We start from the raw sequence: 72089 nt of genomic DNA on the forward strand, positions 1-72089 counted from the left end.
GGAAATGCAGCGGCAACCTGGGAACGACAAGAGTGTAGGGCAGACATCAAGGAAGCTAGGTAATCTGTCAACATATTACTGGAAACATCTGTAATACTGCGGGGTCTAGGTGTACCCCACATATTTGGGGGGCGGCCGAATACGACCTCATAAGGGGACAGACCTGATCTGGAATGTGCAACCATCCTCATGAAGAATAGAGCAACTGGCAGGGCAACTAGCCAGTCTACACCTTTCTCTTTACATGTCTTAGCAATACGGATTTTCAGGGTTTGATTATGTCTCTCTACGAGACCGGCTGCTTCAGGATGGCGCACACAATGGAACTTCCACTGGTACCCTAGCAGAAGGGAAACATGTTTCATTAACTCAGATGAGAATGGCTGGCCGTTATCAGAATACACGACCCTAGGGAGTCCATAACGGGGAAAGAATTCACGAACCAACTGCTTGGCAGTGGTCGCGGCTGTGTAATCTGGAACTGGATATGCTTCTGTCCACCTGGACAAAGCGCATACGACTACGAGGACATACTTGAAACCTCGACATCGCTCCATCTGAATGTAATCCATCTGGAGGACTTCAAAAGGGTGGTCAGGAGGTTGGAATCCACCTTGTTCCACCGGGACACTTTTACCTGGATTGAACTGGCAACATATCATACAGGTGCGGACTTTCTGCTTGGCTGCAGCTCGTAAGTGCTTGTTGAACCAAAGGTTCTGAATACTGTCTAACATAGCTTTTTCTCCTAGATGTGCTGGACTATGTGCGGTATTGATAATGACTTGAACCATAGAGTCGGGGAGAAACCATGTGGCTTTTCCCTTCGTCACCCATCCCTGATCTGTCTGGACCCCTCCTTGTTCGGACCATTTCTTGATTTCTTCAGGAGTAGCATGTAACTGTATGTCTATGACATCTTGTGTAGGGTCCTTAACTGTCATACAAGTAGTCTGTTCTGGAATGGATGTCTGTGTCTTGTTAACTGGAATGCCTGGTGTCTGAGCTGTAAGCTTGGCTGTTCGATCTGCTAGATCGTTACCTTGGGAGATGATATCAGTAACTTTCGTATGTGCTTTGCACTTCATGATAGCGATAGCTGTCGGTAAATGTATTGCATCTAACAGAGCTTGAATGAGGAGACCATGCTGAATCTTGGTTCCATGAGAAGTCATGAAACCTCTCTCCTGCCAGAGCACTCCGAAGTCGTGTACAACTCCGAATGCGTAACGTAAATCTGTGTATATATTTACTTTCAGGTTCTTGGCACGTATGCAGGCTTGGGTCAGAGCAACTAGCTCTGCTGCTTGAGCAGACAGGGTGTCAATACGGTGTGTTTCAATAACTTCAATGTCAGTAGTCACTGCATACGTGGCTACTAGTTCTCCTGTACTAGTTCTCATACATGAACCGTCCACATAAAGTGTCAGGTCGGGATTAGGCAATGCAATGTCTGTCAGGTCTTGTCTTGGCTTAGTCATAGTATTAATGACTTCCACACAGTCATGTGTGGCAGGATTTGAAGTAACTGACGGTAACAGTGTAGAAGGATTCAGAATGTTGCAGCGTCTGATTTCTATGTGTGGCTGGAACAGTGTCAGTTCATAACCTGTTAAACGTGCAATTGTCAAGTGCTGAGTCTGTGTTCGGTTTAAAAGAACTTCCACGGAATGTGGAACTTGTACTGTCAGGGAGTGTCCTAACACTATGGAATCACTTTGTCTGATAGCTAGAGCTGTGGCTGCAACTGACTTGAGGCACGCAGGCAAAGCCTGGGCTACTGGATCTAATGTGCTCGAGAAATAAGCACAGGGCTTGTACTGTCCTGCTTGATCTTGTGTGAGAACAGATAATGCAGTACCTTCACGTTCTGTGACAAAAAGTGTAAAAGGCTTACTGTAGTTCGGTGTAGCTAGAACAGGTGCTTGGCATAAGGCTTTCTTTAATTCATTAAAAACAAGTGTATGTTCCTGGGTCCAAGGGAGGACAGTCGATACGGCTGCCTCCTGTGTCGTTAACTGTATCAGTGGCTTGGCTAGAAATGCATACTGAGGAATCCATTGTCTGCAATAAGAAGTGAGGCCAATAAAAGCACGTACCTCCTTCTGTGTCTTGGGCTGTGGAAGACTCGCTATTAACTGGATACGGTCTGGTGTCAACTGCCTACCCCACTTGGACAGTAAGTGGCCTAAGTAGATCACTTGCTGGACACAGAACTGGAGCTTCGAAGGGGACACCTTGTGCCCCATCTCGGCTAGGAAATACAGAACTGTAAGTGACGCTCGCTCGCAGTCACGTTCAGAACGGGCAGTGATCAGTAGATCATCGACATACTGGAGCAGGGCAGTGTCAGCTGGCATGTGAATATTGTCTAGTTGTCTCTTAAGTGCTTGACTGTAAATACTAGGACTTTCTGTGAAACCTTGAGGAGCTCGTGTGAATTTATAGCTCCTTCCATTTAAACAAAAACCGAAAAGGTACTGGCTGTCTGGATGAATGGGGACACTGAAAAATGCATTCTTGAGGTCTATTACAGTAAAAAATGTAGCTTCGGGATCAATAGCTGTCAATAAGGATGAAATATCTGGGACTACTGGATACTGGGGTACGATACATTTATTAAGTTCTCGAAGGTCAATCACTAATCGATATACTGGAGGTGCATTTGGATCAGTACGTTTCATGACTGGAATGATAGGAGAATTACATACATTGGAGTCAGTTTCTACAACCACTCCTTGAGCAATGAGCTCGTCAATAATTTTGGATAAGGCTGCTACAGCCTCAGGTGGCAATCTGTACTGTCTGATCCGTGGCAGGACTATACCTTGCTTGAGAGTCACACGATGGGGTGTGATTTGCATAAAACCTACATCAGTTGGACCTTGCGCCCATAAATGCTGCGGTACATTTGACAATCTTGGATCAAAATCGCGTAATACATAGTGACCTTTAAAGTCCCTTAAGAACAATCGTATTCCTTCTGGGGAACAGCAAATAACTGCACCTAATTCTTTCAATGTTTTAATACCTAACAAATTTTCTGGACATGACTTCGTAAGTAACAAATCAGTAGTTCGGGACAATGGACCAACTTCTAGAGTAACTGGCTTTGAAATCTCGTTTACAATAGGCTTTCCTGAAAATCCAAGGGAAACATTTCTAGAGCCTGAGAGCGGAGCCCCTGGAACCTCGTCATGACTGATAGTAGTCCTACTTGCCCCTGTATCAATCAAAAACTTTCTGTCTTTCCCTAATACTTGACTGTGTACATAGGGACCCTCTTGATCTACAGGTATCTCGATGAGAGGCAAGCCTACCTCCCTCTCTAGGCTGTTTCATGAATACTGTTGATACTCTGGATACTCTGACTGAGCATACTGATACATTTGCTGTGTAACATGCTGTGTTGCAGCGATAGGCTGCGGTGCTGGAACTGTCTGTTGTGCATTCTGTGGTGGCTGAGAAGTCGGTGAAACTTGTTCTTGTCTAGGCGGACGTGGTCTTTCTTTAGTCTTACCAGTTGCTATGTTGTGTTTCAGAACTGCACACTCGTTTATAAAATGACCTGGCTGTTTACAATAATTGCATGTCCCTTTAACGGGAGCTGCAGGATGACTGGCTTGACTCGGACCCCTCTTCTGACTGTCTTGTGGAACAGATTGTGCAACTAGTACTTTCATTTTCGTATCTTTCATACGTTTCCTTTCATGTTCTTGTTCTTCCCTGATTCTATTCTGGTGATACTGGAGCATCTGAAGCATTTGTGACGGGGTACTAGCTTGCCAGGTACTTTCGACTTTCAAAACTCGATTTTTAACTTGTGGACTTGAATTCTCGACTAGTTTAGTAACAAAAAGATGAGGGTATGACTCGCTACCTGTCTTCAAACCACTGTTAATAATAAAACATTTTTCAAATCTAGAATAGAAATCACTAGTGTCTTCATCCTGTTTCTGTTTACATGCTGAGATTGCATCCCAATCTTCCTTTTTCGTGGATAATAACCTTGGCAAAACTTGTATCAATAACTCGGGCAATTCTTTACATTTGTCCCCAAGACCGGTACCTGGTACTCGTATTTTATCTTCAGCTTCTAGAGCTGTCCAATCAATCTTTTTCTCTCCCACCTCCCATTCTTTTTCCTTGAGTTTTTCATATACCCCTGCGGGCAACAGGACCTTTAACATTTTAATGATATCTGGATACGTGTATTCTCCCATACGGAGCATGTCTTTTAATTCTCGATGGAACCCTGCTGGATCTTTGTCGTGACAGGGAATTAACTTCTTCATCTCTAAGAGTTCCATCTTGGTAATCGGGGTGTAAACAAATACTCGTTGCATTTCACCACCCGCTGTCCTAACTGGGTGTACTTCTCGTAACGGATTCTGTCTATCTATGTAAAATGGTTTACTTTCTGGAGGTGAGACATGAACAAAATGCGGATTCAGAAACGTTCTATATTTGTGGCGCTGTTCTAGAATGACACTAATTAAATCGGTACCTAAACCTTTCCATCTATACTGGAGTAACTCGTTCAGAACATCATGTAACGGACCTGGATCAGAATGTTGTCCCTCATACAGTGTAATGAGGTGCTGGATCATATACATACCCACCAGTCGCTGCTCGGCTGGGGGCAGTTTCAGAAACATTTGTGCCACTATTTCATCTGGAAAAGTGGTAGAATCAGTAGTCCATCGGACTGCTGATCGGGCTAGTTCTTGTTCATGCATGGTACTAAGTTCACTATAACCGATACGCGATTTCAGAATGTGATCGGTAGCTTGAAATACTTGCTCTAGAGAACCTTGTTCTGGTGCCGGAAGATGAAAAACTTTCTTGTGTTCTAGGCGTGAATGTCGGTCGGGAAGTCTAGATTTACCTACATACGCTATTCTGGCGGTATTCTCGTCTTCTACCTCTTCAGTATCAGTGTTGTCTTCTTTCTCGCTTACTTGTGCTGCTATGCGTTTCTCGTGTAACCTTATTATTTCCTTACGAATTTTCTTGTACATACTGTCTATACTACTGAGTGTCTTGTGTCTTCCCTCGGCTATATGATCACTCCACTTTGTCAGAACTCTCATTTCGATCGGATCTTTAGTCGGACAATCTTGTTCCCTTATTAAACAATTAACTAGAAACTTTAATAGCATGAGCTGAGTCTCAGCTTTCCTTAGAGACATGATTTCGCCAATACTTTCTGGATCTTCTCCTGTACGGATGAAACGATATATTCTGTCTAGATCTTCTTTCATATTCGGTAGGGTGTCCAAATACTCGGTCACCCGTCTTACACGCAATGAATATATAACCATATTATCATCGCCTGGGACTGGATCATAACGGCATTCGGTGAGAGCTCGTCTGATTTCTGCAACGGACTGGTATTTGGGCGTACGCTGTAATGCACGTTCATGTAACTCGACTAATGTTACACGTTTGTGTGGCGGCGGGGTACCAGGAGGACCTCCCCCCGCAGCCCCTAAACTGGAATCGTCGACTGATACTCTTCGTTCTGGCAGAGTGACCGATGTAGCGGGAACTTGTATTATGGGCTGGACCGGGGGTACCGTAACAGGTGCTGTAACAGGTGCCCCGGTGGCTGGAAGAACAGGAATTACATTATTTACAGGAGCTGGCGGAGCAGGATTTGCATATTCTGGGACTGTGTCGTCCAAATAGGACGAGAGAAAAATATCAGCTGCGGTCGGTTTGTGACGTAGCTTAATCGGAACCAATGTCGGCGGAAAATTACATGGTGCTTCCGGGGTTGCTTTTGGCAAGCCCTCGGCAAGAAGAGGATACATACCCTTAATAAGGGCATTTCTCTGTCTGTCTGACTGTTCGGCTTTAACTCGTTCACCTATTTCGATTAATTCCCTTTCTTGGGCTCTTTCTGAGGATTCTCTACTTAATTCTGACTTTCTGATTTCTTTTTCGGTTCTTTTATGAGATTCTTTGCGCCATAACTCGATGGCATCTTTCTGGGACTGTCTGGATTTCTTTTTCCATAATGCTTCTTCTACTCGCATGATGCACTCGGCATCCCATGTACCTGATACAGGCCATCTATATTTTTCCTCTAATTCTTTGGTGTACTCTACCCATAAGTCTAGATATAATATGGCACTTATGCCATGCTTGTGATACATAAAATGACCTGGACTGTCCCTAGGCGGGACAGGAACTGCTTCCTCGAGCAGACCTTTTTTAGTTCTTAACTGACGTAACTTCGTGAACAGAGGCATAACTAAGGCTGGAGTCTGGACACAGTACAATACACGATAAACACAATAATAATAACTGAAACAAATCACTCATACCACGACATTGAAAACACATGAAATAACATTTAAAAATAACGGTTCGGACAGAATACTATCTGAAATACTAAAAACAGAACACATGAATTTCTCGAGAACAGAACTTACTAGAATGGCTAGATGTACTGCTAAAACAGTACGAAACTTACCGGTCTCATAAAGAGACACGTCAGGACCCGCATCCACCTAGGTGGACACTTCGTGTTGGATCTGTGTACCCAAACCCACGGACCAGAGACAAATTAATTGACCCTGTCTAGATACTACCCCAGCAACGGTACTCACCGGGCAGCAAGAACGGAAGGCCTCGGACTGGACTGGACTGCTACGACGACGGACGGACGAACTTCGGACTTCAGTTACATTACAGGTGGGCCTCCGGATACCTCGGACCTTGGACTCTCGGCTTGGGCTCTGGTCGGGACTCGCCGCGTTCCTCCACCGCCTCGTCTGGATGCTGGACCGCAACCTCCGTCTCCTCCGTGGGCCTGAGGGATACTTGAAGCAGAAATATCTGCACGTGGCCGGTATGGTTCCGTCACGGCTGCAGAGGATCAGGGGGCCTGCGTGGCTTCTCCGGCGCGTGGGGAAAGGGCAAGTCCCTATTCGGGCGCCATTATGTGGTAAATAAATAATTAATTACCGGTTCTATTTTTCAGGATACTCTATAAACAGATAGCTCAATAAATAAGAGTCAAGATTCGAGGTAGCTGGAGTTTACAGGCTTTAATCAGGCATAACAGGACAGGAACAGGACAGCCTGCATGGGAATAGGATGGCAGCTGCCGGGGGCAGGATCTGGGAATTGGCTAGCAAACTTTAATAACAGTGCACAATATTTATAGTTAAACAAATACATTGTATTCAATACAGTAGGCGTAGCAGTAGGCGGAGTTTGTAGCAGTCGCGAAAGATAAGGGCAGAAATGATGTAACAAGAGGTGTGTACAGGGCGTATACATAGACATGTGATGCGAACGTAACAGAATATGTCATAAATGGGGCGGAAACATGGAGGGGGCTACCTGAGCAGCTGGGACCTCTAACCTAGTGGTGCGCGCAAACTGACAATGACGTGTTACTAGAGAGAACTGGGGGCTATGACTTCTGCGCTAGAAGAGGAGACGAAAGTCTGGAGTGTCAGAGCGACATGTACCTAAAGCCTATCTAGTATCTCGTGTTTAGAGAACATGTTGATAGAATCCAAAAGTTATCAGGGTAAAGGCTAACAGACACTAAGACTGGGGCATGCATTATTCTACATGTAGTGCGTGTGCGGGGAATATTCTATGAATATTAATACAGTATTTCTCTTACATGGAGACATAAAGGCTAGACCATGACGGAAACTATTGATGCGATTCAGTAGCTTAGGAATGCAGAGAAGGAGGGCTGGACTGATAACTAGAATCATAACATACTCTTGGCAGACTGGGAGGCAGAGCCAGGCCGAGCCGGGCACTGCGAGGCATGAAGTAAGTGAAGGGTCAGGGATACAGGTGGGGGCTGTATCGCTCCTCGAGGAGGGTTCAGGAGACAGGAGCTGAATCTGAGTCCGGGCCCTTTTGAGGCCTAGAAACGGGGACAATTCAATGAATTAACGTGCACACTGTAAAACGTGGCAACGTAGCTTTACATAGGCCTAATATTCGTTGTTTTCACGAAGACTGAAAACTGGCATACTAGAGATGGACACAACTGTAATTGCGTCTTTAATCGGTCAGAAGGGGATACATGCATATCGGTCATGCACATATAACATAACATGGGGAACACGTAGGCGCATACAACATGGCAAAATTTACTTTTCCACATGCCCCCCTTGCCTGTGATTTGTAAATCTGTATAGGAGGACCAACGGGCCGAATAGATGATTTGTTATTGCCCAGGAGCTTCAAGGTACCCCCCGAATATTGGGTCAATTTAAGGAGTGCCTTCTCCTGATGCGTACTCCAGGTCAGTCTGTCATTTAACGTAACTCCAAGGTACTCGAAAGTTTTCACCCTTTCGAGCCTACTCTGTCCGATGTTAGGGCTAAAGGTAAATTTAGAGGGGGGGTTGAACACCATAAATTTGGTCTTTAAGGTGTTAATTTCTAGACCATATACCCCACAGAAGTCAGTGAAGCCGTCAAGAACGCGCTGAATGCCCGTTGCGGACTTAGAAAGCAACAGGGTGTCGTCGGCGAACATGATCGCCGGCACCGTGACGCCCGCCAGCTTGGGAGCATCAGAGTTAGCAACCCCTTTTAGGTGGGAGATAACCCCGTTAACGTAGAGGCAAAACAGGGTTGGTGCAAGCACACAACCCTGTCTCACCCCCCTGCCAACGGGGAACCTATTTGACAGGGCTCCCTCCTTGCCACACCTCACCTGCGCAAAATTAGCAGTATGGAGACGAACAATCATCTCCAGCAGACCCTCAGGTACCCCCAGTTTGGCCAACACATCCCAAAGCCTTTTGCGGGGAACCAGGTCGAAGGCCGCCCTCAGGTCCACGAATACAGTGTAGAGGCTGCCACCCTCCAACTGCACCGTTTTCCAAAAAAAGAGGACGAGCCGAAAGACCTGATCCATGGTTGAGACCTTCTCCCTAAAGCCTGCTTGGAATGGACTCAGGATATTATACTCCCTCATCCATTCCGACAGGCGGTCCAACAGCAGCCTGGCGAACAGCTTTTGGGAAACATCTATCAGGCTTATTGGCCTATAATTGACTGGGAGCAGAGGTGATCCTTTCTTAAAAATTGGGACTATCTCTGCTCCCAGCCAAGTTGGGGGGATCGTCATGCCATTCAGAATCGCGTTGAACAGCTCCCTGAGGTACGGGGCCCAAATTGTGACTTTGTGTTTATATAAGTCCCCTGGCAACCTATCTAGACCTGGCGCCTTTCCAGCAGCCAGAGCCTTGATTGCCATATTAACTTCTGCCAAAGTGAATCCGTTCATTGGAACTACACTTCCATTGGGTTGGTACATTGTGACTTCTAGTGTGGTCTCCAATTGGTCCTGATTGTGAAGTTTGTACAGGATTTTGAAGTGTTCCTCCCAGACGGAGGTTGCTATATTTGCTGCTACTGCCACTGATGGTTCAGCTGAGCCATGCTTAACGATTTTCAAGAATTTTCTGGCATCTCGCAGTGTAAGGGCAGCTGTCATTTCAGACCAATTTTCCTCATCCTATTCTATTTTAGCGCTACGGAGGATGGTCTTATAAGCTAGCCGCTTTTCCCTGATCTTGTTCTGAGTTTCACGTATTTTAAGGGACTCTAATAGATCGGCCTTAGCCCTCCTGCATGAAGCATTGAACCAAGAGGCTCTTTTCTTCTTGAACTTCTTTGACCTAGCTACCGGGTTCAGCACTTCTGCCAGGTTGGTACATAGCTCGGAGTGGATGGCCCCTAGCTCATTGAGCTTTGCAGAAAAGAGTTCGGTATCGTTGACCAGGTAGTGACTAAAGGCCTCAACCTATTCCAGTACAGGGACGACTGTCGCGTACAGCCTTTGGATGTTAGATGGGTTCTCCAGCAACTTTGACCATTTGATTCTGCGTCTATCGCTAGTTAGAACTAAGTCAGCTGGGTTTACTACATTTTGTTCTAGCGGACTCGTGTGCGACCCCTGAATCGCAAATCTCAGTGACAGTAAGTTATGGTCACTGTCAGACCTGGCTACTATACCAAAGTCCCTTACTTTAGCCCAATCCCTCACAGAAACCAGGATATAGTCAATACGCGACTCATATCCGGGTCTATTGAAGGTATGTTTTGGAGGGATGTCCCCTTGGATCCGTCCATTGCAAGCCCTCAGCGAGTGACAAAGCGTAAAAGATGTTATTTGAGTGGCGAGTGGCGTCCAGGCCTTTATAGGGGGGCCCGCCAAAGTGGGAATATCCCAAAGTTCATCTTCTTCACTTGTTATATCTGTCAGATGGACCGTGAGGGGCTCATACTGAGTGTTAAAGTCTCCACCGACTATTAGTGTGGAGCAAAGAATGGTAGAATCAAGGAACAGCGCTAAGTCCTCGATTGTTCTCGAGGTAGCTGCTATCCCTACCGATCTTGAGTATACGTTAATCAGTGTTACAGTAACACCACCTGGCCACTCCAAGGATACACACTGGAAATCGGCCGAGTTCCTTTCCAGTTTTGTAGCCCTGCAACCAAGATGTGATCCCACCCAGATCAAAAGGCCCCCTGATGGTCGTCCCTTTCCACCCCATTTCGGCTGTATCTCAAAACAAGCATATCCTGTACGGGAATGGTTTTCCCTGGCCCATGTTTCTTGGAGTAGGCATATATCATGCCCTTCAATTAGTTCTACCCACTCAGGGGAGTCCAATTTATTGGCCAGCCCGGCGACATTCCAGGATAGTATAGATACTACTCCAGGTGCCGCCGGCGTATCAGTGGCAGTAAGTGCCAGGGAACACTTGCGTGGCCCGGACTGGCATAGTATATACTTATATGTGTATGTACTTTGGGGCTCTGGAGATCAGCCCTAGGACATGTCTGCTTCCGCTTAGGGACATTTTATTCTGTTCAACTGCTTCTATTTAACTGTCTTGATAGAAAACGACCAACAGATGTCAGTAAAATACCAGAATTGCTTTCTGCTGAGGAACTTTCTTTTTTTAATTTTTCTGGCAACTGCCTGTATTTAACTTTCTTGATAGAAAACAACCAGCTGAGGTCAGTAAAATACCCGAATCACTTGAGCATTCTCTAGATTCCAGTCAATAGAAAATGTCTTCCACAAGCACTCGTAGACAATAATATTTTTTTCAAATCTTGTATTTACAGTTGTTAGACCTGGCATCTTTGGCGTGGTTTCCCCTATCTTTTTGCCTCTACCTCCTGTATTTTTGATGCTGTGCTGGATTTCGTTTTTGCTGGTTTAGATGCTTTGGACACTCTGCCACTGCTGATCAGTGCCAGAGTGGAAGTGCTCCCTGTGTAAATTGTTATTCTCATTGAATATACATGTTTGGCATATTTGTATCACCATGAAGTCCCTAGTAAAGTGCACTGGGTGTGCCAGGGCTGGTGATGATAAATGCTACTAGTGGGCTTGCAGCACTGATTGTGCCACCCACCGGAGTAGCCCTAAAATGATGTCTCAGGCCTGACACAGTGCCTGTATGCAGTTTAGAACTGCCATGTCCTCCTGGTCAGTGTCCCCACTGACCAGGCCTAACCCTTCCCTTTTTGTGCACATCAGTCACCCCTATGGAAGGCCCAAGGTACCCCCCTGGGCAGGGTGCAGTGTATGTAAAAGGTAGAGCATGTACTAGTGCAGGTGACATTCTCTGGTAGTGAATGGCAGCCATTTTCGTTTTTCACTACTGTAAGGCTGTCTTGCTCCATAGGTTAACATGGGGGATGCTGGCTACAGTGGTCAACATCATTTCTTCCCATAGGAACAAGATAGGACATAAGTATCTTGTATCCCTGAACACAGAATTTAATAACACATCTTTTAGGAAAGGTTGTTTTTAAATCCTGTGTTTGAGAACAGCACTTTTAGAAAGTTGCTGTTCTCTTGTCTGACCCTTCTGTGTGCCTGGGCCTGTTTGTGTATTGACTGTCTGGTTGGAGAGTGACAGGGGCTGGGGGATTCCCCGGGAGGCTGGATGAGTCAGCACTAGGCTGAATGACTGCAATTGCAACTGGAGTGGTGGGAGGAGTTAGCACCTGGGCCTGAATAGGGCTGTGCCTGCCTTCCACAATGCTGGCTCCACCTCCTGCTGGGCGGCTGAGGACCTGGCTCCTTGTTTTTGAAGTCCCAGGAACAAAACGACTTCACCCCCAGCTTCTCTGAACTCTGCTGAGAGAGTTCTGTCCTTCCTAGAGTGCTTGATCCAGTTGTGGGGCCTCTGGAAGTTGTACCTGTGCTGGGAAGCTTGAAACTAAGCTTGAGAGACTTTTGAAAACTGAATAGTGTTGCATCGCTCGCTTGCGGAGCGCATCACCGACAGTGCGAGAAATTTCCCGCTGCTACGGAGGTCGAGATCGTCGCAGCGCCTGACGCCGCTGCCAGAGACGTCGCATCCTTCGTTTGCGGGACGCACCAGACCGGTGCGGGAAAATCGAACATCGCTGCGAGTGTCGTCGCAGAGCCTGTCGTCGCTGGGTGAGATCGCTGCATTGCTTGCTTGCGGACCGCATCACGTCGCTGCGAGCATCGTCGCAGAACCATCGCATCGAGGAGCTGCGAGAGAAAGGATCACCGCTGGACCGCGCATCGTCGCCCCGGAGATCATCGCAGCCCCTACGAGATCGTCGCATCGTGCCTTTGCGAGAACAGACTTCCTACAGAACCTACGCACCGGAATCCATACAAGTGGCCTTCCTCCCCAAATAGACCGGATTCGTCGCAACACACCCGCTGGTGCAGCGGGGCTGTCGCAAACGCCTCCCCAGGGTCTCACGAGCAACGCATCGCTTGTTTTCCACCGCACCAGCTTGTGCTTTTGGAACTTTGTTGCAACTAAAAGGTACTGTGAGTAAACGTGATGCAACTGTGAACTTTTCACGCATCTGTAGAGAATTCTATCGCAACGTAGAGAATTCTATCGCAACCTAAAGAATTTTAACGCAACCTTAAGAACTCTTTTTGAACCCATATTCTTGAACTGTGTATGTTGGATTTTTGTCGTTTTGGTCTTGTGTAGTTTAGATTAAAATACCTTTATTTTTCCAAACTGTTGTGGAGTCAGTTTGTGGTGTTTTCACTGTGTTACTGTGAGTGTTGGTACAAATACTTTACGCATTTCCTCTGGTTAGCCTAGACTGCTCGTGCCAAGCTACCTAGAGGGTGAGCAGGGGTTATCTCAGAGGGTTATCTCCTTGCCCTGACTAGAAGCAAGGGTCCCTATTTGGACAGTGGTACCTACCTCTGCCAACTAGAGACCCCCAGATCTAACAACAGTGATATGACCACCACAGTCCCTGCTTTTATATTTAAAACAGAGCTTTGGACTATACCATTTCCAGCTGAATGGCAATAATTCTCTCCATGTGTTCCCATACTTGGTGTGTCACGCAGCTTGGTGCTTACTTTCGCTCCATGTTAAAGAGCTGTAGATGTTTCAGTACCCCGGCTAATGTGCAGCATAGCTAAATACATATACGGTCCCAAAGGGGAGACCGATTGCATTGTAAATGCATATTGGTATCTTGTCACTTTTGCTGCATGTTAAAAGACAGAGATTAAATGTCAGGTTATGTGTTCGTGAAAATTGCTGCTTATTCTTTTGAGTGGAGATGCTATTTTCTTATCTTTTTCTTTCTGCAAAGTGGGAGGATTTTGTAAAGTTAACTATGTTACTACTGTACAAGCAGGGCCACTGGATTTATGCAGCAGTGAGGATCACATTATGATGCAAGGTTGACTAAATTATGCAGCAGCAAACACAAATTCTGAAGCTTAATGCAGCACAATTGTATGATATTACTTCATTATTTTGTACTTAGTACGAATGTTGACGCTCTCTGGGCAATGGTTTCACTTCATTAGTGCGAGTCCCACACTCAAATACAGGTATAAGTAACAGATGGATGACCAGTTAACCTTTACGCAGGACCTTCCACTGCGCAACAGCACATGTTGCAGCATTTTTTGTAACTTTTGATCAGTTTGAGATAAAATTTAGTTTTTGTTAAAATCTGCAGATGGTGCGGCAAATTCAGCAAAATCATACTTATGAGGAAAACACACAAGAATCGCATAACTCCAGAAGCCCTATTTATAGGGAGTGTGAAACAAAAGACTGTAGGATGCCAATTTCATACACAAAAATATGTAAATACCTGTAAATGAATTGTACAGATATCTCAACATATATCAGCAGTTACGAAAGCATAAATGAATCACATTTTGTTTTGTAATTCTGAAGTGTGATGGAAATAAAAGATTTTAATAGGAACCAAACAAATCTTGGTGAAGCACAAATGTTAAATATTGTATTGTATTGTATTGTAATGCAGCATTTGTATAGTGCTTACTACTCCAGTGTGTGACATTGAAGCTCTTATGTACATGGGCAGCAAGCTACACTATATAGAGTGGTCTATAGTTGGAAGAGTGTTGTCTTTATTTTTTGATCCTATGTAGAAAATGTTTCCATGGTGGGCATGATGACCACAAAGATGCAGATATCATGCATGTTATGGAATGTAGCCCATACCAGGGAGTTGAATTATGTGGTGTAAGATACAAAAATACCCAATTTCGGTTTTTCAGTATACTGGCAGGTCTGCACGTTCCTTAATGATATTTCTTATGATTATAGTTTGCTTAGCTGGGTACTCCACTACATTGTACAATCGAAAATGTGTGTATGGTGTGGGACTGAGCTGCAATTGTTGGAAGGAGAGAGAAGTGGTGAGATATGCTGGGATGTGCATTGTTACTATCATCCCATATCTGAGTGTCATTGTGAAATGAAAAGAAGCGTCCATAGTGTATAGATATTTGGAACCTGCTGTTGTGGACTAGATTAAAGTCCTCTGATTCAATCGAAGTGTGACAGATCTTTTCAGTTACTCCATGGCAGTTAATTTAGTGATGACTGGTTTATTGGTTGCACAGTAGTTGTGATGGACAACCCTTGTAGCACATATGTCCTAAGTGGAATTCAGACGTGTAAATTAAAGTTGGCTGATGACCGCTAAGTATTATGGTATAAGTATTAATATGAGCTAGAAATGTTATATATATAATTACATAACTATATAATACCTTGATGAACCATAGGTTAACCTTCCTTAACTTACCTGCCTTTCCAAAGTAGTTTACTGGTTGGGTTGTTTCCAATCTGTGTGCATTGTAAGTTGAAGATTGAGCTTAAGGGTGTGACTGTCTTTCTGGGTTCTGTTGCTAAAATGTGTGGTGGTATAGTTGTCTTGGAAATTGCCATGTTTACAACTGTCTTTGAATGTGTAAATGCTATTGGATGATATGGACTCTGGCTGGTAGTAAGTTCCAGAGCATGGTAGATAGTACTGAGAAAGTAGTGACTCCTATTGATTTCTTATAATAAGGTGGTATGATGATAGGTGGTGCAAGGCTGGAACAAAGTGCCTTGGTTTGTTTGTATTGCTTGAATTTAGGTTGTAGGTATAGCAGTCTTTCTCCTTGGAGACTCTGTGGATACTGCAAAGTGCACTGTACATTGCCCTATTTGCTATAGGTAGCCAGTGGAGTGATTGGAAGACTGGAGTCATGTGTTCTCTTGGGTGAAGGTGGAGAAGACGCCTTGCAGTATCATTTTGGAGGAATTGTTTTTTGTGTATGTTGACTGTGGATGCATCAAGGTATAGGCTGTTGTCATAGTCAAGGTTGGATATTTCCAGTGTGAGGATGGTGTGCATAGGAATAGTTATAAATAAATAAACAATACCTATTCCATCATCTGTTTGCTTCCGCCTGCTGTGCCATGCGCCGCCCCACTGCCCCACCGCGCTTACCTGTGCCGGTCGCCGCTGGTACTGACACCTTCTCTTTTAATGCATTTCAGCCATGTCTGCATTTACTTGTACAGTTGCTGGCAAGTACATACTACTTGCTGAGAAATCTAAGTTTTATTGAGGAGGTGATTTGGCTTTCTAGTGTAGACTGAAATAAGGCAGCCTCTTAACTGTTTTATAACATGAAGCTTAACTTTTATCTGCACATATAGCAATGCCAAACATTTCCTCTGGAAATAATATTTTCAATTTATAGTAAAGAAAGCCGGCTACCATGCTTTGTACATTCACCACTCAGAAAAGTATATTCTTGTCAAAGCAATGTTAGCCACACAGAAGATACCACCTTGACGATTCTATGCAAAGAGTCTACTGCATGTCAAAGAGTGGAGAATGTCTGTAATTATGGACATAGACGACTCTGGAGCCTCCAAATCGGAGGTACCCTGTAGGCAGCATCAAAGAGAGATGTTATCACAGAGCAGGATTTTAGATGCAAACCATGAAACCATCAATCAGACCCCTGAAGGCAGTGCTGCTGCCTGTTTGTCTACTGCTCCTTCACCTGGAGTTGGTACTAGTGTCCTCAGCTAGGCCACAGGCCTCAAATGAACCCAATTGGGGCTCACGCAGTGATCTATCGTTTTCCCTGCTTTCGTGTCTTGCTGGTTGATGTCTAACAAAGGTCTGGTTTTTTAACAACCTTCCTGTAACTATGAGGGGTGTATTCCAATGTTGGACTCTGTTTCAACCATACAATTTTGACTTGTGCTTTTGATCAAATGTAATTGAAGTATTCATTTTTGGCACAACCTTATAGTGAAATTAATTCCCCTGTAAACTGACATCTAAATTCTTTTCACTGATGTTGCTACCCTAAAATGTTTAAAACACACCAATAAGTTCCCAGTATGTTCTTAATGGATATGTTCCAAACTCTCTATAAAGGTATTTCAAATGAGTGCTGAGTTGAATCAAAAACTCACTTACTAAGGTGGGTGGAATTAGGAAACTCCACACTTTATGAAGCAGATACAGTTTCCTACCTTTACATGAGGTAAGGTTCATCCTTTCGAGCCTTCCAAGTGTCATCATTTCCTGATGCAGAATAGGTAGGACATCCTCCAGCAAAAATATATTGAGTGTGGAGGCTGAACATCCACCACCTGAGGTAAGAGGAGCTGGAGAGAGGGCTCTGAGATGATGCCAGCTTATTTTTTTCTAAGAAAATAACCTCATAAGCTTTGTAGTTAACAAAGCATTAAAAGTTTAGAAAATACACAAAGCTGCGATCCAGCCTCCCTTACAACTTTAGTCCCCTTTACATTAAATCCCATCTAGTTGACAGGATTTAAAGTTGGATTGCAAAAAGTTAATTGTGTATGCTTTAATATGTACAAAATCCACATAATCCTTCACATAGAATCATGCGAGCACTCTGAATATCAAAATCTGAAAATCAATGGTACAGAATATTGAATCCAAAATATCAACAGGTTAATACGCATAGATTCAATATACCTTACTCCACATATATGTACCTATGCAATATATATCTTCACGGTATGTAGATGTTGAGTTAGGAATAGTAAATCTATATTTGCCTGTATGCACTTACATTTCGATACTCTGTCCTCAATATTCTTGTAATGTGATATTCTGGGTGTTGATATTTAGTAGTACAACCAGTATTTGGGAAAGACTGCACTTACAGAGCAGTTTTAATATTTGGTCATAGCTGAGGGCCATGCCCCCCTAAAAATATACATCTGGCTATGGGCCTGCGCATGAGTATCAGATGTATGTATTGTATGCATGTATTAGCACTAATACTGGGCAAACCAAGCTGGACAGCAGCAAAGCCTGTACTGGAATTGGGAATTTACAAATCTGCATTTCGCAATTATTTTGAATTTCACATATTCACAATTTCATTACATATTTTCATTTTATGAACTTGGGGATTAAGCAAATTGCAAGAATCACACAATTTGCATACACGTTCTGGAGCCAGGATTAGAACTCAGGACCGCAGTTTCAAAGTCGGCAACTTAGACCCTAGAGCAGATCAAATAAATTATGACTTTGCATCTTGGCAACGTTAACTGTGATGCCCATTAGCACAAAAAATGTACCTGAAGCGTTTGAGCAGCAAATCTGAGTATGAAAATCAATTGCTTCAAAGTTTATTTCACTTACTTTTAAAGAAAACCAGATGTATGCCTCGGAGTTTCTCCAACATATTAGCAAGAGGTGGCACTTAGTGCGCTGTTAAATGATTCGGAGTATTGAGCGTGTTCCTGATTGCACCTATTTAATTTTTAAACGTGCATTACTCCACCCGGGCGGATATTGACAGTAGCAGCACTACTTCGAAAAACGCACAGGAAGTTGCATTCTGGCGTCCGGCTTTCATCTCGCCACAACCTTCTTTTAAAGCTTTGAGAGTGCTAGTTCATTCACTGTGAACTGGAAACTTTAGGAAGTGTGTGAGGTATGTTCCAGCAGTTAATAGAAACACGAGAGGCATCTCCTGTAAAATTTGGTGACTATCAAGTAATATTTCAGAATCAGGCCACCCCACGTATATACATCCCGAAACGGTTATTGGGGTCCAGTCACTGGAGCAATGTCTCTGAAGAACTTTTCTTGTGAGTTTAAACTAATTGTAAGCCTAAAAAATTGGATTCTTCTTTTTGGAGAGACACATACTGGCACATGTGCGGGGGGCCTCTAGGTAAGTGTTGAGGTGAGACATAGTACTGACACGGGCACCATGGATGGCAGGAGGTGTCCCTCTAGCAATGATACAGAGAGGTGGTGGAGCATAGCGGTAATGCAGGTGGTGAGGATGGGAGGGGGGCAGGTCATATCAGGGCCCCGAGTGCGGTGAGTCTGAACCAGGCTGGCTGTAGCGGGCATCGGGCATTTTCCCAAGAGGCTGGAAGGGTGGGAACCGGCTTTGCAGCACTGGTGGAGGGGGTGGGGTCGGGGCGCTATTGGTACTGTGGGGTGGTTTTAGCAGCGCTGCAATATCGGCCCCCATTAACGGAACCAGGGGCTGGTCTGACACAATTGCCAGGGCTGCTTTGGGTTCCCAGCCTGGCCCTGGTCTGAGCACTGACACCTGGAAGGGGCATGGCATAACATAGACATTAATGGAGGGGCTCCTCACCCCTCACCTAGAGGTGTAATGAGGAGAAGTGTGGCTCAATGGTTAGAGCGGCATACCCTGATGCAGAGGTTTAGTCCGGGACCAGGGTTCAATTCCCCGCCTCGGTGGGTCTTGGGCTCAAAAATTCCCAGACCTGATAATTCTCGCCTTGGTGCCTATTCCAATCATGGAGTCCCACTTTGCAACTCTGGGCAATAGCTTGCTTAATCTCCACAACGGCCCCCACAACGCTAAGGATGCCTGGCCTCCACCTTGGGGGTGCCCAGGAGTGGACACCTCACAGGGAAAGCCAGGATGGGTTCCACAGCTGTATTCGTACAAGCACCTTGAGACCCTTGCGGGTGAGTAGTGCGCTATACAAGTATCAATATACATTTACATTTTTACATTTAATGAGTACCGCTGAGAGCAGGATGGGGAAATAGGCCTGCCTTATCATATATGTTGTAGATAGCAATTGTTACATTTGCTTAAAAAACGGTGAAATAGAAGGATCTTGTGTTACTTTTTTTGTTATACAATGCATTTAAATTATAAATGAAACATACATGTATCTGCAACAGAACAGAAATAATAAAATGTAATTGAAAGACTTAAAGGGAATTGAAAGCAAATTAAATTGCATTTTTTCTAAACTAAATATTTCTTAGGTATGCATTTGTTTAGTATAGGAGTGTGAATATTCAAGTATGGTAGGTAGATATTTTTGGTAGGTAAGTGTGGTAGGTATGGAAGGTAGATATGGCAGGTTAGGTATGATATAGGGTATGGTACTCGTATGGTATTGTACATTACGAATGGCAGGTTAGGCATATGATAGGTAGATATGGTAGGTTAGGTAAGTACTGTAGGAAGGTATTTTAAGAATTTAGGCAGGTAGGTACGGTTGGTTAGGTATAGTAGATCAGTTGTGGTAGATATGTATAATAGGTAGGTATGTTAAGTTAGTGTGGTAGGTACGGTTGATATGTAGGCAAGGGATCTGGTTATGGGAGGTAGGCGAGGTATGGCAGGGTCTCTCTGTACAATGCATGAATAAACTGTAATGCATGCTCTCTCTGCCTTGTGATGGAGTTTGCACAGCCCCAGAGAGTACACCTGCTTGTTGGCCAAATACCAGGAAGTGCATCTTCACAGATTAAATTGAATGGTCCGTGGGGCAGGTATTAAAGAGCTATCAAACAACAATCCATTTTTGTTATATTCTTTGGCACATAACCAGAGTTGTATTTAGTTACCTGCCATGCTAACTATTTGGTTTGATTACATAGGATATTGTTGCTCGCCAACAAATCACATTCATATGCTAGGATTCATGATGTATGGCTGGACATCATAATGAAAGAGGTACTTTTTCACTTACCTACATTATTTTTGGGGCAATCTTCACATGTAGAAATTCTATTTCAGTGCAGATTCGGTAGTCTCCACTTGTCCTCTCTTTTGTGTATCTTCAGCACTCCTCTGAACTTGCCCCTCACATGAAGAATAACTTGCAATGTGAAACACTTCAGAGCTATAAAGTGGCTGCAGCTCTTAGGACACAGGTATTTACTCTTGACTAATAGAAGTTATGAACAATGTAACAACAATAATATGGTGTTGCTTCACAACAACGGTTATCAGTGTTAATTGTTGTACTATGTGTATCAGATCTGCAGTGTGTATAGTGATTACATGAGGTCTACCAGACAGGTAAAGGTATCCATACTTAGACATAACAAGCATTGGCAATGCCAATCGTTCTCGCTTACATTTAGTACAAGCGAGATTGACTGGCATTGCCACTGCTTGCTTAGAGTAGTCTTCAATGTCTGTCAAAATCAATGTCGTATCTTACACATTTATGCTACATTTTTCCAGTGACCACTCAATGGCACTGGAATACAGCAAACTGGTAATCTTTAAATATGGCTTTGTTTTCTTAGATTCAAATCTGAGCTTGGAGCAAGATCGATAACAAATCTACCAAAAGCAAAATCAAGTAGTCCTTGTGGGTATGTCAAGCACAGAAATGGAGGAAAGATTTACAAATGAGATCAAAGCAATTGAGCCTGACACGAAAGCAATCAAATTTTGAGTAAGGATTGGCTCTGTGGAGTACTGCACACAATGTTGTCTGCAAGAGACAGTTGGAGTTGTCTGTAGTGAGGCTGCAAAAAACATAAAAGGAAAGTAGAGAGAAAACAATTACAATAATACTACTTTCCTCATAGAGTCACTGGCAAACGTTCCTGAATTGGAATGACGAAATGCAGAACGGTGGGCTCATGTGGGCGTGGAAGCAGACGGTGAGCTGAGCTAGGAAGAATGAAGGAGAGGGTGGAGCCTAACAGCATCCCAGCATCCTTCGCTACCATCACCACCACTAACCACAGGCCCCGTGCCTGCTGCTTTAGTGGCATCATCATTGCTCGTTGCAGCCCTTTGAAAATCGCAGACCGAGAAGCCTCATAGCGACCTCCGCCGTTGAGGGTCCTGCTGCCATGCTGACTGCTGATGCAACATTGCAACCCAATAACACCCCTGCAAACTGCAAGCCACAACCCACAGCAAATGTAACGGGACAGGACTCTGGACCCTGCCCTTCTCCCACCCAGAGAGAGCTGAACTGAGCAGGTGAGAGTGAGAGGGGCTGGAGGGCAGCAGCAGCGACTGAAGTGCTCAATGGCGTGACAAAGGCTCAATGCCGCAGGCTACGGTACGGTCTGTAGGGGCGTGGTACATTATTAGCAGCAGCTGATCAGGGTAGAGCCTACAGCAGGTGCATAAGAGGACAGGCCAGGTCTTGGTGTAGCTTGCATCCTCTCTTGTGCTCCCCCACCCCTCTGCTATTCCTCACCCTTTCATCCCCCAGCTGGCATTAGAGCATTACAATACCACCAAAATTAATAGAGCCCTTCAGCACCCAACCGCGTTGAAGATCAACAGATAAGTGACCAGGAGACACCCAGTCAATCAAGTAATCAGCGTCTTTCACAATAAATAGGGGAGATAGGGTGCACTCCAGAAGGGCGACCAATGTGTTTGATTTCCATCTTCACCTCTACTCACCCACCTTGTTTGTCTAATAGTAATTTTCCAGAGCTGCACCAGCACTTGATTGACAGTAGGCTTACTGACCCAGGAAGCTTGCTGTGGCGGCAGACTGCTGGTTTAGCACCAGGGTCCAGAAGGGATATGTGGGAGACTCTGCCATGGGAGGGGAGGGTCCCAGCAGAAGAGTGGGAGGGACAAGGTTAAACAGAAGGAGTTCTCAAAAGGGCCCCAATCTAGTTCCCAGGGTAAGTATTCCCATTCCCTAGGTGATAAGAAACCATGAAATCATGCAAGTGTTTTGCATGTGATCAGGATGTTCACATAAGAGGGGATCCCAAGTGTTCCCAGTCAACACCGGCACCCACTGATGCTCAGCCACGGGGGTTTGTGTTGTAGCACTTGTGGAGGAGTTTGTTCCAAGTGAAGGGTGGGAGCTAGCGGAGATGACCCATGTCTCACTAGGGGACTGTGAGATGGTCCAGGGAACCTCTCTTGCTAAGAACACTAAAAAATACAGGCAACGGGTGACCATCAATGGGCAGAGGGTGGAGGTTCTGAGAGACATTGGAGCCAGTGTGACATCTGACCGGTGTCAGCTGGTGCTCGAATAGCAGGTTATCCCCAATATATTTCACCTAGTAGTTGCTGCAGACAACTCAGTGTTCCTGTGTAAGGTGGCGCAGGTTCCCTTTAAATGGAGAAGGGATCTCAGGTCCCATGAAAGTAGGTGTGAGTCCAACCATGACTGTTGACTGTCTGTTAGGGAATGACCCAGAGGATTCCCCTTGGAAGGAGGTGGAACACAGGTCACACTTGGAGATGGTGGGTCTGCCTGAGCGGGCGTGTGTGGCCACTCAGTCGCTGGCAGCCAGTAAGGGTGGTCAAGAGGACCTGAAGCCTGAAAGAGTGGCTCAGGTGCCTGCCAGAAAGAGAAGACACAGGGGGCTTGGGAAACCCACCCCAGCAATTCCCAAGGTCAAGGTGGAGGCATGCCTTGTATGGGATGTCCTGGAACCTACAGGGGAACAAGTGGCTGAACTGGGGGACTTGCCTGAGCTGACCCATTGGCAGCAGAAAGGGCGTCCCACCAAGGAAGAATTCTGCAAGGAGCAGCAGGAATGCCCTTCTCTTGATGGTGTGCGGCAGCAGCCTGCAGACCAGGCAGCTGGTGATCAGGCTGGATCACATTGGATCTACTGGGAAAATGGACTCCTGTATTATGACCTAAGGTTGCTGAACCTGGAACAGCCCATGTGTTGGTGGTACCCCAGAAGTTCAGGACCTTCCTACTGACACTGGCTCATGATGTGCCTTTGGCAGGACATTTGGGACAGGACAAAACCTTTGAAAGGGTTGTCACCCACTTCTTTTGGCCCCAGATGCAAAGTCACTCTGATGCACATTGTAGGTTTTGAAAATCTTGCCAGGCAAGTGATAGGAGTGGAAAGCGGTGCAAGGCCCCTCTCCAACATTTCCCTGTGGTCAGTATCCCTTTTGAGGGGGTGGTAATTGATATTGTGGGGCCTCTGGATTACAAAACAGCCATGGGCAAAAGGTATATCCTGGTCTTGGTGGACCATGCCACCTGGTACCCGGAAGCCATCCTCTGCGGACAGAGACCGCTCCTGTGATGAGCAAGGCATTGACAGGGGTCTTTTCCTGTTTAGGGTTCCTCAAGAGGTTGTGTCCGACCAGGGTATGAACTTCATATCCTGGTATATGACATTCCTTTGGAAGGAGTGTACTGTAGTCTACAAGTTGACCACTCCGTACCACCTCTAAGGTAACGGTTTGGTTGAAAGGTTCAACTGAACCTTGAAAGGCAGGATCAGGGGCTTGTCAGACCCCATGAGATGTAAGTGGTATCTCTTCTTGCAATGCCTCCTCTTTGCTTACAAAGTGATATCACAGAAATCCTTAGGGTTCAGTCCCATTGAATTGCTGTATGGGCACCCAGTAAGAGAACCTTGTAGTCTGGTTAAAGAGAGCTGGTAGAAAGCTCCCACTGAACCCCCCCAGGATGTATTTAGCTACATGCTGGCCTTCAGAAACCAGGCTGCCAGCTTCAAGAAACTCACTTAGGCGAACCTGTAAGCAAGCCAGAAGGATATGAAACATTGATTTGACCAGATTGCCACTCTGGTAGAGTTTCAGTCTGGCCCGAAAGTTTGGGTCATGGCCCCAATAGAGCCTTGCACTCTTCAGGACAAGTGGATTGGGCATTTTGAGGTAGTGGAGCACAAGAATGAAGATACCTACCTGGTGGACTTGCATACTCCAATGAACCCTTTGGGAGTCCTGCATGTGAAGTGCCTCAAAGCTCACTTTGAAAGGTCTGAAATGAACATGCTACTGGCAATTGATGATGAAATGGAGGAGGAAATTATGGGTCTGTGGAGCATGTGACCCTCTCCACCACTCTAATCCATGAGCGGCAGAGGGACTGTCGCCAGTTGTTGGGACATGTCACCTCACTGTTCTCCCTGACCCCAGGAGTTACCCAGTGATGTACCCATGATGTGGAAATTAGGGATAGTCCACCTGTGAAGCACAAGATTTACAGGCTGACTGACAAGGTCAAAGCCAGCATCAAAGAGGTTTCCAAGATGCTAGCACTAGGGGTGATAGAACCATCCAGCAGTCCTTGGGCCATCCCAGTGGTCTTGGTCGCAAAGGCTGCTGCACCCGGTGCCACACCTGAGCTTTAGTTTTGTGTGGAGGACCGTGTGCTCAGTGCCATCACCAGGACTGACGCTCAGCCCATCTCCAAAACTGATGAGCTCAGAGATCGGTAGGGAGCTGCCAAGATCCTCAGCATGTTTGATTTAACATCTGGGTACTGACATATTGCCTTGACTGATGGGTCCAAAGAGAGGTCTGCGTTCTCAACGCCCCTGCCACTTTTCAGAAGCTGGTCAATCAGGTGTTGGTTGGACTGGAGGGTGTCAGGGCTGCCTACCTGGATAACATTGCAGTATTCAGTTTCAGCTGGGAATTTCCCTTACAACACCTTTGGGAAGTGTTGAAGTCTCCGCAGAGGTTGGGCTTACTATCAAGGCCAGTAAGTGTCAGATCAGGCAGGTGTCTGTCGTGTACTTAGGTCACCAGGTAGGAGGTGGCCAGCCCCCCTATCACCTAAGATTGGCAGCCTTTTGTTTTGGGAACCCCCCAAGACCTAGACAGAGGTCAGACCCTTTTTAGGTCTCATCAGCTATTACAGGAGGTTTGTCAAGGGCCATGGCACCATTGTTGCCCCCTTTACTGAACTGATTTCATGGAAGCAGCCGAGAAAAGTGATCTGGACTGATACCTGCCAGACTGCTTTTGATACTCTGAAAGCTACCATGTGCATGGCATCCATGCTCAAGGCATCAAACTTTTCTCAAGAATGTGTGATTGGTACAGGCAGATGCTTCAGAGCATGGCGTGGGAGCAGTACTCTCACAGCTGAATGATGAGGGCCTGGACCAACTAGTAGCCTTCATTAGTAGAAGAATAGTTCCCAGAGAATAGAGGTGGAGTGCAATTGAGTGAGAAGCTTTTTGCTGTGGTCTGGGCACTGAAGAAGCTAAGACCCTACTTGTTTGGAACTCACTTCCGGGTTCAGACAGACCACAGGCCCCACAGATGGTTAAGGCAGATGAGGGGTAATAACCCACAACTGGTGAGGTGGTACATTTCCCTACAGGGGATGGACTTTACAGTGAAACACTGCCTTGGTACAGAACACAACAATGCTGATGGTCTGTCCAGGTTCTTCCGCCTTAGAGATGAGAACTCCCAGGAGGTGGTTAGTTCTCCCCACTTTTCAGCTGGAGGGGACATGTGTTAGACCTGGCATCCTTGGCATGGTTTCCCAGGAATTTTGCCTCTGCCTCCTGTAATGTTTGCTGTGTGCTGGACTTCATTTTTGCTGGTTTAGATGCTCTGGGCCCTTTGCCACTACTGATCAGTGCTAAACTGCAAGTGCTCCCTGTGTAAATTGTGATAGTGATTAGGTATCCATGATTAGTATATTTGATTTACTGGCAAGTCCCTAGTAAAGTGCATTGAGTGTGAGAGGGGCTGTAAATAAAATGCTACTAGTGAGCTCCTAGCACTGGAAGTGTTACCCACATGAGTAGCCCTGAAAAGGCCTATCACTTTAGTGTCCTCACATGCAGTTTTAAACTGCCCTGTTCCCTTTTCTTACATGTAAGGCACCCCTCAGGTAAGCCCAAGGTACCCCCTTGGGCAAGGTGCACTGTATGTGAAAGGTAGAACATGTACTGGTATGTTTTAAATGTGAGTTTTAAATTTTTTGAAAGTGAAATACCTTGTACTTCATTCTTCACTGTTGAAAGGCTGTCTGTCCCATAGGCTATCATTGGAGCTGCACTGTAAAATTGTACATGTGTAATGTTCAATTGGGACAAGATGGAGAAATGAAGTGTAGGTTGTCTGAACTCTTAGTAAATGTGGTTTTTAAACTGTGTGTTTGAAAATGCCGCTTTTAGAAAGTGGGCATGTGCTTGCTTTGACATTCTGTGGGCCTCTGCCTGTTTGTGTTTTCACCAACTGGTTTTGAAGTGACAGGAACTGGGCATGCACATTCACTCTAAACAGTGACAAGGAGGGTTAATGCGTGTCCTGCCTTGCCTGGGTGACTCATGGCTAGGCTGAATAGATCTGGTCTGCATTTAAAGTGGTGGGAGGAATATTCACTAGCACCACAATAAGCTTAGTCTCCCTTGCACAATGCTGTCGCTACCTCCTGTAGTAAAGCTGGACCTGGGAGCACAGAGCAGGTTTTGCTGAGCTGAAAGACTCTGAAAACAAAGACTACCCAGAGAAAAATAGATATAAGTACTAGACTTTTAACCCCAGAACTTTAGATCACTTCAGGAATGAAGAGGAGCCTCTGCCAAGGAGGAGAGCTGAGGGAGCTGTGAGGGGGAGACTACTCATTTACTCATTGTTACTTTGCTGGGTTAGCCTGCAGTTGCTGCTCCTGCCAAGGATAGGACAACAAATTGACTTTGCTGTGAACCTGCTTGAGTAGAATCTACAAGGGCTTGTGTATGCTTGTCTCCTGTTCTGAAGTCTCAGGGTCAAAAATACTTCACTCACAGCTTCCTTGAGCTCCACTGCTGGGAGTTCTGACCTGCCAGGTTGTATCTGTTCGAGGTCTGGGCCTCTGGAGGTTGTTCCTGCTGCAGGAAGCTACCATGAACTAAAATTCTAAAGGAAATCGATGCTTCACTCTCCTTGCAGCTGAATTTTCCAACGCAGCACCGCCACGCAGAAGGAATTCCCAACGCACAGTCCTTTGCAGCAGAAAAATCAATGCAGTGTTTGGTTACAGCCCGATAAACTGCTGCACGCTGAGTCCTGTGCACCGATCACCGACACCGAAGATCACCGCACTGACTCCAACACAGGCCCTGCTGGGTGGCAAGAACCATTGATGCATCACCAGTTGATGGCTGGAGAAATCGATGCAGCACCTGGTTTGAAGTCGCCACATCACCTCAAGCGCATCTGGATGGTCAACGCATTGCACCTGGGCACAGAATCTACAACAATGCTGGGCCCACAGTAAAAAACCAAAACATCTCATCCCTGCACAGTAAAAAAACAATGCATCACTTCCCCTGTGGCTGTTTTTGCTTGTGATGTTGACGCATCCCAGGGTCTTTGTACTGAAAGTGATGCATTCCTAGTTTCCTATGGACAGAGTTGGATTTACATTTTAAAAATGACAGTTTGATGTCTGTATGTTGGATTTTTGTTCTTTTGGTCTTGTTTGGTTTAGATAAAGATACTTTATGTTTCTAAAAGGGTGTGGTGTCAACTTGTGGTGTTTTCACTGTGTTACTATGTATTATATACAAATGGTTCACAGATTGCCTCTGTAGTTGAGCCTAACTGCTCTGTGCCAAGCTACCAGAGGATGAGCACAGGCAAACTTAGGTGTGTAGTTTACTCATCCTGACTAGAAGGGAGAGTCCCTAGTTGTACATGGCACATACCTCTGCCAACTAGAGGGCCCCATTTCTATCAATGCATAACTAGGCAGCATCACAAATTTATTTGTTGGCGGACAGGGTGTGCTGTTGACCTACACCCAGCTGATGTTATTGCACCTGTTGTTTGCCTTGCCTCCCCAAAATAGTTCACAGTATCCCTATAGATTGTGTATTTCACGTTCAATGGTTTGTGCTGCTGTTCCTGGTGCAAAAATAATGGCACTAGGACTCCTGTGCCATGGAGCTCCATGCTTCCTGCTGCTTTTCCAATGATTTGGGTATCCTGACATTGGCATGATTGCTGGCTGTTGTGCAATACTTCCTCCTTAGGAGTGATGACATCGTCACTAACCCAAGTGAGTGTCGAAGTGGGCACAGATGACCTCACAGGGGAGGGTGCCCTGTAGGGGCCAGCAAATCAAGCTGGGAGATAAAATGACTGTGGCATTGAACCTAAAGGTTTGTAAATAACTCTTGCTTACTTTTATCCACCCCGACTTGCAACAGCCCTGCCTTTGGAACAAAACTGGGTTTGAAGGTCGAATAATTCTGCTTTCCTTTTGGTGACGTATTCTCTTTTTTAGGGGTTCCTCAAGTTGCAGCTGTTACTGCCCGAACAAGAGAACTTGATGTTTTCAAAGAAAGTGAATCCAAGTCGACCCTGACTTCCTCTGTTCAGTTGCCCTGATTCTTTCTCGCTTTTCTCAGCAGTTTTCTCTCCATTTTTGAAAGCGTTCTTTGAGATGCAGGAGGCAGGGAGTTCAATGGCCCAATCATCTAAAGTGCGGTGTTGACCTGCCCAGGACCAATTGATCCATCTTCAAATGGGGCAGCATTGATTGTGCCCTGAGATTGTTTGTCATTCTTGTGTAGGGCAATAACAGCTGACACTGACAATTGAGACTCCTCCTTCCTCCTTTATCACCCCCGTACGGCATGTCATTGGGAGGTGATTTTCAGATTGAAGTCTGGTGCCTTTAACTTCCTCTACTATGGCAGCTAAGACTGATGGAAGCAGAGGCAAGTAGATCAAGGGTAGTTGAGCATGAGCAGGTGTGATAACTACTAGCAGGATAAGTTTGCACTCTGAGAACCATTTCATTGAATACCTTTCATTTGTTGTCATTTCTAACAACATGGACTGCAAACATATTAGTAGATGCACCTACAGCTCCAGTTTGTCAGAGTGTAATTTAAGAGCTGAAGATATCTCTTCCAGAGTATGTAAGAGAGAGTCCCATAGTGATGAAGTCAGCATGGCAGGATTTATAGTGTTAGCAAATAGTCAACTCCTTCGCTTACTGCCTTCGCTGTTGCGTAATCTTCTTGTAACACAAAAAGGGAGCTGGGAGTGGATTGCTTAACACACAGGTCTGAGCACAGAGCACAGGAGAAATTAGGAGAGAAAACCAGGTAGTCACAGGCAATGTGAAAAACTAAAGATTTTGGACTTCAAATCCCACAATTCAACATGTAAAATGAAATAGTCATGGGCAAGAAAAAAACACAAATTTCGAAACAAAACAAGTGAAAAATGATGCAATCACGGGCAGGTAAAAAACTTTAATTTTTAAATTGTAACAACCACAAGCAAAACAGGTGAAAATGATGCAATCACAGGTAGAGGAAAATCGCTTTTTAAATGTCCTGGTCCTTGGTTCACTACAATCTTGGGCACAGGGAAACTGCAGCTCACAAAATGGAGGTGTATGTTTTGGGGTTTACCCAACAAACACTTAAGGGGCCTGAGCAGGTGTGAGAGGAGGGCTCTAGGGTTGCATGGGACATAGGGAGCCAATCAGAAAGTTTAGGCTGTTGCCCAGGGGGGCTGGAAGCTGCTCCTGAATTCAGAATCTCCTAGGAGACAGACAGGCTCAATACACACATTGGAGTTCTGCAGGTAAGGCCCTAACAAACTTTGCCCTCTAACAATACTGTTTGAAGAAAACTTTACTCACTCTCCTAGCCAAAAAACAAGTGTACAATCCCTAAAAAACACAGCTAACAGCAGATTACAACTTGCTGTTGTGATGGCTAACATCGACATTGGGAGGGGGGATTGGAGCAGCATTATTTAGTCTCCACCCTTCCTTATATGTCACAGAAGTGCAATTATATACGTTCACCTGACATTATATTCACTGTATGCCTTAATAATATGAACGTTTGGACACATTTAAACACATTATTAAAATGTATTATTTACTCTAGATTCTAGAGATTTATAAACATGTGCACTAATCTTCAGTTTATTATGAAGATGTATTCCGTGGTTACATAAGCATTTATTATTTAAGATTCATTTGCATATATTCTGAAAGTTACTTTGAAAGTGGAATCTGGCATGTTTTTTACTCACATATTGCATTGTATTAAGGTACATGGGCACAAGTATAACCACAAAATTGAAGCACACATTAAATGCGTAGTTAAAGTTAGCCTGACTGCAGGCCATAATTTGAAATACATGTTTCTGTTATTTGTTCTTTCTTTTGCAGTTGCATTCTCAAGGTTTCATTAGCTAGAGAAAAGAAGTATTATTGTCTGTATGAATGAATGAATTCTTCTTTATTCGGTTTTACAAGATAGAAAAACCATAAAAGTACATTAAAATACAGATACAATTTCAAGTCATTTCATTTTGCACACCATTTTCCATAAAATCATTGGGGATCCATAATCATCTTAATTACTACATAAAAGGGAAATCATCAATATAAAGATTAAGAATGCTTCTAGCAAATTTCGTCTACATTGGAAGAGATCATCACAAGTTTCTTCTGTGTTTAAAAATACATTTCAAGAAATTTACGACGTGGTTAGAAACACATTCAGACTCTAAAAACTGCAGTCTCAACATAGCTGGGCGACAGCGACTTATGCCCCACATTTTTAACAACGGGATCAACCAGATCTCACGATGGCCATGATAGAACTTACAAAACAGGACAGTGTGTATGGTTGACTGTTCTGAAATTCCATCACAAGGGCAGGGCGTGAGAATAGGATCCCAAGTGTTTTCCACTGGAAAAGCAACAAGTCGATGGAAAATATTTAGCCTAAATCTCGTTAAAAGAAGCCGCTCAAATACTTTGAGATCATGTGTTAAGTATGGCTGGATTAACAGGGTAGTCTGGACTGCTATTGCATGTTGAACAGAAGCCTTCGTTATTTCGCTTGTAATCCGAAGTTCTTCTAAGTGGCCCAGTGCCCTATTTTTCAGGTCTTTCTTCGAGATTTCTCCAATTGACTCAGGACTTTTATAATAGGATCCTAGCCCTAGATCAAATAAGAAGTTTCTCACATACAAAAGCCAATTATTTTTGAGTGAGTGATCTAGTTACATACAGTCTGTCATGATTTGCTTCGTTAACTGGTTTTTTTCTGACAACCAAATTCGTCACCATATTAAAAGCGGTTGAATTCTTGCCAGATCCACCAGGTAAGGAATCCCCAACTCGGTATGGCATGCAAACGTAGAGACACTTTTAGGGGCCGCTAATAAAAATCTTACAAATATATTCTCTGCCACTTGCAAGGTGCCGATATTCGCATGCCCCCACACACCCGCCCCATACAAGGCTATTGCCTGACACTTTGCTTTGTAGATTTTTATCAATTCAACAGGGGGCCTTTTACCTAGCTTCTGGGAAAAATGTATGAGTGCTACAATGGCTCTCATGAGGAGGTGTTTTCTTGCTTCAACTGCGGCTTTCCAGTTAAGTTTGTCATCAATTAAAATACCTAAATAGGGGTACTGGGCCGTAGTTTCTAATTTTTCTTTGCCAAGAAATATATCTTTAACCCCTTTTCTCCCGGTGCCTGCTATCAATACATATGTCTTTTTCATGTTAATATGTAATTCTAAATTCCCCATAAAGTCAGCGTACCTGTCCAAAGCCTTCTGCAGTTCGCGAGGAGTACGCGCCAGTATCACTGCGTCGTCCGCGTAAAGCAGAGCTGGAATTGGACGCTTGTTTACTTTTGGTAGGTCCTGAGCCCCCTTCAACATTACCACCTCTAAGTCATTGCTATATAGTGAAAACAAAAAGGGGGCCAGGACACAACCCTGGCGAACTCCACGCTCTACACCAAAGGACGCGGACAATTCACCTTTTACGCCAAATCATACTCTCGCAGAGGCTTTCGAATATAGTTCCCTTAAGAAGTCTACAAAAGGAACATCAACTCCCATTTGTAACCGGACGGACCAAAACTTCGCATGAGAGACGCAATCAAAAGCGGCAGACAAATCAACGTAAACCAGATAAAACCTGCCCTGCTTTGCGTGCACGTATTTACCCAGCAACATTGAAAGGTTCAGGGCTTGCTCCGTGGTACCAAAACCCTCCCTGAACCCAAATTGGAGGTCGGAGAGGACCCCGCCATCGTCCGCCCACTGCTGGAGTCGCTCGCGCACCACTCTACCCACCACTTTACCCACCGAATCCAGCAGTGAGATAGGGCGATAGCAGGATACCTCCTGCCGATCCCCCTTTTTGAAAATGGGGACCATGATTGATTTGGTCCAGGAGTCCAGCAGCCCTTTCTCCATGACTGCCTTAAACACCCTGGTCAGCAATGGGGCCCAAAGATCAGTGTTATATTTAAATAGGTCTACGGGGACCCCGTCGGGTCCTGGGGCTTTCCCGTTTTTACTGGCATTTAATGCCAATAATACCTCAGAAATGTCAAAATCTAACATAATGGGGTATGAAGTAGCAGAAAGGCTACTCATTACAGCTACGTCAGTTCCTCTCTGTGTTGGGCCCTTCTGAAATATTTTCGAGAAGTGGTCCACCCAGGTTGATTCTTCGATCGCTACTTCAATTCTTGGGAGCTTGGCTTCATCTGTTAAAAATGGGGACTTTACCACTCTCCAAAAAGCCTCACTGTTTTTCTCTATGGAGCTCTTATGGAATTGATCCCATAGAGCTTGCTTTAGTTCACTCTTCCTCTTTTTACGTGCACTGTTATATTCTTTTCTTAGGTCAGTTATAGTTTGTGGATCTCTATTTACTTTATTCAATGCTACTTTTAATTTTGTATGGGCAGCCGTACAGCTATGGTTGAACCAGCCTATTTTCCTGGGTTCATCTCTTTGGGTCTTTACAATCAGTAATTCCTTGGTTTTAGCTAGGATTACCGCAAAATCGGTTAAGACTTCCTCCTCTGAGGCTGCTAGATCTAGGCATCCAAGAATAGATGGGTAGGCTGCTCTTACCACCTTTTCTGTGAAATCCCAGGGGTCCACCTTTTCCCATTTTAGGGAATATCCATTTATCTTATCCAGATGCAGAGTGTTCTGGGTTAGCGCACTTAGTATACATTGTGAGGAGGACTGAGACTGTACTAAGTACAAATCGAGACCAAGGGCAGAGTGATCGCTTAATGTGTTGACTAACACCTCAAAGCTCCTGACTCTATTAGCCAGGACATTTGACAATAAGATTTAGTCAACTGTTGTTTCATGACCCCTCCCCAGGAACGTTGGTTCAAGTAGATGTGAAGCTGAGTTCACTTTATTAGCTATCATAAGACCTAATGTGGTAAGTGCTTCGATCAAAAAAGATCCCACGCTAGAGTGGTTAAAATGGGAAATGGGGCTATCATATTCATCCACCAACCCACAGATATTACTGCTACTTCGTGGGCAGGGGTGAAGGTTAAAGTCCCCTCCCCATACTATGCTTACGTTTACTCCGTCTCCGTGGTCCTGCGTCATCTGCAAGAGTTTATCCTGCAGGTTAAGCAGGACCTTCAGGACCTGTCCCTCCAGAAGATTGTTATAAAAATTAAGAAGAAGGATAGTCTCTTTGTTATTAAAGGAGAGACGGAATAGCTGATAATTTACATCCATCTGTACTACCGTGATTTTAAGGCATTGTATCATGTTGGCTATGAAGATGGTGAGTCCTCCTTTAGGCCTACCCATGGGTCCTGCCAGTGCTGGAGTGAGGTATGTCTTGAATCCTATTAGGTGTAGCTCGGTTGTAGACCATGTCTCCTGCAGACAGATAACATTATAGTGCTGCAGAAAGTTCAGGGCAGTTCCGTCTTCAATCTTGAGGCGAAGGCCCGCTATGTTCAATGGATGATTTTTAGGAGTTGTGGGTCAGTTACTACAGGACTTGTCGCTGGGGAGATGGGGACAATTTGATCACAGTGGCCGGTCGAGGAGTCCTTTGTTGGTGATGGTCAATCGACCATCTCCAAACAGCTATACCTGTTTGTGGTTGGGATTCCTCTCCAGCTGTTCCCGTACGCTGCCTCCCCAGTAGGGTATCTGTTAAAATTTCCTCCCTGCTCCTCCCAGTCTCCACCCCTAACTCGATAGCCCCTTCCGTTCCAGTTCCCTTCATAAGCTGGTTCCTTGGAGGGTTTTCTGTTGAGATTAACTCCCCACTCCTCCCAGTCACATCCCCTATCTTGAAACCAATTCTCTACATGGTCTGTGCCAAAACGCTTTCTGGGCGGGTAAAAAAAAGAAAGACGTTTGTTTCTCTACCTCCATTTTTGTGTAGAGTCCCCCAAGAACAAATATGATCCACCGTGTGAGGATCCTCAAAACTAATCAGGATAAAATCACCCTGAATTGTTTTTCTTCCATGACCGACCCAGGTAGCTCTACGGGCCATTAAGATTTTACTCGACCCATACGGTGGTAATGGTCGGTTCGCATTAAGCCAATGATGAACCTTATTCATTAGTGACCAAGTGGGTTCCTCTCTGGGGTTAGCCAGCTCAGGGACACCTGTCATTACCACCGTAAAAGGGCTAGCCTCGGGTGGCAAGTTAACAGCAGAGGTGCCATTGGAAGCTTCCCTGTTCCAATCTCTATTCAATTTCGGGACGGGGGCCTTGGGGATGTTACCCTGTTGGCTAATTTGCACAGTTGGTTCTTTGGGCTTTTCTGCGGCGTTCTTTTTAGTTATATTAGGGGTTTTCGATTTGGCATTTACCTCTACGGCCACTATTTTATTTAGTTGTGGGCTTGCTGAGTTGCTATTAGTTAGTTTGTTTCCCCATTTCGTTAGTGCCCCACCGACTAGTTTTTTTTTACAAGGCTTATTATTTCCGCTAGCTGTTTTTCAATGTGTAGCAGTCTGGTTTCTAGCGGGGAAAGATAGTGTTTAAGTACCTCGCCCATATTTATTAGTAATTGACTATCAGTTTCGTTTGCAATTTTCCCCCCGCCAGATTGATCAGTGTTTCTGGGCTCCCATGTCCCAGGGTCTCATTTGGCACGATGTTTGAATGCTCAATATGCCCTTTTTCCTCCCTCTCACTGTGGATTGGACTGACTTATCTCCCAGTTTTTTAGATGGTTTATGGGCCGTTTCCCGTTTATCCCTTTTTTTCTGCACCGCGCCCTCCCTCCTTCCCCTCTGCTGTCTCGTGTCCTCTGGGGTAATAGTCAGGGCTAAATCCGGAGTCCTCTCCAACTCCAGGCTTAGCTGCGTGTCAGATAGAATATGTGAAGCGGATAGATCCACCATGTTTGGTAAGGTGTGCATGTCGGCACTAACCTCTATCAGACCGGGGCCCCTGACCTGCTCAGGTGTTCTAGCGGTCGCCAACTGACCCAGGGAAGATCTTTTCGCTAGAGCCAAATCTTGTGACACTCTGCGTTCCATGAGTGAGATGCTTTGATCTATAAAAGAGTTGGCCCTGGTAATAAAATTGTCTAGGGGGCCTATTAACTGAGTCCCTCCTGCAGCTGTCTTGCTCCTGCTTCCTCGTGTGGACATATTGGTTTAACGTTAACAGAATTAAAAACGTACAGCGAGAACCTTTTCTCAAACGGACAGATATAAATAAGTTTAAAAACTATTTTCAAGATAAACAATTTAAAATAGCTGGAGCATACATACAGTTCGCAATCTGGGAGGGTTAGAGGGGGGGCCCGGTCCGGTCTTACACGGTCTCTAATGGGCTAAAACGGGCCCGGGCTTCGCCCGGCGCTGCCCGCGCGCGTCCCGCGTCGCGGGAATAGGAAGGAGATTATATCACTAAGGGTGGTGGGCGGGAACACCGAGGGAAGAGGCAGCAGCTGTGTGTGAGAGAGCCTGCTGGACCTCGCAGTCCCTCGGTGTTGATAGTTCTTTAGTTTCTCCCCCTTACAAAGCGCTCGTGAGGCGGCAGGCGTCAACAGTCTGCAAGTGATCCCACGATGTCCTTTTCAATCAGGCACCAGGAATGTCGGCAAGGAAATCCTAAAAACGCAGTGAGCGGCTCCCGCGGAGCGGGGCCGCAATAGGTATTTCAAGGGTCCGGGCAGGGGGCGGGAACACCGAGGGAAGAGGCAGCAGCTGTGTGTGAGAGAGCCTGCTGGACCTCGCAGTAACTGGGTGTTAGTAGTTCTTTAGTTTCTCCCCCTTACAAAGCGCTCGTGAGGCAGCAGGCGGCAACAGTCTCCAAGTGATCCCACGATGTCCTCTTCAATCAGGCACCAGGAATGTCAGCAGGGAAATCCTAAAAACGCAGTGAGCGGCACCCTATTGTCTGTATTAGGGGCATATTATCAAGCACGGCGTTAACATTATCGCCTCTTTAGCGGCAAAAAACTGCAGCTAAAGCGGCGATATTGGGCTTGATAATACGCCGTAGAGAATTCCCATAGAAGCCCATGTTCACACCAGAACATGGGCTTCTATGGGAATTCACAAGGCAGTTTTCTGCCGCTAAAGCGGTGATAATGTTAACGCCGTTTCTTGATAATATGCCCCTCAATTTCTTGATCTTAAGGCCTGAGAAGAGATATCTTGGCAACAACAAGAGTCATAATGAGCAGAGGAAGACTCCTCTGCCACCATCCCGGCGTGCCCGGAGGCCACGCTCCCATTTCAGAGGCCACGCCCCCCGGCGGCCGCCCTTCATATAGACGCTGATTGCAAGTGCCCAAGACCTGACAGCACTGAGCTCCTGAGACGAAAAGCCGGGAGTGCTAATTGTTTTTAACTTGTACTTTCAAAATATTGCATTTGAGAGTCACTGTATTTCTGTGTCACTACCTACCTGCTTTGCCTCCTCACTTCTGGTCACCCAGCCGATTTAGCGCTGGCGCGGCCCCTCGAAACAAACTTCTCTGCCGCCATCGCGGCGTGCCCGGAGGCCACGCCCCCATTTCAGAGGCCACGCCCCCCGGCCGCCGCCCTTCATATAGACGCTGATTGCAAGCGCCCAAGACCTAACAGCACTGAGCTCCTGAGGCGAAAAGCCGGGAGTGCTAATTGTTTTTAACTTGTACTTTTAAAATATTGCATTTGAGAGTCACTGTATTTCTGTGTCACTACCTACCTGCTTCGCCTCCTCACTTCTGGTCACCCCGCCGATTTAGCGCCGGCGCGGCCCCTCGAAACAAACTTCTCTGCCGCCATCCCGGCGCCCCCTATCTATCCATTAAATATGTGCATCTTCCGGAAGCGCAGCGGGCGTGCCGTATTCGCGCCAAAGGTAAGCCCGTCTGCGCCCGTCCGCGGCCGACCGGGCCTAGGGGCTCCCCATCATGCCCGGACTATCCAATATTCACCGGCACAGCTTCACAATCTCCAGGGACCGTGGCCCTTGGATGATTCTGTGACTTTGCACATTGGTAAATTGGGTTTGACGGCTCCGTGCCCTCTCCCCTCTTTCCCGCTCTTGTCGTCCCTTCCCCCTCTTTCCCCTAACCCTCCTCCCGTCCACCTTGCCCCCCCTGTACCCACAACCCTTTCCGTGTATTACCTCAACACCAGGTCAGTAGTCAAGCACTGCCATGAACTATTTGTGTTATGAGACCTGCACAAACCAGACCTCCTATTTCTTACAGAGACTTGGTTCGCCGACCACTCCCTCTCCTCTTTGTTAGCCACCCTTCCCGTCGCATACTACGCTCTGAGCACCGACCGTTCCTTTGGTAAATCAGGAGGCGGCGTCGCACTGATTGCTCGTAGAGAGTTCTCTTTTCAGTCCTTAACCTTTTCCTCCATTGGCTCAGCCGACTTTCTAGTCGCTCGCTCAGCATCTTTCAGAGTCCCGCTTACCTGCCTGCTTATGTACCGTCCCCCCCAGCCCTCTCAACTCTTTCTCCCCGGGTTCCAAGATCTAGTGGCCACCCTTGCGGTCAATAACTCCTCCATATTGGTATTAGGAGACTTTAACTTCTGGCCCTCCGACCCCGCAGAATGCTCTATTTCCAAAGAATTCTCAGAAACCCTTCGTTCCCTCAACTTTGACTCCCACGTTCACTCTCCCACTTATAATCAGGGTCACATCCTTGATCAGATCTGGTCTCTCAACTGCCCGATAGCCTCCTTGTCTATTTCCCCTTGCACCTGGTCTGATCACTTTCTGATATCCTTTTCCCTGCACCTTAACCCAGTCACCAAGCCTCTCCTTCCCAGAAACACCTGGGCGCGCTCTTGGAGCAAGGTAGATGTGGCCGCTCTGTCTGCCACACTCTCCGCATCTAGCCCGGACCTAGACGGCCTGTCATCTTCCGCCCAAGCCGACTCTATAAACTCCTGGCTCCTGTCGGGTTGCGACTCTGTCGCTCCCCTCAGGCGGGTGTCTTCCAGACGTCCGAATGACGCTAATCGCTGGTTTAATGAAGAACTCAAGGCCCTAAAACTCTCAGTACGTCATGCTGAGCGGGCCTGGAGGCGTAATTACTGCCCAAACCTTAAAACCCAGTACTCCGCTCTCCTTTCCCAGTATAAAAGAGCAATTCTGGCCACTAAGACCGCCTTTTTCTCCTCAAAAATTCTAGCCGCTGAAAATCAGCCCAGAGAAATGTTCTCTATAGTACACGATCTGACCTACTCCGACAGAGCCACCCTCAAACCTCCTCCTTCCCAGGATCTTTGCGACTCCCTTAACACCTACTTTTTAGAGAAAATCTCTAATATCAAAGCAACATCCCTCCTCCCCCCCTACTTTTGTTGACCCCCAGTGTCCGTTAGGCGAGGCCCGCCTCAAATCCCTCCCCCCTTTGACAGAGGAGGCCTTTCTTACCCTCCTCTCGATGGTTAAATCAGGCTCACCCCTGGATCCCTGTTCCCCTCACATCCTCAGACATATCTACTCCACCTGTGTGCAGCTCCCTCTCAAACTTCTCAACAGCTCACTGTCTCAGGGCATTGTTATTCAATCCCTAAAAACAGCCACCATTTTGCCCATCCTGAAGAAACCTGGAGCCGACCCCTCCGCTCTTGTCAACTACCGCCCTATTTCATTATTGCCCTTCCTAGGGAAGGTACTAGAGCGCCATGTCACCCGTATGCTCAGCACCTTTGTGGCGGAGAACGAGGTTTTAGCCCCCCGGCAGGCTGGGTTCCGCCCCGCACACTCCACGGAGTCCGTGGTGCTATCGGTCCTGGACAACCTCAGAGAGGGTATGGACACCAACCATCCCCAGGCCCTGGTCCTCCTCGACCTCTCCGCCACCTTTGACACGGTCGATCATTCCATCTTACTTTCTCGTGTCAGGGCGGGGGGGATCGGAGGTTCGGCCTTGGTCTGGCTGTCCTCCTTCCTGAGGGACCACATCCAGGCAGTACGCCAGGGCGACTTCTCGGCGGACTTCCGGAAAGTTCCATGCGGGGTCCCCCAGGGCTCCTCCCTTTCTCCCCTCTTATTTAATTTGTACATCGCCCCTCTCATTTTCGCCCACCACCAAATGGAAGTCACCGTTCTCAATTATGCGGATGACCTGCAGCTTATCTTCACCCCGTCCCCATCCCCTGAGTCCATGGTGAATTTTCAGTCCACCATGCTCTTCATCCGGGACTGGATGAATTACAACCACCTAAAGTTAAATCCAGACAAGACCGAGTTGATTCTGACAGGTGGTTGCTCCAGTCCCTGGACCTCTCTCTTCTGGCCCCCCTCACTAGGTCCCCCTCCCTCCCCTTCTTCCTCCGTGAAAACGTTAGGGATCAAGCTGAATAACCAACTCACCCTGCACTCCCAGGTCAGTTCGGTGGTGTCCTCTTCCTTCCTCTCACTTCGCACCATCCGTAAAGTTTCCCGTTTTTTTTCATCCTCTGCCCTAAAACTCATTGTCCTAGCGATGGTGGTCTCCCGCTTGGACTATGGAAATGCTCTATATTGCGGTATGCCCGCCTATAGTACGCGACGTTTACAGCTGGTCCAAAACCAGGCGGCCCGCCTGGTTTAAAACTTGGCCAAATTCCATCACGCTACGCCTCTCCTAAAGTCCCTGCACTGGCTCCCTATTCGAGAACGAGCCCAGTTCAAGATGGGATGTATCACCTTTCAAGCCCAGGCTGGCACAGCTCCCGCCTTCATTACTGCGGAAATCAAGGCATACGCCCCTGCCAGGGAATTACGCTCATCTTCCCAACACCTGTTGGTAGTCCCACGCTTCAGGCGCAAAAAGTGGGGGGCACGAAATTCTTCACACTTGCACCGCCTTTTTGAACTCTCTTCCCACCCACCTCAGATCTTCCACTCAATACTCCCACTTCCGAAAGGCCCTAAAAACCTTTTTTTTTTCACAAGCCTTCCCTTCATAATCCACCCTTCTTCATCTTCCCCGACTTCCCTATTCTCTAGGGCTCAGTACTTCATAGCGCCATGAAACCGCCAGGTGTACGTGCGCTCTATAAATGTTTTAAACTCAACTCAAACTCAAACTCCTATTCATCGTGTATCAGAAACGAACAGTTGTTCAAGGTTACAGTAACTGTCCAAGTTCTGTGGAATGGGAACGTCTGGTAATGTTAAAATTGTACAACGCGAGATTTGAGATGATTGGTTTCTGAATCAGTGATAAGAGACACAACTGTTGTTCAATGCTCTGTTGTTTTAATTACTGTTTACACTGTTAGGGGTTAAGGCAGATTTGCTTCTTTTTCTCCTTGCAAGTGTACGGCTTAATGCACACACTTTTGCAATCCGGAAAGCCTTCAACTGGATTCTCTGCTATGCTGACACCTTCTCGCATTTCTGAAATTCTTTCAAACCCCACTCTAGAAACCATCCTTGTTTTAAACTATGAGCCTTGATTAGATGACTCTAAAACTAAGCCATGTTTAGGGGGGAATACAAGAGATTCTCTATGGAACCCCTATTTCAATTTCTGTATTGTTGTGGCTGTGATTGTTCCATACTTTATCTTTCTGAGACTGAACCTACTGCGAGATTTCAGTTTATTAACTTTACTCCTGTATCTTTTCAATATTCTTTTGATATTCACATATATTGGCTTGATCATGAATTTGCAATAAGCCATTTAACATCAACCACAGATTCTTAGGGCCAGATGTAGGTAATTCTATTTTACCGACTCATAAATACCGAATTTTACCGATTCGGTATTTATGAATCGGTAAAATAGAAGATGGGAGATGTAGGTAAAATCGGTATTTGAAATACCGATTCTGTAACAGAATCGGTAAATACCGAATCCTGCAAGGGTGCAGGGGGTGTTACTTTGACACCCTCTAGCACCCCAAATACAGGCATGTGTGCCATGTGGCACACAGACATGCCCTAAGGGCATGTCTGTCTGTCACATGGCATAGGTGTGCATGCACACATGTGCATGCACACCTGGATTCGGTATTTTACCACCCAATTGGATTGGGTGGTAAAATACCGAATCTGTAAGGCCTTTGGGACTCAGAAGAGTCCCACCTACATCTGGCAGTTTCAGAATCGGTAAAAATACTGATTCTGTATTTTACCGATTCGGTAAATTTACTGATTCGGTAAATTTACTGATTCGGTAAAATTGGCCCCTACATCACAAATACCCATTTACCGGTCGGTAAATGGCCTCCTACACCTGGCCCTTTGTCTTTATTGTTTGGCCAAATGGGCTTCACAGAGGTTGTATTGTTTTGTTATTGTGAACTCCCTTGTTGTCTCGGTCAACTTAAAAAGATCCATCAGAGGAGTGATTTTAAATTACGCACCTGCTCGCTTTCACTGTCTGTTCACCAAAGAATCCCGTAGTCCAGCCCAAGATATAGTTTCCTCATTCTATTTTCTTAAATTTGCTCAACTATCGCCAAACTCTTTATTGAACAATGAGTGAGAGCCTTCGGCTTTCACAATGATTGTTTGTGATAAAGTTGAAACACTGCACAAAACTCCAAAGAAAGATTAGATGCAAAAAAATAGCATAAGAAAAATGTTGCCTTTGGCCTAAAAGCATAACTAAAACACTGCAGTGCTCCGCGGAACGCTGCAGCAAAAGAAGCAGCATGTGGCTGAATTTTGTTTTGTTTGTATGCACTTCCTGCCAGGAAGAGTTCGGGTCCCGTGCTGCGACAAGTGCTCTGGGTACAAAAACAATACACTTGCCTTTCCCTTTCACAACAGGCACAGTCACCAGAAAGAGCATTCGTACTAGGAAAGGCGAAGAACGTAAATACATTTCTAAATTAGAAATGGGTCTCTAGAGTGATGATTATTTTATTACATTGACTTCCGGGGTTTACAGGAACTTGAACAAAAGGTGAGCCCAGTTGAACAGAAAACCGAATGCAGTGCAGGTAAGATTTTGAAAGAAAACACCCTCTAGGAAGCTCCGAGGCCTGATTTATGACATTCAGAGGCAATTTATACAGATTGTTAACTTGTTGCGCCATTTTCATGATTTATAGGTGCTCGCGTGGAGCTGCGTTCCCCATAATGACAGACTCGTCATAACACCTTTGCATTTACAGTTCTCTTGCCACCGCAACACAGGAGGGTGATGGGTGATGGGTGATTGACACAATCTTTTGGTTTGTTTTAAAAACGGCAAGAGCGGAGTTCTATAATCGCACTGGCATCCCATTGCCAAATGACAAGGTGATGTTTGGTGGGCACGGTTTATCTAGGATTGAGGTGGCTTCCATTTTTTAAGATGCTAACTTATATGTGAGTTTGTATACGCATTAACATGCCAACTTTCTCCAATTACTAAAAATTAATTGATGCATTTAGTGCCCTCTAAAAGATGAGAACACCTTTGAAATAAAACCTGTTAACAGATGGCAAATTAGTTCTACCTAAATTGCCAGTGTCAGTTGATGTCAAAATAACATTAATTATAATTTCAAGGAAACTGACATTTGAAAGACCTCGTGTTTAAAAAAAAATCAAACATTGTTTAAGTCCTGCAGATTTTCACACCTGTCATTATGAAAGTACAAGTCCATGAAGGCTGTGTTCATAAGTCTAAATTTAAAAATGAGAACACTGTAACTGCTATTTTTCTAAACAGCATAGAAAAAACTCGCTGAAGTTCTTTTGCACAAACAAGGAACAAACCTTTGAGGGCAGAAGATTAAAGCCCTATCTCATGACGTTGTTTGATCATTTGTCTGTGAGAGACGGTGCTAAATGCCACAGAAAGATCAAGTAGATCCAGGCAACAGGCTTGCCCTGATCTACTTCTAATCTAATGTTGTCCAGAACAGCAAGGAGAGTGCATTCCATGCTGTTCTTTGCTCTGAAACCCACCTGGGAAGGATGTATTTAATTGCTCTCCTCCAGGAAAGCTGTCAGTTGGTTATTGACAAATCTTTCAAGGACTTTGGACTTGTATGGAATCAAGGAAATAGGACAATAATTAGATAGAATGAATAGGTCGAGTCCTGCTTTTTTGGCACAAGGGAGGATTAATGTTTTATTCTAGGAGTCCGAGTACACCGCAATTGTCAATGAAAAGTTAAACATTTGTGCCAGGTGGTGGCTGGAGATGGGGGTTAGGCAAGAAAAAATAAAAAGTGGGCAGGGGTCAAATGAATAGCCTGACTTAACGTCAATTTAAAAAAAAAGTTTTTATTGTCAAAAAGAAGTACAGTCAAAAAGGTAAGCACAAAAATAGAAAAAATAGAAGGCGGGAATTCTACTGAGGTATTAACAACCAAGTATACATATGAAAGTCGGTAAATATGAACATACATTCAGAAAAGGTTATAAGCGAACAAATATCTGAAGGATCACAAAGAAACAATGGCTAAGATTCCCACCACTATTAGCCATACAGCTCTTCCAAACAGCCACATATGGACTTGTATTTATTCAGGGCCTGAATACCCCTTGCTTTAGCTAAAGCCGTATCCCTTTTCCCTGTTTCTTTAACAATTAGCCAACATTCCATAACAGTGGGGGGTTTGGGAGAGATCCAAGCTTTAGCTACCACCTGCCGGGCAGCAACTAACATAATTGCCGTTATAGACCTATACCGACCACTATCTTCCTTATGTCCTAGCATCTTTTCAGCACTCGTGACTATGAATTCAACCCCAAGTCTGAGTTTGATTGCTGCTGATATCTTATCCTAAAAAAGACTTAAAGTATGACATGTTACAAAAATGTGGGTAATATCAGCTGCATATAGCCCACATTTGGGGCAATTACAGCGCATCCCTCCATAGACCCCTCCCTGTACGGCCCCCCTTGAGACCATCTGACAATCTTCTCCGGGGTATAATAAAGTATACAAAGTGTCCGGAATTGCTGCAGTCGTAAATTTACTGAATGTACAGAACGGGCAATAGTATGAAAGGCTATCTTCACATCTTCTATAGCAATATTTTCCCAAAAGATCTCGCTCCATCTGCAAGCTAGTTTCTCACAGCCCTCTACTCCAGACTGGCAGAGAATTTGATACGCCTTACTAATGATAGCCCGCCGGTTCTGGGCATACAACCACTCCCACATATCTGAACAAGAAAAACTCCGAACAGCTAAGTTTCTAACAAGATAGTCCCTAACCTTTATATATTCAAAAAACAACCATTGAGGAATATGAAACGTTAACTGAAGATTCTCAAATGACTTAAAGCCATTGCAATCATATCATTGCCCGAGACAGTACACACCATACCTAGCCCATTGAAGGGCCGTAGCATCCTGAAATATTCCGGGCAACATTGGATTACCCCAAAGAGGAAGTTTGTTGTGTATAAGAGATAAAGAAGATCTGGTTTTAATGCCCTGCCAAATATAAGCACAGTCTCTAATGGTCTAAACAGTACACGTTGGAAGTAATTAGGATTATTGATTCGGTATAGAAACATCTGGCTCTCTCCACCAAGAACCAGCCAATGCCAGAAGTCTGTTTGTTCTGGATTCTAGAGGCTATGCAAATGGCCAACAAAAGTGGCCCAAAAATAAAGTTTCAAGTCAGGGAGGTTTAAGCCATCCTGATTATATGGAAGCTTCATTAGTCCGATGGCACCTATACATTTTTTATAGCCCCAAATGAAGCTGCTCAAGACCCCATCTAGTTTACTAAAAAATTAGTTTGGAATTTGCAGCGGGATCGGCCGAATTAGATACAAGAACTTAGGAAGTATCTTCATCTTTATGATGTTGCATCTACCCAAGATACTTAATGGGAGCTTGTGCCACAACTTCAGTTGCTTAGTAATAGCAGCTAATAGAGAATTGTAGTTTAATGAGTGGATGAGTTCAATTTTATGCGAAATATGTACCCTCAAATAGGTAGCAGTCACGCAAGCCCCTTCAACCGGAAGTTCAGGCTGGAAATTGAGAAGGACTTGGGTTTTATAACTATTCAATTTATAGCCTGAGAAATGGCCAAAACTCTTAGCCTCCCTATTAATGCTCTCTATATCCTTTTTTGGCTCCTCAGAAAAAATGTTGATGTCGTCTGCATATGCTGTGAGTTTCAAGATGCGAAGTCCAATATTCAGCGGGTAAATCATATTGTTAACCAGCAATGCCCAAATAAATGGCTCTATATAGAGAGCAATAAGAAGGGGGTAAAGGGGGCAGCCCTGTCTTGTGCCACAGCGAATAAAAAAAGGAGTTGTTTGAATATTAGAGTATCGTAATATACCCATAGGGTTGTAATACATGGCGTCTACCAGCTTCCGGAATTTTTCCTGGACCCCAAATGCAGTAAGTGTTGCCCAAAGATATTCCCAGGCCACCCGGTCAAATGCTTTTTCTGCATACAATAAGACCATGCCCTGGTTGTTTGTTAGCTTGCCCGCAGCATCAAAAGCCACCACTGCCGTATTGACATGAGCAGTGGTGTCTCTCCCATGAATAAACACATGCTGCTGGGGAGAAACAAGGCTGAGTTTGGGATCCCAACCAGTAACCCCCACTTGAGCAATTACATCTCTAAGCACTGGAGCCAGGAGGCTTTTGCAGCCCTTATAAAACTCCGCCGGGATATCATCATCGCCAGCTGCCTTCCCTAACGGGAGCCTCCATTTGCTTCCCTAATTTCCTCCACTGTGATCTCCTGCTCTAATAAAGAAGAGTCCTCTTCTGTCAGAGTCGGTAGATTACTCACTAGAAAATAGCTCTGCATACCAGTCAGGTCTTGTGTTGGAGCGGGAGAATATAGTTGCTGGTAGAAGACGGAAAACTGATCCGCAATCTCCTGGGGCCATCTGTATAAAGTTCCACCATCGCCTTTAATAGCTTTAATCTTAGTTTTAAGGCGGTTATCCATGAGCTGATGTGCTAAGACCTTCCTTATTCTATCCCCATACTTATATTGCAGTGTCTTATGCTTAGTAAAGCAAGCCGCTACCTTCTCTTTTACTTCTGATTTATCGTGGCCCTGTGCTCCACAATCGAAACATACAGAGAATCTTGATCTGCCTTTTGCAGTCGGACAGCCCGTAGCATGTTGAAGCTCACAAGTAGTAAGCCTTTGATAGGCTTCCTTAGTTACTTTCTCCTGTGTTCTATTTTGTTGCCAAACAAACTGTTGAGTGACTCCCTGGATATATGCTTTCATAGCATCCCAAACCACACATGGCGAGGCAGACCCTATATTATCTGTAAGATGTTCTGATATCGGTTTATAAATAAAGGCCAAGTATTCAGAGTCCGTAACCAAATAGCGTGGAAAAGAAAAGGAACTGGTTGTTTTAGGAATAGGGTTGGCCAAAAAGGATAATATTATGGGGTTGTGGTCAGATGTAATCCTAGGACAAACCTCCATATCTGACCCCAGCAAGATGCTATCTGAAATCCAAGCCATGTCGATCCTAGAGTAATACTGATGCGGCATAGAGTAGTACGTGTACCCCGGTGTAGTTGGAAATAGAGAGCGCCACGCATCTTGCAGCGAGTGCAATCGCCCTAGTTCTAAATTGGAAGCCCTCACCTTCGTAATTCAGGGAGTAAGTGGCCGGGTAGTAGAGTCCGTATCATAGTTGATAATACAATTAAAATCTCCCATTACAACAAGCGCAACCTGCCATCCCACTAATTCTAAGCAAATATCATCAAATACTGTTGGATCGTCAGTATTAGGGCCATATAGAACACAAAATACATATTTCAAAGTATTGATCTCAATTTGAGCTATGGCCCACCTCCCTCTTTGATCCACTAATACCTCATGGATTTGGTAATCCAGTGTTTTAGACACCAAGATAGCAGTCCCCCTGATTGACACATTTTGTGAAGTGCATATTACATTCTGGAAGCCCAGTTTATTGAGAAGGTCACGATCTTTGTACGCTAAATGCAGTTACATTAAAAGTACTATATGAGATTTAAAAGCCCTGAGCTCTTCCCGTACTAATTGTCTTTTTGATTCTCTGTCAGTGCAGAGACCCAACGCCCGGTACCCTCGGCCTATTCTGATCACTTTTGGAACATTTTGTTAAGACAGGCATTGTCTTTTAAGGCTGGGCCTAATTCTCCAGTAGGGGTTGACTCTTTATTGATATTTTTTAGATTTGATTTGAGTCATGCTACAATGGAAAAAAGATGGAAAATGAGACAACTCATCGATCCATTTAAAGATGTCAGGGCTCAAGTATTTCTGCAGGAGCCTGCTAGATTGAAAGTCATCAAAGATGGTCAGTCACAATTTTTTGTTACGGACCTGGAGGCTAAGCAAGCATTAGGCAAATGGCATACCGCATGAACATTTGGCAGGATTGACTGATTCAATAAGACTTGATAAAGCTGACAATGTTGTATATTTTGTGTTTTGGCAATGGGGATAGGGAGGTGTGGACTAGAAGGGTATAGAGATTGGGTTTGGGTGGCCTCTGTGGCGGCTATGGGTCTAGTTTGGTCATATTTCATTTTTCTTTTGCGGTTGCGGGGGCTTGCCAGGGTCGGCTCTGCGGTGCACTGAGACGTAAGTTGCCATTTTCAGCAGCAGCTTTTTGGGGCGAGTGATTCCTTCTTTAGGAAACTGGGAGAGATGAGGGAGGGTCTTTTTTGTGGGGGGTGCAGATCGGCACTCTGGGAGGGTGAGGGGTATTGAAAAAAGAAAAAGTCGAAAAGAAGGTTTACAGTTTTTTGTTTTGGTGGTGGGAACTTGGGGACTATTACCTTTTTTGCTTTGAGGTTTGGTAATTATATCAATGGTTATGGCAATGATTAGGTGTCTATCTTGGAATGTGTCTGGACTGAACAGAGGATCTAAAAGCCGACTTAACATCTAACATAATTTTCTCCACCTGTTCCCTAAAAACACTAGCAAGACTTTCTATGTGGGCCCTTGCTTCCGTGTTGGACCTGTCTGGTCCAGGCAAACTCTTCTAGGGAAGGTTGTCTATTGAAAGTGGAATCTATTTTGTCTATCTTATCTATGCAGTCTTTGGCTTTTGTTCCACAGTGGGGGACTGTAGTGGTGATGACTTGTGCCAGACTAAAGGCTGGGACAGTTCATTTACAATTTTAAAAAGTTCTCTAGAGGAACTGCTGTTTTCACATGATCTTTGGATGAAGTAATTTTTTTGGGCTGTCTTAAGCAGTCTGTGATATTCCTTCAATTGGTGTGTATAAGCTATATGATCAGCTGGGCTTTTAGAGAGTCTATATGTGCACTCAAACAATTTCCATTTCCTCTTTTCGAATCTCTGTTCAGGAGAGTACGATTTATCAGATGGAGTATGCCTCAGAGATACATTCATTTTTCAAGCAGCACAGATGTCTAAAGATTTAGGTATTGCTGTAGTAAATGTCACCAGATAGCTACCAAGGGAAGTATCTATGTTGAACTCTAGGGGGGTACCCTCCTAGTCTATCACATTTTAGTATCTTGTATCCTATTAGCAATAAAACTGCAAAATCTGGTAGGGAATGCTCATTGAGCCATGTTTCCGTAGTAAAGACAGCATCTGGGGTGGAATCTATAATCATATCCCAGATCTCTGTACAATGCTTGGATAATGATTCAGCATTTAAATACAAATACCTTAAGATGTGTTCTGCTGGAAAATTAGTTAGACCAGATGAACTAGTGGGAGTTTCCTTTTTAGACAACCATCTCATTTACAGTTTTGACATGCATATTGGCCTTCAGTCTGTTCAGGAGAACCCACTATGCAAGATCTCAAATCATGCAAAAAAGGCTTGTTTAGATGCAAAAGAGTGTATTGCATGTTAAACAGCCTTACCTCATTATCTGGGCTCAAAGTAACAGGGTGCCTGGCGTCGTCCAAACGCAAATGGTCTTACCTTTGGTGTACCTTTGGCACCCCAGCGGCAAGGCCGCACAGCACACTCATTTAAAGACCTCCTCTTCATGCAGACAACTAGACCCCTAAACTCTAGATGGCAGTCCCTAGCCTTTGCTAATTGGTTAGATATAACTGACCACTATCAAAAAAGTGATGTCTCTGAACAATTTGGTTCACTTAAAAATGTGCCATTAAAGGATCGATAACAATGCAGGTTAGTTTCCCTTTCATTCACCTTTCTTTAAAATTGGAATTTTAGCTGCAAATGTGATAGTTATTACATTTATTTTAGCAACAATGACAAGTTAAATGATCAGCTCCGTAGTTACAAAAGTGCTTCATGCCGAGCAGCCAACAGATTAAGTGCCCAGTAATCTTGAAATTAAATGAGTGGCATGGGTTCTGGCTGTGAAGCGCCCTCGTTTATAAGTCTCCCCTTCATGTAGAGATCTAGATCGGTAATCCCAACATGGTGGTCTTCAGCCACTCCTAATCCGAATGGTATAACTCAACCCTCCCAAACATGTGACGTCTTAGAATAATTCTCGTCACACAAAATGCACTGATTAAAAGATCATTAAAAAACAGGTTAGTTTCCCTTTCATTTCCCTTTAATAAAAATTAGAATTTTAGCAGCAAATGTGATACAGTAATTCAAAAAGAATTTACCAGTAATGGGAAGTTAAATAAACACCCCCGTAGTTACAAAAGTGCTTTGTCCCTAGCTGCCAACAGGTAAAGTACCCAATATCTTGAAATTAAACGACTGTCCAGTAAGCATCCATGGAGATATCATCCATTTACTGGATGACCAGTTCCATTAACTCAGTCTTACACTCCTGCACAGCTCTTACCTCACCAGGAGTACGCTCCACAAAATAGGTAGGACACAACACCCATACTGTCTTAGAGGGTGCGGGGAGGAGGGTACTTTTTTTCCACACTATTTGGGATTGCCCCTTCATAACAGACTACTGGTGCAAGGTCCTCTGAACGATATCCCAGATTTTGAATATCTCTTTATTGCCTCAACCGCGCAGATGCCTCCTGAACATGTGGGAACCTAACGATCTAACACGGCAAGGACAGACGTGGGTGACGCTGGGCTTCATGGTCGAGAAGCGAAACATAGCGCAGAAATGGGGGGCCACTGAGCGACCCCTGTTGGAGTCTTGGTGCAGGGACATGGACGTGACAATGATCACCGAGAGAACTGTATATATAAATAGGAAGTGCCCCAGAAAATGGGCCAAAATATGGGCTGCCTAGAACACTTAGAGGGGGACATCTGCGAACCCATTCCTGATTCCGACCAAGATAGCTCAGATGGTGATTCAGGGGATGATTGAGAGGGTAGATGGGGCAAGGCAACTGTTGGAGTTACTCGTGATTGTCGAGGGAGGGACTGGGACACATGAAAATTGTTGTCGAAAATGTTTAGTACATACTGTAACCGTATATTTTATGCATGCAAACTGCCACTCTGATGTTTTTTGCATAACCAATAAAAACATGTTTAAAAAAAAATCAGTCTTACACAATAAAATAAATACCCCCTTGTTCTACCAAATGTTCCCTGTCAGTGATTTATTTCAGCTTAAACACACTTGCAAAGCCAAATGATCACTCTTCCTATCAAATACATCCAAATTAGTGAATACAAACTGTCATGATTTCTCCAAAAACTAAAAGTAAAACGCAAGAGCTACATTAAGAAATTGGATTATTATTTGGGGTTTGGTAACTCTACAACTGAAGGAATAATCACAACTCCATGAACCCTCAAAGTCACTAAATTAACCTTTGAAGTGCAGATGTCAGCCAATGACCAATATCCCCACTCCCTCCCCAGTGCATCCGACAGCCATTGGCCGACACTTAATAGGGCTTTACTGGAACCTCAAGTGCTTGCACTGGAGGATTCATTTTTTTAAAGGGCAGGAGCGAAGCAAAATCACTTCTGCTTCAGCCCCTCCCACCCATCTGTGACATCAGTGTGCTACGAGGTGCACTGGCGTCATAGATCCGATCTAGAGGTGGAGGACCCTGCAGGTAAGTGCTCTCTCCACTGTCCAGAGGAGATTTTCGGGGACACAATGCCTCCTCAGGTTTCTAACAATGCCTTTTTGAAATAGTTTCCTGGTTGTGAATCATGGTCGCGTCTCGATCCATGGCCAGGAATCGCAGTAGGCCACAAGGCACCTGTGTTAGAAGGTCACATATTTTGACAACAGAAATGCTTTTCCCCCTGGGAGCTTGACGACACCCACAAGGGTAAAAGAAAACATTTATTTTTATTTTTGTTAAATGAAGATATTGACAGAGGGTAGCCATTATAACCTACCGGCAGAGCCCTCTTTTGGTCCCAAGTGTGGCGAATGCAGCAATTATTTATATAAATATGTGTTTTCCTTGGTGGGTACCACACATTTAAGAAAAAAACTGAAAAGAACTGTAGGTAGGGGGCCAGCCTCCTTAGCACATGGATCGACCCCCTTTGTGGGCCATATATATCTTTTTTCACGAATATGGGTTTTTTCCTGGGCATCCAATTTTAACAACCCCCCCCCCCAGGGGAACACACATTAATATATATATAACTGCTGCAATTGCCACATAATCTGTCATCTGCTGCATATTTTACAGATTGTTGCCAAGAAAATGTTTCTAACTCAAAAAGATCAAACGTTACTATAAATGTGGCAACATGTGTTTGCTCACAGTAGAAGGCCCTATGCAAAGTTTGACTGGTCATCTTCCAGTTTCTTATTTCTGTATTTGCTTGCTAAACCGGTACTAATGAGCTGAAATTGTTGTCCAGATAGTGTTACCATGTTTACAAATCACACATTAATGAGGTCATATTATAAAAAAAAGTGCTGCATTATTCTACATAATTTACATGTTCTTGCTGCATAATATAGTAAACCCTGTTGCATAATTTAGTGCTGTCCTGCCTCATAATTTCATTGACCCTTGGTATAGCACTGTTAGCCTTCACAGGGAACATGCTTGCACATAAATTTGGAGGGGATACTATGTTAATGAGTGCTTCTTGAGATCAAAGGTAGATCTTTGGCTGCAGGAAATACATTTTTAATACCAATGACCCAACAACTTACCCAAAAATAAAGTTTTGCTTAACCCATGAGAAAAGTATGCTGTGGTACTGGGTATGTGGTAGGGTGAAGTAATACTGTGCCTTCAGCTGCATCAAAAATGATAAGTGTTTTTTGTTTATGTACTGTTGCGTCCTTCTCACAGACACACACACCCACCAACTGATTTAGAACCATACTTCTGCGTTCTACATAGTGATTTAGAAGGATAGTTTTAGCCAGTCAGCAGAGATAGTGCCTCAGAGGCTGACTTCTGCCAAGGCCCTAACTTGAGTTATAGAAGACAGATATGAGTACAGGATCAGCTACTGAGACAGTATCCGAGGGAGAGAAAAATGGAGTAGAATCCAGAAGTTACTTTTGTGTGGAGTTCCATCTGATGAATTGTTTTCCAGTGATTCTGGGAAACGTTATCATGGCAGTTATGATGTCCCTTCACAAGCACAGTCTGTGTAGTGGAGCAATGGTAGCAAGGTGGACCAACCCAGAGAGTAGCCAAATAAGGCAGGAAGCACTGAAGGAGTGCTCTTTTAACAGACTCCCAATTTAGTGCAACCCCAAATTCCCCCGTTCAGTGGAGACGCTAGATGTAAAGTTGATACAGCAATTTGATTACCGATTGACTACGTCCATCTCTTTTTTGGTCTGTCTTTCTTGAGGAAATTGAGCAGCAAACAAATTTACATGCAGAGCAATTTCTGAGGGAGAATAGAGGCACTCTATTAGCCTCATTCTAGGATGTGGAGGTGGACTCCCACTTCACTTGAGAACCTGAAGACATTTTGGGACTTACACTCAAAATGATTTTAGTGGATAAGCCAAGCTTGCAGTCTACTGGTCTTCTCAAATAGTTTCAGTAAAACCCTCCTACGCACCATACATGAGCAAAGATTGTTTTTTGCTCTTGCAGCATATGCTGCATTACAATGATAATGTTGCTGCTTCGCCCCTGGTCCACCTAGACTATGGCAGGTTATGCAAAACTCAGCCTGTTGTGGAACATTTATCTACCAGGTTTCCAGAGATTGATACTTCTGGAAAGAATATAGTAGCTGATGAGTTCATAATCCTGAACAAACGGTGGTTCACTATTAGGACAGTACATACCGAGCCCAAGAGCCCATGACATCAAGATGTAAAAGTTGTGCATGCTGTGTGAGAACTGCATTGGCCATGTATACTACTTGAAAGTGAGTGTATATAGGTAAGAATTATGATGTAAAACCTGTAGCTTGTCCTCCCATGCAAAGAGTCATGGCAAAAATTGTATATCAGCGTGCCCAACCACTCTTTCATAAAGCTTATAACCTTTATGTAGACAACTTCTATACATGAGTAAAGCTGCTCATTGAGCAGTACAAAGCTAGCACTGTGGCATGCGGTGGAGTTTGATGTTGTTGCAAAGGATTCCGACAGGGTCTTGTTTGTGAAAAGCTCCAAACATCCCAAAGCACAGCATTGTATTCCAACAAATTTCTTCCAGTAGGCATGATGTCTATGTGCTCACTACATCCATGACGAGAGCACTTCCTCTTTCACCATTTGGGATCAGTTGACTGAAGTTCACTATCCCACCTGTGCACTTGATTTCAAAATGTACATGGGCCAAGTGGATAAGAATGACCAGGTTCTGCAGCCATCGCAAAAGCTCCACTTGGGATATGAATCTGTGTATTCACCTGATCCAAATGGATTGAGTTGCGATAACTGTTCTGTTTGCCATATTCCAAGTGCATTACAGTCACCACACTGCACATAATAGTAAACAGGACATAAGAAACATTGTCATAGAATATACCCTCTGTGGCAAAAACGTAAACTGTTTAGTCATTTTTCAAGTGCTCTTTAGGGAACTTTGGCAGCCATCCCCAGCATGTCTGCCTTAGTTTCAAAAGTCAATATGCTCAGTTTGAGAAATTTGGGCCGTAAAACGCAGCTTTGGACATACCCAACTTCCATCCACAAAATAGAAGAAAATGGATTCAGCCCAATGAGTGCACTTAAGATGCATGAAATGAATGAATGAATGAATGAATGAATGAAGTAGCATCTGTAGAGCGCCTGGTTACCCAAAGGCATCCCAGCGCTAGTAGTTATGCCGATACCCAATCCAAGACATATCAGGGGAAAAGGAGAGTTTTTAGCTGCTTACGAAAGTTCATATAGTTTAATTGTGAACAAGTGTGGAGAGGGAGGTGGTTCCAAATCTTGGCAACATTGAATGAAAAAAGGCGACCTCCACTTCTCATTCGTTTAATTTTTGGGCATGTCATCAGATGTTTACTTTCTGATCCTAAAGCTCTTTTGGGCTGGTAAGGATAAATCATAGCGTGAATCATCGGGGATCCTTCTCCAGAAAGTGCTTTATGTGCAATGCACCTAGCCTTAAACTAAATCCTCTCCTGGATTTGGAGCCAATGCAGAGAGGCAAGAACAGGTTTGGCTGAGAGACGTTTAGGGATATTTAGGAGCAGCCTGGCTGCACAGTTTTGAACTGTCTGTTATATTTTGGTTGTAGAGAGTGGAGCTCCTAAACATAAAGCATTGGCATAGTCAAGCCATGACAAAATCAATGCTTGAACTAGCAGCCTTCTAGCCATGAAAGGTAGTAAGGGAAGGATCTTCCTGATCATCCTCAGAAGGCCATAGCAGGTGGCTGATATTTTCTGAGCTTGTTCCTTGAAATCAAGGCTGGAGTCAAGCAGAAAATCCCAGCTCTTGATGTGCTTTTTCGGGGTGTGGTCCAGACAGTTAGGCCAAAAGGAGTCTATATTGAGGGGGGCAGAGTTGCCAAGGATCATAAGCTCAGTCTTTGCCCCATTAAGCTTAAGACATGAGGTATCCATCCATCTGGCAACTTTTTCTAGGTAGGAGGTTATGCCCGGTCCAGAATTTCCATTTTTGTTCAATGAAATGACCAACTGAGTGTCGTCTGCGTAAGTGACAATCTGAACCCCAAACGGAATGACTATTTGTGCCAGGGAGCTCATGTAGATATTAATTAAAGTGGGAGTCAGTGCTGATCCCTGAGGAAAGACACGTACTATGAGCTGCAGGTATTTAGCAACAGAAGGCCTTAGTAAAGGTTCACTTGGCAAGTACATGGAATTAGTAAGGACTTTGAAGGGGAAAGAGACATGAACAGGTAGGAAAAACTGAGGCTTGGTGTGCTTTCACAGGGATATGGCATAGGTAGAAGGCAGATAATCAAGGTAGTAGAGATACACATGCCATCACTTCATATTCACCAACCCCATCTGCACCTCATTCATCCCAATACTCAGTTAGCCCCTCAATCAACTAAGCAGATGACTCCAAACCATAAAGAATGCAACAGCCAGACCCTCCCTCAACTTCCCACCACACCCACACCCTACACCGTAAATAACTTCACTGGTTCCCCATACACAGTCCTCTTCAAACTCTAATAGACACATTCAGTGCCTTAAACATCACTGGCCCAGTATACCTCGAAACCGCTTCAAATTTCAGAAACCTTCCAGACACTTTTGCTCAACCGGATTTGTACTTGCACACATTCCATGTATTTGCAGTACCAAAACATGCAGTAGTGCCTTCTCCTACCTTGCTCCAAAAGGTGGAATGACCTGCCCCACCACAACTATGCAGCCCCTACAATGAATGCATTCCACACAAAGCTACAGTTGGGGGCAGGATATACTCCAGAGTGATAGTGTGCTTTACACAAAATCATAATATCACTGTGAACTCTGCACCCAATGCTACATGTATGGGTAAAACATTTGTCCTGCTTGACATGTTCATTTTCTGTCAGCACATAGTTGATGTTCAGTTTACCGTATGACAAGTGCTTTACAGTCAGAGCACAGCATATAATGGTGGACAGGACAAATGCCACGCTCTCCTTTACTGCCCCATGTGTCAAAAACATAAATTCTTTGTAGTTTAGGATGTGCTTTTAATGGAATTTAGAATGGTCTTTCCCTGAATTTTTACCTTCATTTTCTAGGTAGATATGATCACTTGACAGATAGTAAAAACTTAGTCAAGCTTTTTTACATTTGTGAACATAGTTGAAGCACCAACTGTCACACGAGTTTGACATATGTGTTTATAGAGGTTTGCTTGTCGTGCGTTTGTATACAAGTTGGTTGATGGCTGCGTAATAGGTAGTTTGATTGGGGATTCTGTCCCATGGCAAGTGAATGTGAAGGGCCCTTGAATGGTGACGGTATGTTGATGTGAGTGCACTGATGTGTTGGATTGAGCAAAGGGCTGCTGGTATGAAAGTCTTGTGTTTGGTGCAAGAATGGACCACAAGGGGTTGGTCCCCTGACATTGCCTAATGTCTCACCTTCAATAGTCTTGGCTTCAATATTCCTATACTGTGATTAGTATTTGTTCTTTGAAGCTAGCATTTCAGGAGGTGCCAAAACTAATTAGTGTGAGTGGTAGATTAACTTCAAAACGTTACGCGGGTGGACCATTGGTATAATCATGGTGGAGATGACTCCATCTCTGGAATGGTTACACCCCTCCAAAGGTCAACAAAGTAAGAATAGTACAAGGTTAACCTCTAGGTCCACCCACCTAATTTAGATGGGTGGATATACAGGTCAGTTTTCATTGCCCATCACTGCCAGGAAAACCCTGGCAGTAATGGGCAGTGACAAATGTCTCATGCTCCCCTCGCCATGGGAGGTATCTCCCAAGGCAAGGGGGCAGTTTTTATTGTATCTTCAAGAAGGAAATCCTGCTTTGACAGACAGCTCCATCATGTTGATGGAGCTGTGCATCGAACTTAAAAAAAATATTGACAGGAAACTGTGCTGATGGTGGTTCCTGCTAATGCTTATGAAACGACTGCCAGCTAGGCGGTCTTTCTAAATTTGGCTGGCGAAGTAGTCTCTGCTTGGCGGGCATTAAGTCCTACACCAGGTCGAGAGAGAATTCTTCATCCCCTAAAATGTAAATCTGGCCCTTAGTAAGAACTCCTCTTTTTTTTGCAAACTAAACACCCAGAGGTGTCAAGGGTATTGTAAATTGAATTGATTCCACTCTCTTTCCCATAATGCCCTGCCAAACTTGAAAGTGTGCAAATGGCTAAATCTCCTGTTTATTTACATTTTGTGTTGGAAATGTCTGGAATCTATTGAGATCAACTCATTGAGAACCACCCTGGGTTTCCACATGTCTTCACATTAAAATGGATCCCAATTTTGAAGTTTTTGTGTCCACACAGATTCCAGAACTTTCTTTCTCAGATATGTAAGGAAAATGTGTTTTTTAGCCAAAGTTTAAGGTTTCCAGGGACTTCTGGATAAGAAAAACTGGTGAGAGCGACACAACTCACCCTATTCTAGGTTCCCCTAGGTGGTTTTAAAAAATGTGCATGTTTGCTAGGTTTCCCTAGTTGCCGGCTGAACTGATCCCAAAATCCACAGCTACTGACATTGCAAAAATAGATTCAATTTTCAGTGGAAAATATGATGTGTCCAGTTTGCGTTCTATGCCCTTTACTGTCACGGGCATTAAGCCTACCCACATAAGTCATGTAGTTTTTCTATCAGGAGACTTGGGGGAATGCTGGGTTGTAGGACATTTGTGACTTCATGCAGATTCCAGAAGCTTTCCTCACAAAATATGAGGGAAATGTGTGTTTTTAGCTACATTTTGAGGTTTGCAAAGGCTAATGGGTAAAGAAACCGGGCCAGAGCTACCTCACCCTTCATTCCCCTATATGTCTAGTTTTACAAAATGTACAAGTTTGCTAAATTTCCCTAGGTGCCAACTGAACTAGGGCTGAGCACTAACTCTACCTACAGAAGTGAGGCAGCATATTTCTCAGGAGAATTTGGGATATGCTAAGTAGTAGGACTTTATGGGTCCACGCATATTCTAGAAATTTCCATCAATGAAATGCGAGGAAAATGTGTATGAGGTTTGCAATGGATTATGGGTAAGAAAAGCTGGTGTCTAGTTTTCAAAAATGCAAAATCCTCCAACGGGACTTGTTAGAAATTGGGATTCCTGGTATGCTAGGGCATGCGCCAAAGCCAGGCAGAAAGAGAGTTACCCACCAAAGATAACCCCTGCTCACCCACTTGGTAGCTTGGCTCGAGCAGTTAGGCTTATCCCAGAGGTAACGTGTAAAGCGTTCGCGCAACACACACACACAATAGCAAAGCGCTAGGCACACTACAAAAGAGACTTCAAGCAAGATTATGTAAAAATAGCCTTTGTATTATCATATACACATTAAAATACACTCACCTATATATACTCTGTGCCCACTGGCACTAGGTAGCAATTAGCAGGGGATTATGTACAGGACAGAGCCAACCGGGCCAGTGTCAGACAATGTTGGATTGTTCATATGTCATCCTCCAATGATGTCTTGCTGATAATATCGATAAACTGATTTGGGCAATTCAATTAGATGTTGAGCACTGTAGGATTATAAGTACAATTTCTCTATAGTGTTTGAAAAAATGAAATTCGTGCAGTTTCACACATATTCATTTTAAAGTGTTACACCAACTCAAACACTGAAGTTGAACTTGTTGCCTCTTCACTTTAATTTTATATTCATTTAATTTTTCCCAGCATATCATCTTAATCTTCTTTACAAATCGTTAATTTCGCCGTTTGGACCTCCTAGATAGAAAATAGGGTTTCATATCGTGAATATCGAGCCCATTACAAAATGGCGCATCTTAGCAGTACAACATAGCCGGCTACAGTCCTCTCTTTAGCCCGACGTTTCAAGCACACATTAACATAATAAACGGACTGCTTGTCAAAGTACCGACACGGCGTTAAGAATTCTGTTTATCGAATTTCGAGCGGGTAAGGAAAAAGACTCGACGGGCTAAAATTAGGATTTTCTAGTTAAATCTATAGTCACTAGCGAATATATTGATTATACTTTCATTTTATCCGCAGTTTCTCCGTTTGAGAGACACTACATCCAACACAGTGCGGCTCAACTAAACATCCCGCACCGGTGGGTAAGTTCGAACGCCATAGTTTGTTTTCCTGAGATTATTTCGCGTTAAGCGATAGATTGTAATTATTTTGTATATTTTTATTTACAGCCATTACTTGGACAAAGTTCCAAGTATTCGAACTCTACGCCCTTCTCCAGTTATACACAGGTCAGTTACATACTGATTCAGCACATTTTTTAGTACTGAATATTCTTAAAGGCTTCATCATGTAACCCTGAACCGGTCTGATTTGTATTCTTAGGTTGACACTACCCTTATCCAATCAGCTGTCGACATAGGTAAGCTGGATATATTCGGAAAGAATATCGAGATCTAATCATGTATTTATGCAACCTACAAAAAACAACCTTTCATGTTTTTTACATGTAGGTTCCAGCTATCAGCAGTGGCATTTCGCGTTATTTAGTGTTTTTCAATGCCATATAAATCGGTAAGACTTTGTCATCTCCCATTCACTTCTGATTGACACATCACTGTACTAAAGCCACAACAAATGCAGAATAGGCATCCATAGTAACATGTTTCCTTTATTCTTGTGTTTCAACAGAACCCCCGACGAAGGAACGCTTAGTTCCGAAATGCATTGGGTTATGATTTGAAGTGTATTGTTGAATTTTGTATATATCGTTTGTAATTCTGACCTGACAGTGCATATGAACTGTATGAAATGAAAATGAAAATTTGTTGAAATGAAAACGTTTATCTTTGATTAAAGTAAATAATGGAATACCGCTTTAAGTTGTTGCATGTCAGAGTCCTAGCTGTTCACAAGGGCTAGGCCACTTTCAGAACTCTCACAGAAGCACAAGTAGTAAGTATAAAACAGCCAGTAATAAATTTAAAACAGCCAGTAGCTACTGGTGAGACTCTGTACTTGGCATTATATCACGATAGGCATGGATCACATTAGATCAGGCATAATCATCAGCGTAAATACATTAGGCATAAAAACACATTATGCATACACCAGCAATATAAATACACTACACATAACATTAGCGGTGCACTCCCGAAAACGCTGTAATTACCATATGGCAGAGGCACCACCTGGCATTCAAAACGAACATGCCCCTCGTTGCAGCTGCCCACAACTGCGGTGCAGCTGTGTGAAATGAAGAACTAGTAACGTTGTAGCTGCCCGTGCTCTCGCGATGCAGCTGAAGACAACAAAGAAAGCACTGGCACCAACCGTGCCTCCGGAGCCCCCCTGGGACTCTTATCCCAATGGTCCCCAAAGTTGCAGCTGCCGCTAACGGGCTATACAGCTGTGCCAAATTAGCCTGGGCACCCTTGTGCCTTTGCAGCCCCACTCTGGGACTGAGCCAAGAGTCAAGTGCCCCATTGCTGCAGCTGGGTAGACCAAGAACCGGCACTAACCGTGCCTGGGGAACATGCAGCTGCCTGCTACTACTCGGGCGGCTGATAGTATGGCGAGTAGGGGGCCATAGCCTCAGCTGACCCGCTGGGTTGGGAGGATAGGGGGGTCTGCTCCAGCCGGCAAGGAACTCCAGCCACTCACCGCCTTCACAGAAATGGCCCGTAACCTGTTCAGAGTCCTCCAGGCCTCTGGCAGCCCTAGCGGTCTTCAATCATGAAATGCTGTTTCCTTCTCCCAGGTTGCCTTCTCCTTGCATCTAGCGGCCCCACCCACAGTCAGGTTGACTCTGCCTGGCTTTCGGGTCAGGACACGGCGGTTCTCAGGCAAATGCGATCAGTGATTTTAAAAGTGCGCGGTGGGATTCAGCTTCTCAGGAGACCCTTTACGGGGTGGGCTCCCACGGAAAGCAGCATACATGCAGGGAGGGCTCCTGCCGAAAAGGAGCACAAATGCGGGGTGGGCTCCCGCTTCAATATGGAGCACAGGGGGAATCCCACATGCCTGTATTCCCTTGCAACACGTTGTCAGCACAGCGCTGCAGGGGACAGACACTCCTCACCTCCTTGGAGCACAGGCAGGGTTGGGCAAATGTCAGCAGACCACAGGGCAGCTCTTCCCAAAGAGTAGCAATCCCTTGGGACAGTCAGACACGCTGAGGATGGCGATCCTGAAGTGCAGCAGCCCTGGCTCCAGCGTAGCTTCTTCCCAGTCCCATAGGGTCCCCAGAGATTTAGAGGGGCAGAGCTGGGCACAGGCAGGTCAGCACGTAGGGACCCCACAGTAGACAGCAGCTGGGTCCCACGACAGTTCCTCCTGGCAGAGTGCCCCCCCAGTCCAAGTAAGCACAAGCACAGCAACCTTCATGGGGTCATAGCCCCTACATGTATACTTCAGTTGTCTATGGCTGCCCTGCTACTAGAAGGGGCAGAAGCTTCAGGAAGGGTCTTGAAGGTTCCAACCCCAATAGGCTCTGGGAGGGGTGTTAATCTCTTTGTTTACCAGGCTTCCCTCCTCCTTTGTGAGCTGGGGCTTGGTCATCAGACACACCACAGGGGGGCTGAGCCAGCAGTGTACAGAGCAGGCACAGACCTATTCAAGGACAGGGGACTTCTCCTCCCACTATTCCAATTGCAGATCTTCTATTCAGCCTTGTGCTGACTCACCCTGCCCTCGATGGAGCCACCCACACCTCACCAGCCCTGGTCACTTCTAGAACCAGACATGTAATACACATCAGGCAGGCAGACACATAGCACATGGGAATGCCAACTTCTAAAAGTGGCATTCCTAAAATAGTGATAATAAATCTGCACACACCATTGTGCAGCATTTATTATTTCCATTCCAAACATACCAAACATGACATACTTATTTGGTTCCATTTAGGAATTATCCCATAAGGGGGGGGGTCCCATTGTTAGCCTATGGAGGCCAGTGAGCACTCACACTTTATACTGGACAGCAGTGCTAAAGTGCCCAGAGTCCTAAAACCACCAACACCAAGTCAGAAAAAAACGCTAGGAGGAAGGCAAAAAGTTCAGGGATGACCCTGAAATAAGGGCCAAGTCCAACAGGACCCCCTTGCACTTGTTGAGTTTCAATATAGGATAAGACTAGGGGAAAACACAACACAAAACAAGAAGGTCCTCCAAGCCTAAATTACTTTTCACTTGGGAATGAATCCAACCATAAACAGATCCAGAGCAACTTTATATATTTTTTCAAATATTTCTTAATTTTTCATTTTTATATATTGTTTTTCAACAGGTTCATAGTCATCTTCTTATCACAATTGTAACATTGTTTATCATACATTATTTAGCATAACTTTTCATCTGTTATTGAGGTATATACATTTGTATGCCTAGTTTAAAACCACATTTTACTTCAAAAATCAACAAGCACCTCCGTTAATCTTCCTATTTCAAACTCCTATCTGAAATCCCATTCATATCACATGCCACACACTCATCATGCAACAATCTGGAAAGACAATAGCCCCCATACACCGGAGGAGTCTAATCTTTTCTCCCCTACTGGTGTAGTGGCCTAGACTGGACACACCAACATTTAGCATTCAAGAATGTACAGGTTTGCTAAGTTTCCTTGGTTGCCAGCTGAGCTAGTGCCCAAAATCCATAGCTTCCCACATTGCAAAAAAAGGTCAGTTTTCAGTGCAAACATGTGATGTCTATGTTATTTGTTGGACCCTTTCCTCTCATGGGCACTATGCCTACCTACAAAGGTGAGGCAGCATTTTCTATCTAGATAATTAGGGTAAAACTGGGTGGTAGGACATTTTGGTGCCCTGCAGATTCCAAAAGTTTATATTACAGAAAAGTGAGGAAATGTGTGTTTTAGTCAAAGATTGAGGTTTATAAGGGTTTCTGGGTAATAAAACCTGGGACGAGCCAAACAAGTCACCCTACTCTGGATTCCCCTGAATGTCTAGTTTTAAGAAATGTGTGGATTTGCTAGGGGTCCTTAGTTGCCAGCAGAGCTAGGGCACAAAAATGTACTCACTTTATGAAAAAAAGGTTTGTTTTCAGTGGAAAAATGTGATGTGTCCATATTGTGTTTTGATGCCTCTCCTGTTGTAGGCACTAGGCCTATCCAGACAAGTGATGCACCATTTGAATTGAGTGACGTGGGGGAATTCTAGATGATAGGGAGTTTGTGACTCCCGATATATTCAAAAACTTTACATCACATACATGTGATGAAAATGTGCTTTTAGTCAAGGTTTGAGGTTTGCAATGGCTTCTGGATAAGAAAAGCTGGTGTGAGCCATGCAGTTAACCCCACCCTACAATCTCCTAGGTGTCTAATTTACACAAATGTGTTCCAGAGGTTTTCCTCACAGAAATATTAAGAAAATGTTTGAATTTCATCAAAGTAAGCCTTTGCAAGTTGTGAACTTTGCAAAAGCTTCTGGCTAAAGGTACCAGGTGAGAGTCACCCAAGTCATACACCCATTGACTCCCCTGTCTGTCGAGTTTTAAAAAATGTACAGGTTTGCTATGTGTCCTGTTGGACCTGACCTCTCTGCAAGGTCATCCTCAAATGTTTTGCTTTCACCCCTCTTGTTGTGCTGAATTCGTTTTTATTGGCTTGAGTGCTAAAGTGATTGTACTCTCTCCTTTAAACATGGTAAAATTGCCTCACACCCAATTAGCATATTTATTGTACTTGCATGTCCCTAGTAAAGTGGTACTACTTATTCCCAGAATCTGTAAATGAAATGTTACTAGTAGTGGGCCTGCAGCACTCATTGTGCCACCCACTTAAGCAGTCCTTTTAAATAACGTAGGCCTGTCATTGCATCCTTTATGCAGTTTTAAACTATCAATCCAACTTATAAAAAATTCCTTTTGCCAAGCCTAAAACTCCATTGTTAATACCTAAAAGTCATCCCTGAGGCAAGCCCTAAATAGCCCATAGATCAGGGTGCATTTGATTTAAAATCATGGACTTTTACCATGTCATGGTAGTGAAACATTGCAAAATTAACGCATCCAGAACGCCTCTGCACGCCTGATCCTCAACATCCCCTGCCGCAGCCACATCACACCTCACCTGAAACACCTGCACTGGCTCCCCATCAACAAGAGGATAACCTTCAAGCTCCTCACCCACGCACACAAAGCACTCCAGGACACTGGACCAGCATACCTCAACAGCCGACTCAGCTTCTACACCACCGCCAGCTCCGCTCCGCAGACCACACCCTCTCCACCGTCCCCCGCTTCTGAAGAGTGACTGCTGGCGGCAGATCATTCTCCCACCTCGCCGCCAAGATGTGGAACACCCTCCCCATCCACCTACGGCAGACCGAAGACCTCCTAACCTTCAGGAGACTCCTCAAGACCTGGCTCTTCGAACAGTAGCAGCATCCACCCCCCTAGTGCCTTGAGACCCTCACGGGTATGTACTGCGCTTTCCAAATGCTATGATTGATTGGTTGATCGATTGATAGGAAGGGAAGTCTCTTCTTGTCAATATTATTATTAAGTATTTTGAAAATCTGTTATTATAGATCTTTGTAATTTTTTCCTCCATTCTTTAGGGATTTTGTATGGCTCTAAGAAACACCAGTAAGCAAATTATTTATTGAGAGTTACTATGTATGAAAAAAAATCATGCGTTGTAAGTATTGCTCAAACTACAATCAGTGGGACAATTAGATCTATAAAAGTATCTAAAAAACCTTTTACATGAAATACTTATTTATATAGTTTCACTTAAAGTATGAATGTGACAGTTAAGATTGGAAAAGCAAGTATAATGCAGGACAGACAGATTACTAATACATTTCCAATTGTTCTATTCATATCAACATATTGTTTCATATATTTCTTTTTTAGGTTGAAATCTTTTTATTGGTTTAACAACAAACACGATGCATTGCCCAAGACATGGGCCAGCAGCCTTCTTATTGCTTTGCAGAGTATCAAAATAAAACTGAAATAGACCTTTCCGCCACCCTCCCTCCCTCCCCCTTCCCTTTCCACCCCCTCCCCCCTCCCATCTCCTCCCCCATTCGAGCTGCTTGGAGATATAGTGGAAGTCGGGCTCAGCCCATGATTGCTCAGTGTGGTGGTATTTGAGTCAGGTCTTGTTTCAGCGCGGGAAGGTGCAGGAGCCGCAAGTATCTAGGACAGGATAGTTTGCGGTATTCAGAACAAAGGGTTGTCACGCATCGGCGAAGGAAGCCCCATCCCCTTGAAGTGAGAAAGAGATGCACTCCATGCCGAGCACATACCATAGTCGATGGAGCCATCCCTGTATGGTTGGTGTTCTGTCTGTGACCCAGATTTGTAATATATTATGTAATGCTGCCCCTAGAGCTATGCCTAGTTGCTTGCCGTTACAAGACTTGAGGGGAAAGGTAAGCCTGTCAGACACTCCCAGGACCAGATGTTCAGGGAAGAGTAATAGCGTGGTATCAAAGTAATGGTTAATCTTGGCCAGTACTTGTGTCCAATAAGTTGTGAGGTTGGGACACTCCCACAACAGGTGTACTAACGTGCCAACTGCATCGCAACCCCTCCAGAAGGTGGGGGAATGGTCAGGATGCCTTTTGTGGAGTCGGGAGGGTCTGAGATACCAGTACATCATAATCTTACTGGCTGTCTCTATGCTAGAAATGTTGCGCAAAGAGTGACAGGCTGTGTAATGAATATCTGCCCATTCTTTGGGGGTCAGTGTCCATCTGAACTCAGCCTCCCATTGTCTTTGGCCCGCTGACTTGACTACCTGTTCTGGGGGACGTAAGATGTGATATAATTCTGTAATGAGTCGCTTTGTGGATTGTTTTGAGAGCAACCAGTGCTCATACTGAGTAAGGAGCCTCTCTGCTCCCGGACGAACCTGGGGCTGCATGACCCAGTGTCGCATTTGCAAGTAATGATAGCGCTCGGATTCAGGCATGTTAAAGTCAGCTTTAAAATCCTTGAAGGATCAAGGGCCCTCTGTGTCAAAGAAATGCCCTCTGAACCTGTGTCCCGTGTTGTCCCAGTGACTAAATGCCTCCCAAACAAGGCCTGGTAAGAAGTTTGGGTTTTCGGTAATAGGAGTGAGGCACGATGGAAAAGTTGTCAGACTATTGCGTATGGCTGTGTCATCCCACGCTCTCAATGTAGCTTGTGCCACAGGTGAGCCATGCAACCCAGGAGGTCTAAAGGCTTTGCAAAGGAAGGGAAACTTCCAAAGAGACTTTCCTGCTAACATGCGCTCCATAAAGAGCCAGTTCTTCTCAGATTCCGGTTGGGCCTATTCTAGTAGGATTCATAGTAGTGTCGCTTTGTAATAGCGGTCGAGGGCGGGTCGGAAGCTCAGGTACCTATTTAGTCACAGTCTCTAATCAGCCCAGGCGAAAGCATTAAATTCGGACTGAAGCTGTTTCAAAACACCTGGGGGCAGTTCTACCTGAAGGGTTTGAAAAAGATATAAGACGTTAGGCAGTATACTCATCTTGAGAGCTACCACCCGACCCAGCCAAGTGAGATTAATCGGCCGCCAATTTTGTAGCTCCTGCCTAGTCTGTCGCAGTAACTGTGTATAGTTCTGATGAGTTCAGACCTCAGCAAGGCCCAAAGGTACCGAAAGGGTTCGCCCTTCTGTGTACAAAGTCCTTAGACTTACAAATGAAGTTGGCAAGGAAACTGGAAATACAAAAGCATAGTTTAATAAACCTTTAAAGGTGGTGATACAACATCCACAACACTTCTACAGCATTGTACAGAGTAGCACACTGAATACAAGCACATGGCCCCTTTTATACACAGTGGAAGGGGTTCAGTTTACAGTTTAGACAGAGGTTACAACCACGTAAGGACATTTCTAAACATATCAGTGGGTGGAGCTAACAGTATTTCTAGAACATGGGAGGGCTATGCTAATAAGGAACAGCTGTTACTTCTGCTGAGCATGCGCTACACTCTCAAGAAGGACTAATAATAACTGTTGCTAGGTAGAATCCACAGTGTAACTGGCAGAGAGGTAGGACAATCAGAACATTGAGCACATGGCAATGCAGGACATGAAAAATGGCAGACTCGAAATACAAAATGGAATCCGTATACTAGATATTTGGACTAATGCATTATGGCTTCGGCTAATGCTTAATAATACCGCTGTTTTATTTACAACAGACGACCCTTTCAGCATTAGCTGAAGCCATTCCATTTCATAGGGTACTCATCATACTCATCTTGAATGTCAATGCTCATAATGTTAGAAATTTCTTTAGTTAAACTTTTTTGATGAGCAGCTTCGGAAACAGCTTTTTTATTGGGTATACAAGAGGTAATACAAAGAGAACATATCATAGGACCACATTGAATACACATACAGCAAGTGAAGAGAATTGCTACTATTATACAAAGGCCAGTGAGAATCTTCCAACCCCATGTAGTAAATAAGGTCCAAAACCAACTAGAGAAGGTCCATGTACCATTATCTACATGTATGTCGGCAGCTATTTTATGCAGTTTATTTATGGCATTATAAACAGAAGGCGAGTGGTCTGGGATAAAGACACAACAGCTACTTCCAATAATTCTACAAGCTCCTCCCTTTTCTGCTAATATGACATCTAACACCATTCTGTTCTGCAGGGCAACAATTCTAGTAACTTGCAACTCTTCAGTTACGTTTCCTAGTGCTGCAGCAGTTTGGTTGGTCACTGCCTCTACAACTCTAGTTAATCTTCTTATCTTTCTACTGTTTAGGGCAGCTCCAACAAAGAAGAATAAACCTAGGTTAAATTCTACATATTGCTGCAAACTAGTGTCGGTCTGGTCCATATCATCGATAGATAAAGTACGTTTGTATCTATTCATAGTGGCATTATTCAACAATCTCAAGTCTTTAAGATATGTGGCAGGTGCTAAAAACACTGGTGGTAATAAAAACGATACATAACATACTCCTGACCAGCCAGCTGGTAATCGATAATATCCTCTATTACCGCATACAAAATATGTATTATGGGATGCTAAAAATGTGCTATTATTCAGGCCATCTATATTTAAGACTTTAATACAATCACTAACACCTACAGGGATGTACCCAACACTTTGCACACATAAGTCCGCTTGTGCTTGTGCAACTGAGATCACAAATTTTTCACTTTCGACAGTGTCTCTAGTGTTCGTAAAAATGTAGGGAGTAGACTCATTGTCTGGTCGATATTCTTCCCTCTCCCATATGGTTCCATTGGCTAGTAGATAGCCTTCTTTATTCTGGTGACATTCTTTGTTTAGTCTAAAAAGTAACCTTCCAACAGCAGGCTTTCTTGTGGCAAATAGAAGAGTATACCAGGTACGACAAGAACCATTATGAGAGAAAGGGAGAGGTAGGAACGGTGTTCCCCCCTTCTTCTGGTGCGCTGGCATCATACCACATATCCAGCAATTTGTTTCATATGTAGCAGTGTGGGTACGATGTAGCATTTGAATGAAGGTGTTATTTACAAAGGACAAGCGGTGTTTTGATTCCTGATAGGGGAGCGCATAAAAGAAATGCTCCTCTGGCACCGGTGTAGAAACCACATATAGATCACGGGCAGGAATTACATCCTCAACAAACCACGTGATAATGGCAACAACTGCCACAATAGCAATGAATCCAAAAGCGCAGATCACTTTTTTTCTCTCCATGTTGAACAAATGTCTCGCAAATCTTCCTGAAACTAAAAAAAAAGGTTGTCAGAACTCTTCCCCCAAGGCGGCCGTTGTTTTCTTCACCAGCGGGCCAAGACGGGTGTCACTACTCTAATGCAAGGTTGATCCCCCCCCCTTGCCTCATCGGCTCTCCGTTGCACCAACCGAGGGGCCATTCTGACAACAGTCTAAACAGCAGCAAACTTCTTCCTGGGTCGAAGGTTGTATTTTCTTACTCCAGAAGTCGTCGGGTCCGGGAAGAACTCCTCTTGCTCATCAGGTACCACAGCAGGGCCTTTCTCTGTAGTCAGGATTTCTCGATGGTCAGTCAACACGGCAGGCTCCACCAATCCGGGTTGCACTCTGCGACAGTGAAGGGAGTGAATCCAGTTTTTCCGGTTGGTCACACGGACAGCCGTTCTTGTTGCGAGCAGAACTTGCTCGGGACCGCACCATCGGGGCTCCAGGCCACTCGTCCTCTCGAACGCCTTGATGAGGACGAAGTCACCGGGTCGGAGACTATGACCCTCGCCTGTGGACCGGTCAGGGAGTGCTTCTCGAACCTGTTGATAATTAGAAACCAAGTTATCAGTTAATTGTGCCAGATAGTCATTCATCAATACACAAGGTACATCATATACGGAACTTGGTTTGGGCACTCCCCAAATATTCATGGGACGACCAAACACCACTTCATACGGTGTAAGGCCGGTCCGGGAGTGTGGTACTGATCTTATTGACAACAATGCCAAAGGCAAAGCGTCTGGCCAAGTCAGAGAAGTGGAAGCCTGGATCTTTGCTAGTTTAAGCTTCAGTGTTCCATTGTACCGTTCCACCAAGCCAGCCGACTGTGGATGGAACACTGCATGGAACTTCTGCTTTATCCCCAGACCTTTCAGAACATACTTGATAACGTCTGCTATAAAATGAGGCCCGTTATCACTCCATAGCAGTCTACAAACACCATACCTAGGGAAGAACTCCTTCAGTAGCACCTTTGCTGTAGTCATTGCAGTATTGTCCTTAGTAGGGTAGGCTTCAATCCATTTACTGAAAGCACACACCACCACCAAGACATACTTTAAATTATTACAGCGTTCGAGTTGGATATAGTCCATTTGCAGGACTTCAAAAGGTGCAGTAGGTATTTCAAATCCTCCTGCTGGAGTCCGTGTTCCTTTCCCTGGGTTGTATTTAAGACAGATCATACAGGTCTGTACCACTCTCTTGGCCGTGCTAGCAATCTCTGGATGCTCCCAAACTTGCGCAAGCAATTTCACAATCGCTGAAGCTCCAACATGTGCTAGCCCATGTGCCATTTGAACCATAGGTTGGACAAAAGCTGTGGGCAACTTCCACCTATCCATTTGTTTGTTGCGCCAACAACCTTCATCATCCAGTTCTCCATTTTCAGACCATTGCTCTCGTTCTTTATCAGAAGCAACTCTCTGTATTTCCATCACTTCTTTCCTAGCATCATGCCATCGTTCTGCTTGTGACTTCACAACATACATTGAAGTGGAGTCAGGTCTCATTGCAGTTTCTCGTGCTACTTGGTCAACAAAAGCATTTCCTTGCCCTACTTTGCCGGTAACCTTCTTATGTGCACTGCATTTCACTATAGCTATCTTTTTAGGAAATGTCAAGGCAGTCAAAAGATTGTGCACCAATTCTCCATACATAATTTGTGCTCCGTGTGATGTCAGAAAACCTCTTTCTTTCCAGAGCAGGCCAAAGTCGTGCGCTACTCCGAAAGCATAGCGGCTATCTGTATAAATATTCACACACAACTCTGTACTAAGTTCACATGCTCGTGTCAATGCTATCAGCTCCGCTGCCTGGGCTGATTTCTGTGGTATGCGTGCTGTTTCCACGATAGTATACAAAGTAGTGATGGCATATGCTGCCGAAGTCATACCATCCGGTAGCTTCAGGCAGGAGCCATCCACCCATAATTCTCCATCTACATCTGAGAAAGGCGTATCCTGGAGATCGATACGACCCTTTGTCTGTTCCTCAGTCACAAAAATACAATCATGTGCTTCCTGTGCCTCAGGCTGAGTCGTCGGGAATGGTAACAATGTTGCTGGATTTAACGTAGCACATCTCCTCAATGTGATATGGGGAGCCAGCAACGTTAGTTCATATCCGGTCAGACAGGCACTTGTTAAATGCTGCGTCTTTGTTTGATTCAAAAGGGCGTCAACAGCATGGGGAACCAACACTAACAGCTTGTGAGATAACACTATTCCCTCACTCTGACGTACTGACACAGCTGTCGCTGCGACCGAACGAAAACACCCCGGCAATGCCCGAGCAACAGGATCGAGCAATGCCGAGAAGTATGCACACGGACGCTGCCTGTCCCCGTGCATCTGTACTAACACAGCTGATGCACATCCATCTCTCTCGTGTACATATAATGTGAAAAGTTTCGTGTAATCAGGAGTGCCCAACACTGGTGCTGAACAAAAGGCCTGACGTAACTGTTGGAAAGCATTTTTACATTCATCTGTCCAAGGAAGGGGAATTGGAGTGTCTTTTGTCAATAGCGCTAACAGTGGTTTGACTATGTGTGAAAACCCCAGTATCCACTGCCTACAAAAGGACGTAAGACCCAAAAATGCTCGAACATCTTTCTGTGTAGAAGGTGTTGGTGTGTCCAGGATGGCTTGGATACGATCTGATGTAAGTGCACGCCCCTCCTTAGACAAAAGGTGGCCTAGGTAGGTCACCTTAGGTCTACAGAATTGCAATTTCTTCTTAGATACCTTATGATTGTCGGAAGCCAAAAAGGAAAGCAAGGACAACGTACAAGTCTCACATTGCTCAGGGGTGTCAGCAGCCAACAAAATGTCATCGACATATTGAATAAGCACTACCCCCTCAAGCAAGACAAAGGAATCCAACTGTCTTTTCAATGCCTGACTGTAGATACTAGGGCTCTCAGTATAGCCCTGTGGAATTCTACAAAATCTATACGATCGATTATTC

Source organism: Lissotriton helveticus, chromosome 12 (genome assembly GCF_964261635.1).
Source record: "Lissotriton helveticus chromosome 12, aLisHel1.1, whole genome shotgun sequence".
Taxonomy (NCBI): domain Eukaryota; kingdom Metazoa; phylum Chordata; class Amphibia; order Caudata; family Salamandridae; genus Lissotriton; species Lissotriton helveticus.